At 46.2% G+C, this 72,089-nt stretch overlaps 1 protein-coding gene across 3 annotated transcripts; it reads right to left on the bottom strand.

The window, feature by feature from the left end:
• Positions 1 to 13,917: 13,917 nt before the first annotated feature.
• Positions 13,918 to 69,816, bottom strand: CLK2 (CDC like kinase 2). Of its 3 annotated transcripts, none has more exons than XM_078669733.1 (13): positions 69,618 to 69,816; positions 37,339 to 37,505; positions 36,347 to 36,581; positions 34,108 to 34,201; positions 33,611 to 33,677; positions 32,295 to 32,411; positions 30,774 to 30,940; positions 30,343 to 30,437; positions 24,572 to 24,701; positions 24,397 to 24,479; positions 22,838 to 22,917; positions 16,150 to 16,240; positions 13,918 to 14,612 (listed from the first exon to the last, which is right to left on the bottom strand). In XM_078669733.1, the coding sequence occupies exons 2-13, from the start codon at positions 37,503 to 37,505 to the stop codon at positions 14,430 to 14,432; spliced, it is 1,509 nt and encodes a 502-aa protein (XP_078525859.1). In that variant the 5' UTR covers positions 69,618 to 69,816; the 3' UTR covers positions 13,918 to 14,429. The 3 variants fall into 3 exon arrangements, with proteins under 3 accessions (XP_078525859.1, XP_078525858.1, XP_078525860.1); XM_078669732.1 differs by having other exon boundaries at positions 24,572 to 24,749; positions 69,618 to 69,788; XM_078669734.1 differs by lacking the exons at positions 24,397 to 24,479; positions 24,572 to 24,701 and having other exon boundaries at positions 69,618 to 69,794.
• Between the last annotated feature and the right edge of the window lie 2,273 nt (positions 69,817 to 72,089).

The following is a 72,089-nucleotide window of genomic DNA, read 5'->3' as shown; positions in this document are numbered from 1 at the left end:
CAAAGGGTCGTATTGATTTGCAGGATACGCCCCTTCCAGATGTAGATGGTGAATTGTGGGTGGATGGGTCCTGCCTGAAGCTACCAGATGGTACAACCTCAGCCGCATATGCAATTACCACGCTTGAGACAGTAGTGGAGACAGCTCGCATACCACAGAAATCGGCCCAAGCAGCTGATAGCTTTGACACGAGCATGTGAGCTCAGTGCTGGTTTGTGTGTGAACATTTACACAGATAGCCGCTATGCTTTTGGAGTAGTGCATGATTTTGGCCTACTCTGGAAGGAAAGAGGCTTTCTTACATCTCACGGAATACAGATAATGCATGGAGATTTAGTGCATAATCTTTTGACTGCATTGACATATCCGAAGAAAATTGCTATAGTAAAGTGCAGTGCAAATAAGAAAGTAACCGATAAGATTGGACAAGGAAATGCTTTTGTAGACCGCGTAGCACGTGAAACTGCAATGCAAAGAAATACCACTTCTATGTACGTAGTGAAGTCTCAAGCTGAAAGATGGCACAATGCTAGGCAGGAAGTGCGAGAAATACAGAAGACAGCTACTGACAAAGAACGTGAGCAATGGTCAAAAAAAGGAGAGTTAGATGATGAAGGTTGTTGGAGAAATAAGCAAATGGATCGATGGAAGCTGCCTATAGCTTTTGTACAACCTATGGTTCAGATGGCACATGGGCTAGCACATGTTGGAGCTTCTGCGATAACGAAAATGCTTACGCAAGTTTGGGAGCATCCAGAGATTGCTAGCGCAGCTAAGAGAGTAGTACAGTCTTGCTTGATTTGTTTGCAATACAATCCTGGAAAAGGGACACGAGTTCCGTCTGGAGGTTTTGCTACACTGACTGCACCTTTTGAAGTCCTGCAAATGGACTACATACAGCTTGAGCGGTGTAATAATTTGAAGTATGTCCTAGTGGTGGTTTGCGCCTTCAGTAAATGGATTGAGGCATACCCCACGAAAGATAATACTGCTATTACTACTGCTAAGGTGCTGTTGAAGGAGTTCTTCCCGAGGTTCGGTGTCTGCAGACTTTTATGGAATGATAACGGACCTCATTTTGTCGGGGAAGTTATCAAGTATGTCCTGAAGGGATTAGGAATTAAGCAGAAATTTCATGCTGTGTTCCATCCACAATCAGCAGGATTGGTGGAGAGGTATAATGCTACTCTCATGCTGAAAATCGCAAAGATTCAAGCCTCCACGAATCTGACTTGACCAGATGCGTTGCCATTGGCATTGTTGTCCATTAGATCAGTGCCACATTCTAGGACGGGTCTCACCCCGAACGAGGTGGTATTTGGACGGCCTATGAATATATGGGGAGTTCTGAAACCAAGTTCTGTGTATGATGTACCTTGTGTTTTAATGAATGACTATTTGGCACAATTAACTGACAGCTTGGTTTCTATTCATCAACAGGTTCGAGAAGCGCTCCCCGATAAATCCCAAGGTGAGGGCCATGAACTCCGTCCCGGTGACTTTGTGATGACCAAGGTATTGGAGAGGTCAAGCAGCTTGGAGCCGAGGTGGCGTGGACCAGAACAAGTACTCCTCGCCACAAGAACAGCCGTCCAAGTGACCAACAAGAAGAACTGGGTGCATAGCACCCATTGTCGGAAGGTCTTCTCGACCTTGGTGGAACCTGCTGTGCTGACCGATCATCAGGATATCTTGACTACGGAGAAAGGCCCTGCTGTATCACCTGACGGATCTGCGGAGTCGTTCCCGGACCAGACGACTCCTGGAGCAGCGCGATACAATTTGAGATCAAGAAAGTTATTTGCGTTTTTTTTTTGTTGCGCGACTGGTTGAGCAACCGCTCTGGGTAGTGGAAACGGAGAGCCAATATGACAAGGGAGGGGGATCAGCCCTGCTTAGTGTAGTAACACCTGTATTGGTCTGTGGTGAAGAAACCAACGTCTGCCCAGGGTAAAGAGCTCATTGACTATTTTTATTTTTTCTATTTTTTAGTTTGTAGAAGACTTTGTGACTATGAATACTACTAAGAAAAAGATTTTAGGAATATCAGGTGTTTTTGTTGTTCTGACAATTATAGCAGTGATCACTTGGTCTGTTGAAATGAGGATTCCTGCTCGTGATTTTGTTATGGTTCCTACTACTCCCATTCCGGAAGAGCATCAGCATTTCACTCTTCCATATCATGAGTATAAGCATCGAGAGTCTTACTTGAATAACACGTTTGTTCAGATGCTCCACCACACTCACAACGCCATGAACACTACAAATTGTTGGATATGTGGTATGCTTCCAGCTCATCAGAAGAAAGGTGGGACACCGTTCATTCCGCTTCCTTTTTCACATAATGGTTCTTGTCGAGCCTGGTACACTCTTCTCTTTTCAAACAGGAAACCTGCAGTAGGTGGACTTCTCTTCCGTTTGAATAAAGAGTGCTACCAAGATGAGCATGGGTATCCCCAGGCGAATGGAACTATATGGGAATGGGAAGAATATCGAACGGATAATGCTTCTACGCCTTATGTTTTCACCCACACAAGAGACTCTACCACGAGCAATGAATCTGTAATTACTGTAACAAGGACTAAGGCAGCCCTATGTGTGCAAAGTACTGGACGAATTCCAGTAGGAAATAACTACTGTGTTGTTATATTGAATATGGATGGAATAAATGAGAGTACCTTTTTAGCTTCACATAACACATATTTAGTATGTGGAAGCCATGGATATCACAGATTACCTGTAGGGTGGTCTGGCATATGTTATGTTTCTTTTTTATTACCCCCTGTTTTTCTAGCACCTGCCTCATATCACCGAGATTTTAAACTGTTTAGGAACATTTCTATGAATCGTTATAAACGTACGATACGAATTGATGATATAGATCAGACAGACACTAGTCTGCAGCAATATGTTGATTTTAATTTGGGCCTGTTTCCTTTCGTGGGTGCTGCATTGAACAGTAGGAAAATACGGCGATTGACTAGAGTGGTGGAAGCGGTCACTAATGAAACTGCTGTAGCTCTAGGAAATATTACGGAGGAGTTGCAAGTTGCCAGAATTGTGACCCTTCAGAATAGAATGGTTTTAGATGTAATGTTAGCAGATAGAGGGGGAGCATGTAAAGTCATCGGAAGTAGTTGTTGCGTTTTTATCCCTGATAATTCGCCTTCTGTATATGAAGCAATTCTTAAACTGCATAAAATAGCTGCCGATATTCATGAGAAAAATGGCACTTGGACATTTGCTGGATGTTTTGGGCTCTGGTTTCCACCTGGGGTTGGAAATTATTCACTATTCTATGTTTTGCAATTGCAGTGATTTTCACCTGTTGTATGTGTATCCATTGTGGCCCAATGCGATGTTCCATGTGAATAAATGCTTGTATACTATCCAAACGAAATGCCGTAAAAGCGCAACAATCCTTGGATAAGGAGGTAGCGAATATAATGTGCATAGATATACGAGATGAATGCACAGATTACCCAAAAAGAGCATATGTCTTTAGCTAACGCTAAAAGGGTCGTCTGTTGTAAATTGACAGCGATTAAGTTGAGCGTTAGCGAAAGACATAAGTTTTGCCGTTATCTTAGCATTTGATGGCATCCATTTTGAATTCACGGCAGCCATTTTGTCTGCCACATGCTACCTCGTGTCGACCAGGTGCGTGTCCTACCTGTCTGCTCATGGCCTTTGAATCTGCCCGGCAACAGGCTATTAATAGCATCTCTGTCTTTGCTGCTGACCGTTAGGGTCCACATCTGTTATTTGTTAACCATAGATTGGAATGTGTTAGCCGAGATCCCAAAACTGTTAACTCCTCCCACTGATCGATTGTGCTTCTCGATATTGCCTTGTATGGACATAAAATGTACTCTTATGCTTTGTACCGCCTTCTCTTGAGCCCCTGTGTGGGTATAAATAAGCCATGTGTCCAGTAGCCTTGTGCTACTTCCCGCAGTACCGAAGGGTACTGTCCGAACTTTAGCACCACCTCATGAGGTGTAATAAACTCTATGTTTTGTATTTCCAGTTTCCGTGCCAACTTTTTCCTTTTGAGTCTGAGAACTCTGTGCGCAGAAGGGCGAACCCCTTACACTAGTGGGTCTGGCTGAGGCCTGCACGACACCCTCAAGACTGGGAAAGCTCCGGGCCGACGGGTTCAGTGCTATATTTTATAAGAACTTTTCCTCTGTCCTGACGGAGCCACTTAGGGACCTATACGAAAACTTTGCTGTGAGTGGTAGAGTCCATGGTACCCACGCAGAGGCCATCATTGCGGTTCTCTCAAAAGATGGGAAAGACCGGACCTCTCCCAAGAATTACAGGCCGATCTCGTTGATCAACCTAGACTGTAAAATTTACGCTATGGTACTGGCCAAACGGATTCAAAAGGTCTTGCCCCAGCTCGTCCACCCGTCGCAGGTAGGGTTTCTCAAAAACAGATTTTCCAGCGACAACACGAACCCTCGCACATATTTTAGAGAGCGAAACTGACTACTTCCCCTACGGTGGCCGTGACCTTAGACGCCGAAAAGGCCTTTAACAAGGTCAACTGGTCTTATTTGGAAGCCACTCTTTGTAAATTTTATCTGGGACCCGATTTCATCCGGATGGTAATGGCCTTATACGCTAACCCGACCGCGAGGGTCAGAGCAGGTGGCTGCCTGTCTGACTCATTCGAGCTGAAACAAGGCACGAGACAGGGGTGTCCTCTTTGTCCCTCCCTCTTTTTATTAGAAATCGAACCCTTTAATAACGACCACATCCAAGGAATCTGTTTTGGAGGATTTACAGTTAAAATTTCGGCTTATGCGGACGACGTTTTGGTGGTTTCAGAGAATGCGGAGTTAGCAATCCCGGCTCTGATGTCCACTATTGCGGACTTTGCAGAGGTGTCAGGATATAAACTCAATAAAGATAAGACAGAGGTAAAGTTGCTTAATAATATAGGTGACAGGAGCATCCTGGGGAGCTCGGGCTTGTGTTGGCAACCAAAGAGCTTTAAATACTTAGGTATTAGTACTCTTAAAATTAATGAGCATTCCCTCCATAAAAAGATTTCCTCACTGTTAGACGGTTGGTCCCCGAAATTTCTATCTTGGTGGGGTAGAGCGGAAACGCTGAAAATGATTATCACGCCCCTTGTCAATTACTTAAAAAGTATGCTGCCTATGTTACTCTGATGACTTCCTCAATAAGATATATAAGCTTTTTAATGTTTTCTTATGGCAGGGGAAGGAACCAAGAATCTCCAAGCGGAAACTCCAACTTCCAAAAGACAAAGGTGGAATAGGTTTACAGAATTTTAGATGCTATCAAACGGCTTACCTCTGTAAACAAGGAGCACATCAGTTCCAAACGCACCAGGACTACACTCCTGTATGGGCCCATGTTGAGAAGTCTATTATCAACAACTTACCGCTCCCCACCATAATGCCAATGGATGTCACAGCATTCCCCCAATCCAAATATAAATTCTTTAACACTAAAAGGGCTCTACTAACCCTAGAGAGATACTGTAAAGTCAAAATCAAATTCGCCAAATCCAACTTAACCTCACTATGGTTTAATCCGACCTTAAAAGATGAAGGCAAGCTTCTCTTCTAGAACAATTGATCTCAGAAGGGGTCGAACCTCTTGAAAGATATTTACGATGGACCTACACCGCTAACTTTTGCCACCTTACAAACACGATTTGATCTCCAACCAATTGATTTTTACAGGTTCCTACGCCTCAAAGCTCTCGTCTCTGCCAGAGCCATCTTACCGCACGAGCCTACACTTTGCAATAAATTACTTCATCTCATTTCACTAGGACACATGGTTTCGAAGGTCTACAAAATTCTTTCCCCTATGCCTCAGAAAGCACACATGAAGTGCGAGAGAGATTGGGAAAAAGAAGCTAATTCCTCTACCAAGTCTTTCGATTGGGACAGCCCCACCCCCTCCTCTATCAAAATATCTCCGAAACTCTCTCAGACCAAATTTATGTTGATAAACAGATCGTACTGGACCCCAGACAAACTTTTTAAACTCAATCTCCTTGATAGCCCCCTATGCTGGAGCTGTAAATCCCAAGTGGGTGACCTAGCTCATATGCTCTTTTATTGTCCACTTCTCCAAACGTTCTGGGACAGGATTTATAATTATATTCAATGTATTTTTCACTTCCGTCCGCCCAGAGACTTTGCGTATGTCCTATTGGGGGCGACTGACCCGAAAATAACAAAGGAGCATGAGCAACACCTCTTAGATCTCATGCCAACGCTGGCATGTAAAGTCGTGCTGAGTAAATGGAAGAGTGCATCTGAGGTTGATTTTAAAATCTGGCAGGAGTGGCTGGCTGCACTAAGGGGTGCAGATAGGAATATGCTACTTACCAGTATGCATCTGTTCTTGGCATGTAGGGCTGCTGACATTCACATCTTGTGCATAGATCGCCGCCTAGTGTTGGGTCCAGATGGTTGCACATTGTTGTCCTGGAAGAGTCTTCGAAGTATCACGAGATAGGTGGCTCCTCCCCTGGACTACAGTGCGCATGGGCATCCCCTCCATCCTCAGATTGTTTTTCGCCATTGTGGCAGAGATGGAGTATGATACAGTAAGTGATGTCCATGCCAGAGATTAATTTTGAGTGCTACTGCTGCGACAGGCACCGGGGAGGAGGGAGGGCGATGTGAATGTCAGCAGCCCTACATGCCAAGAACAGATGCATACTGGTAAGTAGCATATTCCGTTCGAGGCATTTGGGCTGCTGAATTCACATCTTGTGCATAGAATGTATAGCAGTCTCCTAGCGGCGGTTGCCCGTGCCAGCTGCAGCAGTTTGAAAAAGAGTTTTGAGTACAGCCTGCCCTACAGCTGCTTGCTGTTTGGAGTGTACATCTACGCAGTAGTGTTTGGTAAATGTATGTATGGTAGTCCATGTGGCTGCCTTACATATGTCTTCTAGAGGAATGTTTCCTAGGAAAGCCATGGATGCCCCTAACTTGCGTGTTGAATTCGCTCTTGGGGGAACAGTTAGTGTGCGTTTAGCTTTTTGATAACAGATTTGTATGCACTTAACAATCCATCTGGCTATACCCGATTTGGAAATGGGGTTGCCTTTGTGCTGTGGTGAAAAGGCAACAAACAGTTGCTTAGTCTTTCTGAAAAGTTTTCTTCTGTCTATATAGTACAGGAGAGCTCTTTTAACGTCTAGGGTATGTAGAGCTCTTTCTGCCACAGAATGTGGATTAGGGAAGAATACTGGCAGTTCTATAGCTTGATTGATGTGAAACTGGGACACCACCTTTGGTATACAGTTAGGGTTAGTTCGCAGCACTACCCTATTAGCGTGAATTTGTATGAAGGGCTCCTGAATAGTTAGGGCTTGCAGCTCACTAACTCTTCTGAGTGATGTAATCGCCACTAGAAAAGCCACTTTCCACGTCAGGAATTGTATCTCACAGGAGTGTAGAGGTTCAAAAGGTGGTCTCATTAGTCTGGTTAGAACCACGTTGAGGTTCCAGACAGGTGAACGTGGGTGTCTTGGAGGAATGATTCGTTTGAGTCCCTCTAGGAAAGCTTTAATAGCAGGTACTCTGAAGAGTGAAAGGTGCTGCCTGTTCTGAAGATAAGCTGCCACCGCAGCTAAATGTATACGTATGGAACTGTAAGCCAGATTGCATCTGTGTAAATGTAAGAGGTAACATATGATGTTTTGAGTAGATGCATCCAGCGGATTTATGTCATTATGGTTACAATATAGGACAAATTGTTTCCACTTCGCCGCATAGCATGCTCTGGTTGTAGGTCTCCTTGCCTCCTTGATAATATTCATCCAGTCGGGAGGCAAGTTTAGGTAGCCAAACTATGACCTCAGGAGCCAGATCGCAAGGTTCAACTGTTGCGGATCTGGGTGCTGAATGTCTCCATGGCTCTGCGTTAAAAGACTGGGTGTTAACCGCAGCCTTTGATGAGGAACCACGGAAAGTTCTAGGAACGTGGTGTACCATGGTTGCCGCGCCCATGTTGGAGCAACTAGGATCAGAGTCATTGAGTGTTGTCACAGTTTGCGTGCCACTAGTGGTATGAGCGGGGCTGGGGGAAAAGCGTACGCAAACTTGCCTGACCAGTTCATCCATATCACATTGCCCCGAGACTGCAGATGTGGAAACCTGGCGGCGAAGCTTTGGCATTTTGCGTTTTCCCTTGTGGCGAACAGGTCTATTTCTGGGTGACCCCACCGCTGGAAGTACGGTTGCAGCACTGAGGCATGCATCTCCCACTCGTGCATCTGGTGGCTGTGTATGCTGAGCAGGTCCGCCATCTGGTTGTCCCTGCCTGGGAGGTGTTCCGCCATGAGGAAGATGTTTCTCTGAATGGCCCACTTCCACATGCTTCGCGCTAGATGGGACAGCTGTGGAGAGTGTGTCCCCCCCTGCTTCTGTATGTAGTACATGGCAGTCATGTTGTCAGTCCGGATTAACACGACTTTGTTGCTCAAGTGTACCTTGAAAGCCTTCAGTGCCATAAAGATTGCCATCAGTTCCAGCAGGTTGATGTGCATCCTTTTCTGCTGTCATCCATAGTCCCTGCACTGTGTAATGGAGGACATGCGCTCCCCATCCTAGGAGAGATGCGTCCGTCAGCACTATTTGTGGTACAGGCTCTTGGAACGGTCGTCCCTTGCAAAGGTTTTGTGGGTTCCACAAATGCAGAGAGCTGTATGCGCGACCGGTCACCCACACTAGGTCTTTCAATTGTCCCTGAGCCTGGTTCCACTGCCGTGCTAAGCACTCCTGAAGCGGACGCATGTGTAGTCTCGCGTGAGGGACTATGCAGATGCAGGAGGCCATCATGCCTATCAACTGCATAAACACTCTTGCTGTGAGCGAGTGTTGGGGTCTGAATTTCTGAATGAGTAACAGAATGCTGTTGATTCTTGCGGAGTTTGGCTGCGCCTTTGCCGCCAGAGTGTCTATTGTTGCTCCCAGGTACTGTTGTACATGGGCGGGCTGAAGATGAGACTTTGGGTAGTTTAATGAGAATCCGAGGCTGTGTAGGAGGTGAATACTGCGGGACACGTGGCTGGCACATTGCTGGGCTGACTTTGCTTGGATGAGCCAGTCGTCCAGATAGGGGTAGACGTGAATATGGTTTCTCCGTAGGTGCGCAGCCACTGTCGCTAGGCACTTGGTAAACACCCTGGGGGCTGTTGTCACCCCGAAAGGCAATACCTTGAACTGGTAGTGCTGATTTTGGATGGTAAACCTGAGATACATCCTGTGTGCTGGATGTATTGGTATGTGGAAATACGCATCCTTTAGGTCTAGTGTTGCAAGGAAGTCTCCCTGACTGAGTAATGGTAGAACTTGCTGTAATGTGAGCATGTGAAAGTGTTCTGACAAGATGTATTGGTTTAGGGGCCTGAGGTCTAGTATTGGCCTGAGAGACCCGTCCTTTTTGGGGATTAAGAAGTACAGAGAGTACACCCCTGTACCCTGTTCCTGTATAGGGACAAGTTCTATGGCCCCTTTTTTCAGCATGCTGATAACTTCTTGCTGCAATAAGTATGTGCTCTGCGGACATAGGACGGTGTCTTGGGGGTATGGTAGGTGGAGTGGAGGTTAGCTCTAGACAATAACCGTACTGAATAAGTTGTCTCACCCACCTGTCTGTGGTAATGCTTTCCCAGACTGGCAGGAACTGTTGTAATCTGCCCCCGACCGGTGTTACATGGTCCGGGGGCAGCAACAAGGCGTCACTGTTTAGCATTGGCGGAGGATCTGGTGTTATTCCTTCGTCCTCTGCCTTTACTGCTGTTGCCACGGTATCCACCTCTGCTTGTTTTATTATAGGTGGTTTGCGTGTTCCCTTTATTGTATAGTCTGCTGGGGTGCCTGGCATCTTGTAGCTCCTCTGTTATTGGAGCGTCGAAAGGAACCTCCTCTGAATTGTTGTGACTGCAAGGCCCCATTAGATTCGGCTGTCTCTGTCTCTTTTTTAATCTTCTCTAAGATTGTGTCCACATCAGGACCAAATAAAAAAAATCAGGGTTTATAGGCCGATTTAATAATGTGGCTTGATTCTCTGGTTTGAACCCTGAGATGCGCAACCAAGCATGCCTTCTGAGCATGACACTTGTGTTGATGGCCCTGGCTGCAGTGTCTGCTACGTCCAACGCACATTTAATGGAAGCGTTGGATATCAGTTTCCCTTCTTGTATTAGTGTTTCTGCTCCTTCTTTGTAGGCATCAGGCAAATGTAGCAGTTGCTCTAATGTGTCATAATGTGCCCTATCGTATCTGGCTAATAGGGCCTGTGTGTTGGAAATTCTCCAGATGTTAGCTGCTTGAGCAGCCACCCTTTTCCCAGAAGCTTTGAACACTTTAGACTCTTTGTCTGGAGGAGGAGCATCACCAGTAGTTTGGGAGTTGGCACGTTTACGAGCATTGGATACCACCAAAGAGTCCAACGGCAGCTGTCCCTTAATGTATGTAGGGTCCACAGGCGCCGGTCTGTATTTTCTTTCAATTCTGGGGTTAACAACCCTTGCTCTTGTGGTTTCCTTAAAAATGTCTCCTGCGTGTTTGAGGACACCCTTTAACTTTGGCAATGTTTTAACTGATTTCTTTGAAGTGGAGAAAGTGTCAAACAAGAAATCCTCCTCAATTGGGTCAGCATGCATGTCCACATCATGATTATGTGCTGCCCTCTATATTAATGCGTTAAACGCCGCTGTATCCTCTGTTGGCGAAGTTTTTACAGGATAAGAAGGAGTATCAGGGATAGTCTGTGACTCCCCCTGGTCTATAGGGTCTGTCCAGGCTTGAGTCTGGTCATCTTGATTATTGTCCGCAGGGTAATTATATTGTTCATCAGTCATACCCCATATCCTCATTAGAGCGTGTGGGTGAGTATGCAGAAGTGTCCTGGCCATGGTACCTTAAAGGTTCAAAATGGACAGGCGATGTTGAAGAATCCCTTTTCTTTTTTTAGTGGAATTTTATGATTCCAGAGGATTTTCCGACCTGATCTTTCATTGATAAATAGTAAGTCTGCCGGTTTCGGCGTCGATATGGAGCTTTGACTGATCATCATAGGAGGGCTTCTGGTACAGAACGTCCTCTTCTAGAGGAGGACTCCTTTTTCCAAGCGACACAGTTTTGGGTGGTTCGATCCCTGTTTTCGGATCGATTGCCTTAGGCCGTGCTGTCGGGGGCAGTCCAAATTTTATCGGCGGCTTTGGGGCCGGCGTCGATATCGGACCGACGGATTTCGCCCTGTCGTCGTGCTTTTGGCCTTGAGTCGACGGCGCGCTCCTTTTCCTCGATTCGACTTGCTCCTTCGAGGCGCTTTTGGATTTTGGCTCGAGAGCTTTGACGAGCTGTTGTTTTTCGACTCGGTTCGAGGGCCTTCCGAGACTCGAGTCCTCCATTTGTGTCGCTGTCTGTCGACGCCGACTTCGTCTGTTCGACGTTCTTAGCTTTAGCGATGGACTTTAGCGCACCAATCTTCGGCTCGACACCCTTTGTTGTTGACCCCGCAGGGTCGTCGACACTTTTGTTCGACGCCGAATCCGATGTGTTCGCACTCTTCGATCCGAAGGCTGTCTTCAGCAGTTTCGGTTTCGTTTTTGACTCGATAGCTTTCGGTTTCGCTTTCTGTAGGGCGACCGATGGCTCATGTGATATATTCTTAGCCGGGCCGAGACGCGGGGCTATAGAATGTTTGACATGATCTTGGCTAAGGCCTTTTGGCGATGCTTCGACCTGAGTTTTTGAGTGTCTTGTTTGGGCCCAGTACCCACTGCTGGGCCTGGTTCATCACTTGAGTCGTCATCGACCCCCCCCCCCCCCCCAATGGGGGACACGTCGTCCCTTACCTAGTCGACGTTTTCATCGACGTGTTCTTCGTCGTCTTCATAGTAGTTGGAGTCGTGCTCCGAACCTGGATCCGACGGCTGTTCTGGATCCTCAGTCTCGGCGACCTCATCGTCGAAGATATTCACCGGATCGGGCGCTGGCTTCGTCATTGTTTGTCTTGCGGCACGTCGGAGCCCAAGCGTCTTCTTTGACCGGAACCGAGCACAAGCTAGACAGTTGTCCTCGTTGTGGTCTGGTGATAAGCACTTGTTGCACACCGGGTGTACATCGATGTGCGGGTATTTAGAGTTACAAAGGGGGCATCGTTTGAACGGGCTCCGTTCCATCGACGATCGGGCCTCGTGTCGAAAAGGCCACGCGGTTCTCTTCGACGTCCTGCTTCGAAAATACCGGGAACAAGAACTCTGCACCGATCGAAATAACAATACCGACGACCCTGAAGGCCTTTTGGCCTTGTAGAAAAGTTTCCGAACTTGAGTAAAGAAAAGTACATCCGAACCCAATGGCGGAAAAAAACAATCTGAGGATGGAGGGGATGCCCATCCGCACTGTAGTCCAGGGGAGGAGCCACCTATCTCGTGATACTTCGAAGACTCTTCCAGGACAACAATGTGCAATCATCCGGACCCAGGACTAGGCGGCGATCTATGCACAAGATGTGAATTCAGCAGCCCACATGCCTTGAACACTACGTTCTTCACTCATCACCTTGGCAAAAACCCCACGTCAAGCTCTGGAGCTTACTGGAACTCGGTTACGATCCACCATAGGCCGGTTTTGGCTGTTACACCTCTGCCCCGGGCCTCGTTTAACCACACAACTGGACATGTATCCTGACGCTGTGAACCTGCTGTCTGGACCTAAGGCTAGTGTACCAGGTCATGCTGCTGCTGTTCAGTCTTCTTCCTTTTCTTCCCGCTGTTCTCTTCTTTCTTTCTCCCTTCTCTTTCTATTTTTGGTCCTCCAAGTCCAACATCACATGCATGGCTTCATGCTCAGCACTTATTGACTGTAAAATATCTACTCCTGAATTGCCATTCTTACTTCTCTTGTGATAGGTCTCTGGACTTTATTGCCTTATGTATATATCATATGTGTATGCCATGCATTATTCTGTGTATCCTTTTGTTTCTTTTGCCTACTTTTGATCCTTTAATAAAAAAGATTTGAAATAAAAAAAATAAAAAAAGACTTATTCAAAGAAAAACAACTTGCACAATCTGGACCCAACATTATATGGCAGGAGTATGCAAAGCATGTGTATCTACAGTCACACATGCTCCAAACAGGAGTTACAAACCACAAAGTCAATGGTAAGCAACGGGCAGACTGCATTCCCTGGTCAACTTTCTCATTGCCCCCAAGAGGTCATTAGCAAACCAGACAGCTGCACTGTCTTGTAGCCTGCGACCTAAAAAGCCTCTGAATGGTACACAAGTACGGTTTAGGTTAAATGGGTGTGTCGTGGAGAGAAATCCGAATGTAAATGCCCAAGAAATCGGGTTTAAGCTCTGGAAGGCTTATAGATATGTTGTGGACAAACATGGTTAGAGCCAGGGCAACACATGCCGCCATTCTTCAAATTACTGACAATAAAAACAGGGAATCCTTGTTTTCAGTACTAAAAGTTCCCAATGATCTTTCCTTTATCGTAACTGAAATCATAGCTTTTCACAAAATACACAGCTGAAGCTCATTTGGGAGTGCTAGCCACACATACATTTGTGAATAGAAAGAATACCCATGTTTGACTGCTGAGCATACTAAAAAGTGCCTCAATTTGTCTTTATAGTGTTCAATCTGCACAAGCTGTAGAAAGGAGGGTACTGTTTCAGTACAAAGACATGTTGCAGAGGTGATGCAGCTGTCTTGACCACAAAATATGTAATAGGAAGGAGAAGTAAGACAGCTTAAATGAAAGCATGCAGGTCAGTTTAATTGAGAACATTATGCATGCAGCGTCTTGCAGGGTACTCTGTCCAGTAGCGTAAATCTTCCATGCTTTTCGTCCCACTAAACCCACAAAGATACAAGTTAAGACACCATAAGAAATCCATATCATTTATTTGAAGACTGTACAAAATACTTTATAAAACCGGTCATAAGATACATAGCACTGATAACGCGGTATCCCTCCCCTTTCACCTTACACAACAGCAAAAAGCATTCAAACTCCATTTTACTCCTCTGAAGCTCCTGAGCTATACCTGAAGCAAAAGGTCATGTTCACATATACAAGTGACAGTTATATAGGCTTATTTACACTGTGCACTGCTCCCGCCCATTTGTAGTGCAAGCAGTTCCAACCTTTACATATATTATATATTTATTATCTCACATATTAACACTTTTACAAGGTAGAAAATTCAGATTTGCTGAAAAAACCAGCAAAAACTGAGCACCATGTCCATGGAGGAATTGACCTTCACACCAACTGGGCTAAAAAAAACTCTAGCAGTAGCAGTTGGAAGGGTTACACCATGACTCGAATGGCTCCTTTCATGGTAACTGATTGATGATGGTCCACATGCCCCCACTTGATTCCGGTCACTGGTAGTGTCATCGGCTGATATCCCGGTTGGAATCCCAGAGTTTTGTGGTTGGTTCAGTCTTTAAGGGGTCAAAGAAAGGGTGTTTCAGGCATTCTCCAAGCGTTGTGCGCTTGCCTGGCTCATACTCGAGCATGCTCTCAATCAGGTCAAAGAGTTGGTGATGTTCTTCAGCCTCAGACATCAGATACCGCTGTTAGGAGATAAACAGTATTAGACAAGACAAAGCAGAATGTCGTGCTTGCTGGATGATTCACTGGTTAACTGTGACAAATGACGACTGACCGCAGTAAGTGGACAGTTTCAATTATTTTCCACAAGCTAACTAATTAAAAGTTGTAAATCAATTCTTGCATTTCCAGTTTTTATTTCTCCCTTCTGCTTGGTGTCCAGCCCAACCTGTATGGGGCATTGGATTTGGAAAACCTCTGTTTTGCCAGTCACTCCGGGCATTCCAAACACTTAGTGGCAGTGGGAAAAACAGATGTCATGTCCTCTCCTTTCTCTGCTGTCAGAAGTCCCACCATGGGACTTCCAGGGAAAAGAGGTGTGAGGCAGTGGTGAAGGGAATGGTAAATAATTGCCTAGAACCGCCCTGGCAGCACTGCACGTGATGAAACATTTCAAGTATTGCACAAGACCTCTTATTTTGTACCTCTAACGCTCAGCCAGCTGCGCGGTTACCAAATCTCATTAACTTAAAAAAAAATGTATTCCAAGGTCTAAGACTTAGCAACTTTTCAAAGTTCCAACTCACACCCCAAAAGTTACCTTGTTCATAACATTATGGATAAAACAGGTGTCCACCAAATATGTGCTCAAGTTTCAAGAAACTTTACCAGCAGCTATAGGAGATTTTACTTCACTGAGGTTAGTTGATACAAGCACAGCCGTCTTGAAACATTTTCATTGGCTTTGCTAGGTTGCAAAACATTAGATTTCATTAAACAGCAAAGGCTTATCCCACTCCTCTAGCTTAAGTACTTCCATGCACAATTAAACAGCTATGAAAGCGCAATTTTGAGAATTGTACAAATAAAAATTAATCTAGAAGAAAATAAAGCCCCACTTTTGCAACCAAAGAATAAAGACAGAATTTTAAAATGTAATATCAATTTGAAATTGTTTAGACTTAAGGTAGCTGGAAATTAAGAGCTACTGGTGCATTTTACAAGTCTACAAACAGGATTAGCGAAATGCCTTCCTAAATGAATGAACCAAAAGGAATTTTTAAATTGCAGGGCAGTACCAATAATTAATTCAACATACACACCAATGGCCTTCTCACGAACCAAACTAGGTGATTAACAATGCAACTACTTTTTATTCACATAGGTACAGACAAAAACAAATTCATGGCGCTCTTAAAGGGCAGTTAAACTCATTTGCAAGCTATGTATATATATTCCCTGGCCAAATGAAACTCGATTCAGCCCCAACACAACAGGTAATGCTTAGAGCTTAATCTTACCCCAGTAACCTACTTGTGGTGGACAATATGAGCAGATCTCTTCGAATAATGGCCTGACAGTGGGTAAAAAGTGTCAATGCTCAAATTTAAAAGCCATGCAGTAACATCATTCTGAGATTATACATTCCAAAGACATGACTGTGCTCACAGGCACATGGACTCGAGCCACACACATCAGGATGGGCAGAGCTCCGAGGCATGCACTGTTCAGTCCACAAACGCACATCAAGAGGGCAGACAGTTCACTATTGTTCCTTACCCGCAGTGGTTTACAGTTCTCCCTCACGTATCGGCCGGCAGAGGAATTCTCATCCCAGTCCAAACGGCCATGATAGAAATATTTCTGTTTTCTGTCATATAAAAAAAAAGACAAACACATTAGAGAACTTAAATCAATGGATAATCCAGCAAATTACTGCAGTAAATTTCAGTACAAGGCGAAAAACACCCACCTAGGACAATCACAAAAAGGGTAACATTTTCCATTCATGAGATGTGTAGCTGCAGATACACATGCTGTGCATAGATTGTAAAGCAGTACTCTCTAAAGCGGTGGCCAATATTAGCTTGTTGGCGTGTATAGATCTTCACACAGGAATGTTTGATAAGAGTGTGTGGAGTAGACCACATAGCTTCTTTGCAGAAGTCAGCTATTAAAATGTTACCCAAGAAAGCCATTGAAGCCCCCTTTTTGAGTGTAGATTGGAATATGGGAGAGATAGGCAAAGGTCTTTTAGATTTGACATAACAGGTCTGAATGCGTTTGACCAACCCGCATTCTATACCAGACAAGATTTAGATGGGGCACACCCCTTGTGTGGATGAAGTGCTGGCCAGTGTAGCCTTGTAATTTTAGGCTGCATTATTTGTCTTTGATTTTCTCTTAAGTGTCTATGCAAGACTGCAGAAGACAACTTAAGAGACTATTTAGATTGCTCCGGGGTCCACGCACATAGGCGGGACTATTCACTAGATTATGACTATACACAGAGATCCCCTACTACAGAACCTTATATCACTTAATATGTATTAAATTAGGGCATAATAAGCAGTTAATAAAATACCAAGGTTGCATTCGCAATGCGTGGGGAAGGGGGCTTCTCAAACTATAACCTTTAATTCCTTGACAGTGACTACTGGTATTTTACCTTTGGTCCATACAAGCTAAAGCTATAAAGACACCTCTGGGGGCTGTGGAGGTTTACCAGTAGTAACCCATACTTTTGGAGGGTGGAGGAGGAGTAGGCACAGAAATATGCAGACTGGCAGCCTTTTTGATCTTATGCAGTTATAAATCTGTTCCAGTGTAAAACGCTTGTTTGGCAATTTGTTTATAGACTCTTATTGTGTCAACAAACCTGCATGCTCCTGATCAAACTGACAAATGTTTGATTTTATGTACAGGTGGTAACGTATGCTGAAGATCAAGTAATGACCTGCAGAACAAGTTACTTACCTTCTGTAACGCTTTTTCTGGTGGATACAGTATCTGCCTGTGGATTCCTCACCTTGTGAATATCCAACTGCATCAGCAACATTCGGAAATTCTTTTTGTAGCTCCACGCCGACGACGTCACAGAAGCAAGGCATCGCGCGCGGCTCCGCTGACATCACAGACTCCATAATAGGCCTACATCGGCGTGATGACATCAGTTCAGCATATATAGTCAAGAACGGGGGATTGGAACTAAGAGCTTGAAGCTCACTTACCCTCCTTGCCGAGGTGATCGCAACCAGGAAGACCGTCTTAAAAGACAAAAGCCTCATGGGACACTTGTGTAAGGGTTCGAAGGGAGAACCCATCAAGTAGGTTAATACAAGATTTAAATCCCACTGAGGAACAATAGAAGGAGTAGGAGGGAACTTATTAGCGAGTCCCTTCAGAAATCTCAAAACAGGAGATTTGAAAAGAGACGGCTGGTCCGGCAAACAGAGAAATGCCGACAATGCAGAAAGATAGCCCTTCACCGTAGCAACAGCTAAACCTTGCTGCGCCAAGGAAAGAGCAAACTAGTATATCAGATAAATGGGCTTTCAAAGGGGCAACAGACTTCTCCCCACACCAAGAAACAAATTTAGACCAACTATAAGAGTAGATAGACATCATGTGGGAGAGAAAAGGAATTCAGGTTGCCCCGTTCAATCTCCAGGCATGAAGTTGTAAGGTCTGGAGGTGGGGGTGTAGAACCTGCCCCTCAATCTGAGAGAGGAGGTCTGCCCTGAGAGGAAGACTGAGCGGCGGGCACGAGGAGAGGTGGAGAAGATCCGTGTACCACACCCTTCTTGGCCAATCCGGTGCGATCAAAATGACTTGGGCCCGTTCTTGGTGCATCTTCCTCAAAACCCGAGGAATCAAGGGTATGGGAAGAAATGCGTAAAGGAGTCGTGAGACCCAACTCAACTGAAACGCATCCTCCAATGCTCCCTGCATCGGATACTGGAGACTGCAGAATGACAGGCAGTGAGCGTTCTCGTGAGTGGCAAACAGGTCCACCTGAGGAGTTCCCCACATCCGAAAGACGTGACGAACTATCTCTGGATGAAGCCTCTACTCGTGGTCGGCTGAGAACTGCCGACTGAGACTGTCTGCACGTACGTTCAGAACACCGGCCAGATGATTTGCCATCAGACAAATCTGATGGTCTTGAACCCAGGACCAGAGATGCAGAGCCTCTCTGCAGAGACACTGCGACCCCACTCCTCCCTGCTTGTTGACATACCACATCGCGGTGGTGTTGTCCGTCAGGACTTGCACAGATGGACCGCGAAGGGAAGGAAGGAAAGCCTTGAGCGCCAGACGTATCGCCCGTAACTCTAGACGGTTGATGTGAAGCAACCTTTCATTTGGAGATCAAAGACCCTTGATCTCCAGATTGCCCAGATGAGCACCCCACCCTAGAGAGGATGCATCCGTTATCACTGAGGCAAATGATGGAGGCAGATGGAAGGGCTTTCCTTGAGACAGATTGCCCTCCACACTCCACCAAGACCGATCCGCTGCAGCTTCTCTGGAGATCCTGATCGACTCGGAGATCTCCGTTGTGCTGATACCACTGCCTGCGGAGGCACCACTGGAGTGCCCTCATGTGCCAGCGTGCCTGGTTGACTAACAGAATGCAGGAAGCCATCAGACCGAGCAGACGAAGGACCTTCAGGACTAGAACGAATGCTCAATTGTAAAATAAAGTAATCAACTTCCTGTATGTTGAGAATCCTTTGAGCGGGAGGGAATGCCCGACATACAGTTGTGTCCAGTACATCACCTATGAACAGGTTGCGCTGGGAGGGCACCAGGTGAGATTTGGGTACATTTATCGAAAAACCCAACCTGTACAACAACCGAGTTGTGTCTTGCAGATGATGGAGCGCTCTCTCTGGAGATTCTGCTTTGATCAGCCAATCGTCCAGATAAGGGAATACCAGTATCCCTGACCTTCTGAGATGTGCTGCCACCACAGCCATCACCTTGGTGAAGACTCGAGGCGCAGTAGTAAGACCAAACGGAAGGACCGCAAACTGGTAATGTTGCGAACCCACCGTGAAACAGAGATACTTCCTGTGCGACTTCAGGATGGGGATGTGAAAATACGCATCTTGCAAGTCGATCAACACCATCCAGTCTTCTTCCAGCAGCGCTTGAAGAACCTGCGCAAGGGTGAGCATCTTGAACTTCTCGTGCTTCAGAAAAAGGTTCAAGATCCTGAGATCCAGGATTGGACGAAGTCTGCCATCCTTCTTGGGGGATCAGGAAATACCGGGAGTAGCATCCCTGACCCCTTTCCTGCTCCGGAACCACCTCTATCGCACCTTTTCTTAACAACGCCAGGACTTCCTCCTGCAGGAGTAGCAGGTGGTCCTCCGAGCAAAACCCTTGACAAGGAGGGTAATTCGGAGTGAATTCCCGAAAGGGAAGTGCATACCCATTCTCTAAGAGATTGAGAAACCAAAGGTCTGATGTGACCGATTACCAATCCTGTAGAAAATAGGTAAGCCAACCCCCTACAGGACCCGCATGATCTGGAATGGCGGATCTAGGGCTGCTTTGCTGATGTTGGAGGGGGTTGGGAAGAGGAGGAGAAGGCTTGACGTCCGAGGACAAATTTTTTGTCTGCCTCTGTATGACCTATACAGTGAATTTTGCTGTTGCTGCTGTTGACTGTTTATAGGGACGAAAGGAGGACCTTCCAAAACCCCTATATCTTGTTCACAGTTCCTCTGGACTGTAGTCCCAAAGACCTGGCTGTAGCCCTGCTGTCTTTAAATCTCTCCAAAGCTCCATCTGCCTTTTTTCCAAAAAGACCCGAGCCATCAAAAGGCAGATCTAATAAAGCAGCTAGGACGTCCGCAGAGAATTCAGAAGTCTTCAACCAGGCAGCTCTTCTTGTGGCAATTGAAGTTCCCATAACACTCACCACCAAGTCAGCGGTGTCTAGTCCACTTTGTATGACTTGACGTGCAGCAGCTTGAGTGTCAGCCAGCACCTCATTAAAAATGTTCCTGTCCTCCTCTGGAATCTTAGGGGTCAACTGTCTTACAGAGTCCATCAAGGCATGCATGTACCTCCCCAAGAGACATGTGGCATTCGTTGACTTAAGAGACATACTCGCCGATGAAAACACTTTCTTTGCAGTTTGGTCCTGCTTTTTCGCCTCCTTGTCCCCAGGCACCTGAGGGAAAGCCCCCACAGATTTCTTTGAACAGGCTGCCTGTATTACCAAGCTCTCCGGTAAAGGGTGCGAAGATAAAAAGTCTTGGTCACCAGGCACCACCCTGTATCTCCTTGCAACAGCTTTAGCAACAGCAGGAGCTTTAAGAGGCCTATTCCATACCTCCAAACTATGTTCCGTCAAAGCCTCATTGAAAGGAAGCATAGGCTCCACCACAGAAGACGGGGAGTGGAGGACTTCTGTTAACAAATTGGGCTTGAATTCAGCAGTAGGCAGACTTAAATTCAAAAGTTCTGCTGTCTTCTTGATGACCACGTGGTATGGCGCAACATCCTTTGAAGGGGCATCCGATACAGAGGATAGCTCCCAGTCTGGAGATAGTTCCAATCCACTAGCCTACCTCAGGTCATCAAAGTAATCATCCTCCTGCAGCTCCCCTTCTTCGACCTCAGCCCCTCTGTACTTCGAGAAGACGCTGAGCATCACGTCTCGACCTCTCCTTCAAGAGCTGCGTCGGCGGATCCGCGGCGTCAAGATCGAATCAGGAGGCACAGGCCGATGCTCTCGAGGTCGGACCGGCGCCAGTGACGAAGGTATCGGCGTCACGGATAAATGCCAAGGCGCCGGCATAAACTGAGCTGGAGCATAAGTCTGGGGGGCTCCCAGGTTGAATGCCAATGGACCCATGGGTCCTGCCGGTGCTTCAGAGGGGTACACAGCTCTTGAATAGACACCGTACATCGCGTTTAAAAACTGTCTAGGGTCTTGACCTGGGCCTGGAAAAGGTGGGTATGGGCCCACAGGTTGCCCTCGAGGAGGCACCGGATTAGTCTCCTCTTTTTCGGGTTGGTGAGCCTGAGTCGTCAAACCCTCAGGTAAGGGAGCATCCTCCTCCACACGAACTGGAGATCGAGACCGCGCCAGAGCGGGATTCGACACCGGAGCCGGTGAATGCTCCGGCGACTTCACAGGCGAAACCTCACCTTCCGGATCCACAACTGGAGAAGGGGATATCTCCTTACAACGTCTCCTACTCAGCGACTTCGGTCTCGAATCCGATCCTTCCCAGAGTGATGTCGAGATCCATGCTTCCTTATCTTGTGCTTCTTTTTTGCTGATCTAGAAGCATGCCCAGACGATGACTTCGAAGGAGACTCCATGCGTGACCTCGAAGACTTCTTCTCTCTTTTACCTTTCATCTTGGCAACCAGAAGCTTCGCCTCTCTTTCACGAAGGGCCTTTGGGTTCATCTTCTTACATGAAGAACACCCTTGGACATCATGGTCCGAGCTCAGGCACCAAATGCAGTCCTCATGCGGGTCCGTGATCGACATCATCTTCCCGCATTCTCCGCACGGCTTGAATCAGGTCTTCTTCGAGGACATCGCGACAGGAGACAAAGAAGCAAGAAGACACTGATAGGAACAAACAGTAACAAAGTTACTAAACAGCTACAGAGGATCCCTCGAATACCGTTAGCGTCGACGATGCGGAAAAAAGGGAACTGATGTCATCACGCCAAAGTAGGCCTATTATGGAGTCGGTGACGTCAGCGGAGCCGCGCGCGATGCCGTGTCTCTGTGACGTTGTCCAGGAGCTAAAAAAGTATTTCCGAATGTTGCTGACGCAGGGGGATATTCACAAGGTGAGGAATCCACTGGCAGATGTATCCATTAGAACTTGTTTTACAATTGACTTCTTAAAGGACAGAAATAGTGAGAGTGGAATTATGAAAATTGTTTTTTGTCACATAAGGAAAATTATACTTGCCCTGTAAATATTTGTCTGTAGCGTGTATCACTGTAGATTAACGTACTATGTAAACTCAGGCCATCTAGCACTGGGCTCAGACATCTGCAACTTGTGTTTCGTCAAAGAAGTGTTTTTAGTCATAAGGTACACAGCGACTACTCTTTATGCTGGCATTGTGCATAGGCACGAACTCTATGCTAGACAGTTTTTTTTTAAATTATGCAGACCATGTACATGTACAGCAATAAGTAGTTACCTGTGATCCGGAACACATGAAAGTGAAATTTACTAACACCTAAAACTATCAAATCTAAAAGTAATTTTTCTGGACCAGAAAGAACCACTAAATCGTTAGCAGGTACTAATTTCTACATATACTGCCTATAGTTTTAGGAGTAGTCCTCTGCTTCTAGCACGTGTATCGCACAAAAATTATTCTAAAGTTAATCTTCTCTCTATTGAACTATTAAAGTTTTCAAATTCACTGGCATAAACTAACAAGAAAGGACTCAATTTCCTGCTCTTCACCTGGTTTTGCGAGTCATCCGTGACGGCAGAGGACCCAAAATTCTTTCCATCATGGCCAGGTGCTCGCGGTTGTCATGCGTCTGAAACAAAAGACAAAGGTTATTCCTTAACACAAGACTCCAATGCTACATGCATCTTTAACTGGTTTATACAAATATTCCTAAGGAAATTCAACACAGAGCTGGGTATACTGACACAGGAAGCAAACCTCTCTGCAAGGTCAGTCTTCTATGCCTTTACTGAGACTATTTCGGCAAGTAAAGTAAGACAAAATTGGGCGCAACAGACACTAAGGGACAGCATAGCCTGATCAAAAAAAGAGCCCTGGATGCTGAAACTGAACATAACAGCAGCTGGTCTACAGAACTTGGTGCATATCCGACAACAGTTTAACATTAGAGCAAAAACCTTTTCAAACCAGGTCACTAATAACCTAGATTATGCTTACTGGAGTCTCCTAGAAGGAAAGTATAGAATGAAACCTTGTACACAATCCTAATTATTTTTCATGTGCATCCCTTGCTAATTTATATCTGAATTCCATGACTCCATTTGAGACCACGAAACTGTATAAATAAAAATTTCTAGTTTCTGTAATGAATTCAATTAAGAAAGCATACTCACCTAAAGAACATTTTAAAAAGTAGGTATATGTCCGGAGTTAGCAAAAACCCATGACAAAGCCAATATCAAGTGTCAAAATCTCAAATGAAAGAAATTTGTCGAAACTAAGGCACATTAGAAGAGCGCTTTTTAAACTTTGGCTTCTTTAGACCCACCACAGAATATTTAATGGAAGCCAAGGACCGCAGCCTAAAACATTTCCAGAACGGACCTCAAAAAAAATACATATAATAGAGGATATAAACAAATTACATACAGTTTGAAATATTTTATTTAATTCTCAAACAAAAACATTCAAAAGTAGACCTTCTATTGGAAAAGTTGAAGGTTTTCAAAACAGGGTTTTAGTTTTAAAGGATGAAGTGATATACTAGACTAGCATATTCCAATGCCTTTTTTGTTCCGAATGCAAATCTGCAAATATGGATTTTCTTTGAAAAAGTGATTACAGGAATCCCAGACATGGGCAAGACTATTCTGTGTCCATGATTATAAATTGAGCCCCTAGAGAAGTGTGAGCAATGGTGACATGGAGGGGGTAGCAATGGAAAAATGGAGTGCATGCATACAGGAAACCTCATTGGCCGAAGTTCGGATGGTTGTTGAAGCAGTCTTCTACTGCTAAATAAAAATTCTTTTATAGCTTTTCAGACATAATAAAACAGTTCACTGCTATTGACAATATGCCGGGCACTTTCAACTTCAAGGAGGGGAAGGATCCACTAATGGAAAAAACAATTTCTTAAATGGGAGTGGATCTCCCTCACATTGTAAGCAGCAGCTAATAGCTTCTATACTGCTACATATGATTTTACAAGAGCCGCAAGGAGCTAGGAATGAAAAGCAGATAAAACAAAGCACTTCAAATTTAACAAACAGATTGACAGAATTCACAGCAGTGCAACATTTTTAACTCCTGAAAATGCATTCAGTACCTGAAACAGCGTAAATCCTGCATAATATTCAAATACAATGCTGCCAATGCTCCAGACATCACAGGGATGTGCCCAGCCCAGCTCTGTCACAAGAAGTGGTGAAAATTAGACATATAAATGGAACTTGAGAAGATGCAAACTCTGGTATTTAGCCAACTAGCATTATAAACATTACCTAATATCACCTCGGGGGCTCTGTAATGTCTTGTGGAGACTATTGTGCTATGATGCTCATGGTCAAAGGTGGCACTACCGAAATCCACCACTTTGACTGCTGTGCTTTTCAAATTTCGCTCATCTCGCTTCTGGGAAATGAAAGTAGATGGTAGTTGGTTTAAAGGATCTTGAAAATGCTTGAATTAGGTAAAAAAAAATTACCATACATTTGTGGCAAAACCAGTACACCAATATATTTCCACACTAGCAACTAGGTGAAGTTTTCAATCCAATATCCAAGACATTTCGTTGTAAAGCAGTCCTCAAAAACAGCATCTATTTCTCAAACCTGTAAGACTGGCACTGAAGAGCTATCCTTACAAGCAGAGTGATGAGTTACTATGGTGGCGAGGCAAGATGTTCGTTGAAGTCCACCACCAAGCAATGACCTCTGAAAAAGGTTCCTCTCCAAAGTCCAGCACACTGCTTTAAAATGCATGCAGTTAGGCGTGCTTATCAGGAGGTTGCAAGTTGGTGACCACTCAATGTCTAAAAGGGAACCTATAAAACATTCCAATACTCTGGAATGCAACTCATTATTCATGATAGTTTATCTTCCTTAGCAACACCAGTTGTATATAGATCATTGATGAACATATGTACCCAAGAGAATTACTGAATGCGAATCTGAAACACAGTTGGACATTGTTCTCAGTAACTTGCAATGGACTACTTCAAGCAACGCCTTATCTAGCCACAGATTCCTTACCTTTGAATTTACCAGGTGTCAGACTAGATCCAGAAGATTTTTCTTTGAGCAATACCCCTGGGCACTGGTAGGTGGTGTTGGTGGGCTGCACAAAATGTAGTCTGTGCCGGAAGTGACGACCATATCACCTACATAGGCACCACCTCAGCACGTCTGAAACGCGGTGAAATGAAGTACCACCGACAATGGTGCGTTTGAAAAAACTAGGGTCATGAAAGGGAACAACCTTGACCCTAGAAACAACTAGGGTCATGAAAGGGAACAACCTTGACCCTAGAAACCTGTTCACAGTGCAAGAAGGATGGGTTGGTCAGGAATCTGCGTCTAGATCATGTCTCTACCAGATAGGGTGTTACTGAAGATAGAGAAATGCAGTGGCAGAATCCTTACCTTTGAATAGATAGTCAAGCAATTGCATCCCTGGTGGAAGGCTGCGGACAAAGTCTAAACTAGGAAGTCCTGCAGGACAGAACAGGCGAAGTACCCGCACCCTGCTGATTAGACTGTCCAGGCAGTAGCGTTTGGTGAACATGTGCTATGACGCCCATGTCGCTTTCTGACAGCTATCCAGAATGGGGAGTCCACGTGCTAGTGCAGTGATCACAGCTTTAGCTCTTAAAAATTAAAGAGGCTGCTTTTTCGCCAAAGCACAGCAGATCTTAATGCTGTGAGAGATGGTCCGTTTCTGCACTGCCCGACTTTTCTTCACACCAACATACCCCACAAAGAGTTGGTGGCCCACCCTAAAATTATTGGTGCAGTCAAGGTATAACGACAACGCTCTTTTTGGATCCAGACGGCGGAGTCGCTCCTCTTCCTTAGAGGGATGTGGAGGAGCGTATAAGGTGGAGGAGCGTATAAAGTGGGCAAAGTGACAGAATATCCCACATGAAAAGGTGTCACCACTTTCGGAAGGAAATAGGCTCAAGTGTGAAGCACCAATTTGTCAGGGAATAGCACCAAGAAAGGGGGGGGGGGGGGGGGGGGGTTGACTATGGAGCCTGCAGTTTACTCACCCTCATGGCAGATGTAATGGTCACTGAAAAGGCAGTTTTAATGGTGAGGAGACAATTGTGCAGGGGGCTCAAAGGGAGCATACATGGAAGGGGCGAACCAAATTAAGTGGAAATGTTAGTACAAGACCGTTTAAGAATCTATTTACAATAGGTGACTTAAATCAGGAGGGTTGGTCTGGCAGCCTTAGGAATGCGGACAAATACCATTCAGAATGCCCAGAGCAGAGCCCTGCGGCGTGAGGATGAAAATAAAAAGCAAAGCATCAGACAGGAAAGTTGAAGAGGGTTGATAGACTTCTCTGCACAATAGAATACAAATTTCTTCCACCGGCAGGCATATGCAGTTTTAATGGAGGGACGCCTGCCTGCCAGAATAACATTGCACACTTCAGGAGGAAGGTCAAACTCTCTCAACTGCTGCCACTCAATCTCCATGCAAATCGGCCTAGAGTTGGCAGGTTCATGTGGAGAACCCTCCCCTGCTGCTGCAACAGAAGATCCTACCAAAGGGTCAGCCTGATCGGAGGATCTATGCTCATTTGCAGGAGCTAGAGTGTCTCCAAGTGAGAGTCGACTTGGAAACTCCAGCTCGCAAAACTGCTGACATTGTGCTTCAGCAGCAGAGGTGAACCAGTCCAATCACGGCTCTCCCCACTGCTAAAAGACAATGCTCCACCTCCAGGTGGAGATGCCATTGGATATCCGCTAGACATAGATTACTAAGTTAGTCTGCTCTGGCGTTTACGGAACCATATGGCCGTGGTGTCCGTGAACACCTGCACTAGCCTTCCTTTGATGGAGGGTGGAAAGGCTTTCAATGCCAGTCGGAACCATGGAGATCCAGCAGGTTGATATTCTCTGATCTCCACCTCTCCCAGATGGCTGACCCATCTCAGGAGTGATGCATCGGTCACTACAGTGAGAACTGGTTGAGGAAGGGAGAGTGGTCTGCCTGATCCAGTCGTGGTTCTTCAGCCACCACTGCAGATCTCGTGCAGTTCCCTTAGAGATCTGGACCATTTCAGGGAGATTTAACTGATGCTGCACCCACCGGAATTACAGGTCCCACTGCAGAGCCCGCATATGCCATCTGGCATGTGTTACTAACAGGATGCATGAGGCCCAGTAGCCTCAGTCACTCTCACTGAAATCCAGAATAGAGGATGAAACATGAGTATCATCGCATTAATATACTCAACTCAAAGCTCGTGAGGATAGGCCTGAAACTGCAATGTGTCCAGAACTTGTTTCTGAAGAGAGCGAGAAGGTCCAGAGGACCCGGTACTGGATAATTCCTAAAAATTGCAGGAGGAACTTTTGCTTGATGCTCTGGACCCTTCCAACCTCATATTAAGCCAGTAAAAGTAAAGGTGTAAACAAGTGTTCCTCTCTTCCCAAGCATTTTTTTTTTTAACAGAAGGATTGCCACTTGCACGGATTTACCCGGGGACTGATAGTGATCGGACACCATTTTGGCTGCACAAAACTTTGAATTTTGAAGCAATCTGGAAAATAAGCAACCTATGTTAAAATATGCGTTTGATCATACATGATGTTTAGCCTTGAGAAAGCCCTGGCTACATTTGCCACATAGGGCGAAACACGTGTCGGCTGTTCCACTCTATAAAATCTGGCTACACAAAAAAATTAAATGAGTGAAATGGATTTATAAATCAACCTATGCAAATAAAAGAACCAACTTTATAAATCAGTGTGGATCTCTGTGTTGTACTCCAAGTAAGGACTCAACCTTCTGTTAATAAAAAAACGCTTTGGAAGAGGAACACTTGCTTACACCTTTACTGTGTCCAGAACTGCTCAGATGAACTGGAGTGTTGGAGAGGATGTCAGGTGTGCCTTCGGCACGCTGATGGTGAACCCTGCAAATAAAGGAGGTTTGCTGCAGTCTGGAAGGGGGAAGAAGACAGGCGGGGCAAGCCCGCATTCAACAGCCAGTCACCGAGATAAGACTGACACTCCTGATCTGCACACATGAATAGCAGCCACCACCATCATCATCATCTTGGTGAACACCGAAGGGCGCTGGTAAGGCCAACGGGGAGCACAGTGAACTGAAACTGCACATGACCTACCATAAACCGCAAGTAGCACCGATGGGCAGGCAGGACGGGAATGCGGAAATAGGCGTCCTGCAAGTCAAACACTACCACCCAGTCTCCTGGATCCCGGGCAGACAGGCCCGAGCTAGTGTGAGCATCTTTAATTTCTCCTTTTTTTAGAAATTAGTTGAGGGCTTGTACATCTAGGATAGGACGAAGAAGCCCCTTGTCCTTTTCCGGGACCAGAAATTAGCATGGTACCAACCACAGCAGACTTCTGGTACCAGAACCCTTTCTATGGCTCCCTCGGCCAAGAGTCAGGACTTCGTCCCGGAGTAAAATGAAAGGATCTTCAGTCAGCCGGTCATAGAATGAAACAAGGATAACCTCCCTCCCCAAAGAGGAGGGAGTAGCCCCTTTGAACTAGCTGGAGGACCCACCTGTTCGATGTGATGTTAGCCAGTGGTGGTGGCGATAGTTGATCCGGTCACCAACTGGCTGCCCATGGTCTGGAAGGGTGAGGCTAGGAGGGCTTGGAGGCTGATGCTGCTGGTGGTGGTCTGACCTCACCCATGGCTGCCCGACCCATGTGGTCGAACACAGCCACGGCCACACAGGGGTTGTTGGGCTTGTGCAGCACAGTGGCTGGGCTGTAGCCAGTGAGTTCTTAAAGCGATTGAGCAACTTGTCTGCCCAGTCTCCAAAGAAACAGGTGCCATCAAAGGGCATGTCCATGAGCGAAGCCTGGACATCCACCAAGAAGCCAGATGTTCTCAGTCAGGCGTGGCGCCAGACAGCCACTGCTGATAAAATTGCTCTGCTAGTCAATCGTGTTTAAACTACATCAAATGGCGAACTTTGCTGCATCTCTCCCACCTGACACTGCTTGGGAAAGGGCGGCCTGGTCCTTCCCCAGAGCTTTGGCAGCACTTGTGCAACTATTTCCCACACGAGTAACGACCCAATAAGCATGCAGTGTTCACAGACCACAACAAAGCTGGCGGAAGAAAAAAATTTCCTGCCCCAACTATCCAGCCTCTTGGATTCCATTTCAGGGGGAACGGAAGGGAACATGCCCAGGTATGTAGAAGAAAAGAACTGACGCCAGCACGCCGAGGTGGCACCTATATAGGCGAGGCGGACGTCACACAGTGCCAACTGACGCCACCTACTTTGCCAAGGATTATTGCTCTAAGAAAAATCTTCTGGGTCCAGTCGGACGCCTGGGAAATTCAAAAGGTTCAGAATCTGCAGCTAGAGGTCTATCAGATTGGTCTCTTTACCTTCCTGCAAACAGTAGCAGGAGCTTCACAAAATATTAGCACCTTCTGATTGACAGGCTAGTGATGTGTGTAAAATAAATTTCAATATTACAATTGCAGATACTGAGATGTAACTTCAATTCCATTGGGGATGTGCAGGTTCATTATGGAACTTTAACTAGGTCTTTTTTTGCATGCCTATTATGTTTTTCACCAATGTAGTGTGTGGAACTTGTGAAGATCCATTAAGTTGTCAGGTCTAAATTGCAGCCATTTCAGATAAAATATATTAAATTTGGCAAACCGCTATATCAAAAATGTTGAGGAAAAACTAGACCTGCAATAGGCACTTTTGAAGACCACCTTGCGTATTTTGAACCTCATTAATACATAGGATTCAAATTGTGTCTTCTACAAAGCACTTGCTTTCTGTAGATGTCAGCTACTGAATACAAGTGAATTTCATTACTGCTCAAGGATTGAAATAGAAGCAACAGTCAATGAAAATTACATAATACAATTAACCCCTTGCATGCTGGTGACGAACCCCAGCCGTCACGCTCCGCGGTGCTCGTGTGCGGATGACGGCTGGGGTTCGTCACGGCCCCGCCCTGTTCGTTTGTTTACCGCACAGCGACGGAAAAGGGCCAGCATCAAAGGGGTTAAAGTGGCTGCTGGGTTACCTTTTCAATGTTGTAAGTGAGCTCATAATCCGAAGAAACAAACAAGATGTTCTCTGGTTTCAAGTCTGTGTGCGTCAGCTTGTTGTCATGAAGAACTAAAGAGAAAGCAGCAAGTAAATTCACATGAAGACCAAACACTCACAATAAGATATATTCAACTGTGGCACACATTAAGAGCTGGCAACAGCCCATTACATAAGGTGTCCAGAGAGTACAGACAGCAGCTTTAAAACTGTCTAAGGGCAACATATTAAACATTATGAGCAAGTATTCCCCTATCTCTCCAGGATATTGAAGTGAACAGTATGAAGGCTTACAAAGAAAACAATGTACAAACAATACAGAAATAAACAGTGGAAAGACAACAAATAGTATAGCAAGAGACTGGAGTCAGAAATTCAGAAGCAAACTAAAGACACTAATTGACTTACATTTTACACCTAGGCAGAGCTGATAGGCCATGTGCCGGACCTGATGAATGGGATATGGAAGATAGTTGTTGTCCTTCAGGAAGTCAAATGTGCTGAGGCCCAAAAGTTCAAAAGAGATACACATATGGCCATGGTAATCAAACCAGTCAAGCATCTGCACACACAAACTGATGAGAGAAGCAATATGGCAGTGAATAAACAGCACACAATGTTCCAGTCATATTTCATCATAGTCAGATGCTGATTAAATTTGTCACCTACCAAGAGAAACAATCCTGATTCACTGACTGATTAACAATGGCAGCTTGCCTAGATCACCACAAAACCAATTCAGAAAACTTCTATAATCGTGCACTCCCCACAATGTAACAGGAATATTTCCCTTGCTCCAGTATTACAAACTAAATCTTTAAAAGTGGATTTCGTAATATCAAACAACTGAGTTTTATAGTCATATTTACATTATACACAAAACTAATCCAAAATGGCACGTGTCGACATGAGCTATTCCCTCTGGACTTATTGAGGACATGTACATCACAACAGCATCTTCAATTGCTTAAAGAGCAGGTAGCTTAATATACCTCAATTCAATGTGCAGTGTTCAGTCTCCTGAGTAATAAATATATATACAGAAAACTTGTCTTCCATGGTACATTCCAATGGTTGTTAGGTTGTCACTAAATTATCACTCCATGTCTACACATTCAAATAAATGCAATTGTTGTCGCTACCATTACCAAACGTGTAACTAGTCACACCTCAGCATCCCAGGGGCAGCAAGTCACTTATAGAGAATGACAACTTATGACTACTCAAAAGTGTACTGTGGAAGAAGAGTCCTGTACATAAAGTGAATTAAACTCCTTGTCAAACTAATGATTAAAGATGATTTTGTAACACTGGTTGAAAAAAACTATTTTTGTAATACTGGGAGGACTGCAAGCCTTTTAATGTTTTATGTGACAATGATTGTTCAAACGTATGTAGGAAGGCTAGGATAATGGGTTCCAATCGTTATCTTGCACCCAAGTTGATATGAGCTGTAATAATATCGATATTGGATGGGATTTATAAAGAGTGGATTTCTAATACCAATGTTACTCAATAGATTAAGGATTCTTACAAAACCAATTCCGGTTGTGGGGAAAAGCCCATTGAAACACAGTAGGAGCACAAGGATCACCAAAATATTGAGAAGCATATGAGAATTAAAAAATGGGGTTATTTCATTAACTACTGATACAGGAGTCTGCTGACTTTAAGCATCAGGTGCAAACAATAATTTCAGAATTCAAGCCATTTATATGTAGCACTATCACTGCAAAGGAAAATTATTACTACAAGCCACAAGAGGACAAACCAGGCCATAAGTCCCCGCAACGCAAATACCAGGGCCCGCCGCAAAATTAAATCCATAGTACATGGAGCTATTTTTCTAGAGAAATGGTTAACAGCTCAAACGAAAGATGCATTTCAAGATCTAAAAATGCTGGAGAAAACATCTGGAAAGTGCCTTACTGTTTGTTTTCTGGGTCTCGCTCATTTATTTTGTCCAACACATTTATTTCCAGTCGTGCAGCCTCCTTATACTTCTCCACGTTCTTGATCACTTTTAAAGCTATACGTGCTCCACCTCTGAAAATTTAAACACAATGTTATATGTTAAGAGCATAATCTCACGGACAACTTAATAGAAAGTAAAAGCGGTTAGATGTTTTCAATGTTCGCCACAAGTTTATTTGCCAATTGTTCTAATTCACGTTTATATTAAATTTGTTTTAGTGAAACAAATTTAAATATCAATAACTTCCAAGTAGGTTTTGTGCAACATCTGAAGTTTGTTCAAGGTTTAAAGTGTTTGAATTGGTCAAATAGTGCTGTGCAGCAGGATTACTACATACAAGTAGATAATGGACCATGATGTAGAGGGAATCGTTTCAGCACCACAATCCTCTTCAGGATTTATTTTTCATTACAACCTGTGCAGCTACAGAATTTCTGAGAAACACAGCAAAGGCTAGCTTTCAAATATCACTATGATTTCCTTTGATAGGAACAAGGGGCTAGGGAAACAATATAATTGCAAAACAGAACGTCACATGGACAGAAATACATTATATTTCACTATACGAGTCCAATAGATCATAAGAATTAAACCGGGGAGGGCATATTTGGGTAATCGCAGTATTTATTGTCAAAAGAGTAGATTACAAAAATAATTAGAAAAGCTGTATTCAAAACAAGTACATATATAAATGACAAAAAAAAATCTTAAAATCCGCCAACAAAGCAATATTATTCTTTTCATAATGTTCAAAGGGAAAAATAATGGGTGAAACTCCCCAATAATGCTTAACAACTTCTGCATTATAACGGTTGCATTTCAGTCCCTTTTCAAAATTGATACAAGCCCATCATCAAAACGATGAGGGACAGGATTGGTAAAAAAAAAAAATGTTTTTTAAAATCCTCTAATTGTTCTTTGTTTTAAAAAAAACTAAACCGTTTTATTCTTGAATATGGAGGATAACTTTTGCTTATCCGGTCAATGTGACTGCCTCTTCCTGTTCTATTTTTTGTCTATTTGTACGTAATATATGAATTGCTTTATTGCCTTAGTTTTCATGGGTGGAGTCAATCAAGGTTGTGGATTTTGTATGCAATTTCTAGAATTCTTTTTGTAACTGAACCCAAGTACGTGTGGCAGACCAAATAGACCCCCAAAAAAGTGCATGGACCAAAACTTGGTCTGCAAAGTTATGCTAGCCCACATGGAGCTCTGCACTGCCATAATTAAGATTCTGGAGTTCATGCATACAGATTGGTAAACTCACCTACGGTGGTCGACGCATTCCACAACTCTACCAAAGGTTCCTTCACCTAGGGTACTGACAATTTCATCTGAAAATGAAAAGACAAGAACAACAAATGAGATCCAGATCCCTGGAATAGAGTGCAGCTTTTAATAAAACAAGACCTGGCAGAGAGGACTAACCATGGCGAACGCTTAAATAAAAAAAGCACTCGCCGGCGCAAAACTAATTATAATAAAGATGTCACATCAGCAATGGGGCGGTAATGTCTGAAGCAGAAGGCATAAACCAACTGCACAAGTAGCTTGCTTTAAAAAAAATGTTTCCTGTACTTCATGTAATAAATCAAACAGTATAGAAGGGAGTATTTAAAATAAAGAAGGGATTGGGAGTAAGGAAGGAAAGGTGTAAATGAAAAAAAAAGGAAAAAGAAAAATATAAAAAGATAGGAAGACAGGTCTGCAACTTTTTGGGGTATCTTAACTAGAGAGCTAAATTATGTTACGATTTGGCTGTACATCTTTCTTGTAGCCAGTCGCCGATGTGATAGATCAGGTGGCCTTCAACGTCGTCTTCCACACTCTTGCCCCTTCTTGTGCTTTGTCGGCTCCGCTGTTACATGTCAATCCAGGCAAGTTCGTCATTCACCAGCCAATCAGATTTTTCAAACCAGCGCAGTAGCCAGCGTCACATTGGTTGGTTTGGACATTCACAATGTTGTTTGAGGAGTAGGAGGAGGGGTGCAGTAGATTCCAGGCCAATTCATACGGCACATAGGAATATATAACGATAGGGATATTGCAAGGGAACATGTCAAGATACAATACACTAACTCAGAAATCAAAAAAAGAAAAAAACATTGTGTTGTTGCAAAGAAAAAATAAAACCTAAAGACCCACCCCGACCCACTGCAGCAGAACGCAAGAACAGCTGGCCCATGGGAAAACACTCCCCATACCCTGGGACAAATGCTAAAATGACAGCAGTACCAGGCTTTCATTGTACAGTTCAGAGCTGACAGAAAGGCTACATTTCTTCAATTGCGATAGGAGAATGACCAGAAACCATAGATAGTTTTAAATGAAAACAAACGAAAACCAAGGTTGAGAATAACTATTGTGACTGAAGAAACTATTGCTACGAGATAAATGTTTTGGAAACTTAAAGGCATCTACTAATGCACAAGACAGCTGATACAAACTCATCAATTTTGCTCTAAAAAATTTAAACAAAATAAAAAAAGCATTGGGTCCATGTATAAAATTCATTCATCAAATTGATCAATGTGGATAGAAGAACTGAAAGAAATACAGCCTTTCTGACAGCACCATACTTGCTGTACAATGGGTTAGATTCCAGCAGCCTAAATGAAAGGGTTAAGGGACCGAGAAGGTTGGTGGACAGTACAGTGAAGAACCACAGGCTTCATTATTAGTTACTCTGAGTAACTGATGAGGCTTAAAAGCTGCTTAGAAGCAGTGATAAACACAAGGATGATACAAGGAATCCAGGCCCCAAACAAAATAAAACATTACAAAAGTTGCAAACAAATGGTGAACATTCCACACAACCTTTAAGCGTTCCCCACCAACACTGACCTAGTACAAATTAAAGCCAAGTAGGACCTCTTTGTCAAGATCAACCTTCTGAAAACCCTTAAGAGCAACTAGAAAATGCACGGGAGGACGAATTATATGTAATGTGTGCTTCATGTTTATATGCTGAATAAGCCAGTAATGCCTCAGTCTACTTCTAAGCAGAACCACCACGACTTAAGTCATCAGTTGTCCTATTTAGTGTTACTAGACCAGACATCTCAAAGGGTTAACATGGGCAGGCTCTTCAGGGTTACTGGGAGAAAGAAATGTATATGCAAACTGTTTTACACAGCAACCTGCCAGTCAGACCTCACAAACATCTTTGACACTGCCTTCAGCACCATTAAGTCGTTCCCTATACTATTTAAGAATAATATAACATTTTGGGAAGCCACCTCTTTAGGTTACAGTGCGGACGATCTGTAAGGCCTACAGGAAAACCGTGGTTGAAGGGCACTATGCCTCGGAGGAGCCAATTACTTTTTCTGCTTTTATCAGGTAAATACCATTAGAAACGGAGATGGTCTTTGCTGCTGCGGTCTTTAACTGGGCCCCTCTTATAGAGTATAAAAGGCACCCAACTGAAACCCCTGCCGGAAGCACACCACCACCAAGCAGGCACCTTATGTATTTTATGAGATGGGCAACTAAAATACCAAGATTTAATCTAGCATGAATTTGAAGACGTGCAGGGCAGCACCTACCAACTTAAAGGTGGACTCAGGAAATTAGCGTTTCTGGAACTTGAATTAAATTGCCATTTTCAATTCCAAAATGTATGTAATGTATGTATTTATTTTATAGTATGGTTGCTAAACTCTAAAGAGCCAAGAACAAATGGGATCACACCACAGAAAGAACAAGAGCCTCTCCTAGAGAATGGCAGATACGTTACACCACACCGAGGGAGGGACAAGGGTTTGTTCATGGCAAAGAGTCCTTCGAGGCCCTCTTGGATGATGCTTAAGTGTCAGCCTGAACCACTGATTGCACTAAATCAAACTTGACACTATGCTACAAAAAACACCTTCCTTGACATGCACAACCCTAATTATAAATAAAATAATTTTTCAACTTACCAAATCTTCATGAACCTTTAAAAAAGAACAAACTTTATTGTGTGGGCTTACCACTATTTAAAAAATGGTAGGGTACTCACCGACGAAGACTGGCTACGTGACCTGGTTCGGCGCCTTCTCCGCATTTGCTTACGCCGGCTGCTTTTGCAGCTCCTGTAGCTTTCGTCGCGGTCACGTGAACGGCGGTAGTCGTAGGAGCGTCGGTAGTTTGATTCACAGTAGGCTTTGCAGCGGTCTCTGCTGTACTCACATCGTCTGTGGTGGTCGCAGTACCGTCGATCACAGGGTCTTCGATCCGACGAACGGCCGTCATAGCTAACACAAAACCAAAGTCATTACCCTTGCATTCCTCAATAACTATTCCAAATCTGGCTCATGCTGGTCCTTCTCTGCAGGTCATTGTGCAGCCAGGCCCGAAGAAGTAAAACAAGGATAAGACCCACCCAAAGAAATAAGCAGATAAAACCAGAACTGAAAAGAAAACATCTGTGGTATTGGAACAAGACTGTCATTGTTAAAATGAGGGCACCCGAGCATTTATGCACGAAGGATTACAGAGAAATAATGATACTCTACCCTCACAAGGTAGCTTGCAAACATCAATATCTTCTTCTGCAATTAAATGTTAGTACAAAGGAAAAGGGCAATAAAATACACCGAATTCAAGAAAGCAAACCGCCAGCACGAACCAGAATACTAAAGAAAATTCATCCATCACTGGGAAATCATGAACAAAACTATCTTGTTAAAGGACTCTACAGAATATACACTGAACTGCAGTACTACTGATTGGTCTACTAATTTGATCCCGGAAATAACAATTAATTAATAGCAACAATAACTTTAAACCAAACGGCTTAAGTAGGCTGCCTCCATCACGGCTAACAAGCATGAAGTACAGATGTCTGAGGAACATGCTCGCTCCATTTCGCTGCACCCACTAAAAAACCATGAACACGAGAGCTATAATACGGCCAACAAGGTTTCCAATATTCTCTCTCCCACTAGGTGCCTAAATGTTTTGGATGAACTTGCATTACAAAGATACGTATTTATTATTTTCCACGCTCACCTCCTGGAACGCACATAGCTGTCTTCGCGGCGATGCCGCCGGTCCCGCTCACTGCTGCTTGAACGGGATCTGCTTCTCCTCCTCTTGTGTTTTCGGCTCCTGTAACGCTCACGATAGCTGCCTCTGCTTCCACGCTCCGAAGAACGGTACCTTCTTGAATGTGGCATCTGGAAACGAAGAATACCCAGTCAAAGGGTAGATAACGGAAAAGCCAACACCTGCTCCTAGCCACAGAAAACATCAAACGTGAACGTGTTCCTAGCAGAACGCCTCAACCAAATTCTCCAAGCATTGAAACTTATCGAGTGCCCCAGAGCAAGAGAACAACCTAATAGCAGGTTTGCACAGTGATAGTATGTCTGCCCAATCACAAATACACCCTCCACATGACACTATGTTTACCTAAAAAACGATCGAAGAACAGAACTGGGTAGACTGATAGGGGTGCATAAAGACAGTTGTACATATCTTATTGAAGCTATACTGAACAGTAAGCTGAATGTGATTAACCACAGCCTACAATGATTGGGATTCCAACAGCAATGTTTCCAAGGGAATGTTCCAGTATAGTCTGCCATCATGGATATTTCCCCAAACCAACTGACTAATAGTTTTCACTTTAGCTTCCATGCTTTTATAAGCAGTTTTCAGTCACTAGAACAGTTCATCTCATGCTTCAGAGTTCAAGATAAGACTAAAAGGGACATGGACAAGAGGGTGGGAAGGATGGGCAGCCAACGATTCAAAACTTCTAAAGAGCAAGTAAAAGGGGTTTTCTTCTGCCACAAATCAATCCACAAAAATACAGAAAGAAGTACACAAACATACAAAATATGATCTATTTTAATTGAAACAAAACCGGGAGGGGGGGGGGGGGACAAGAATAAACAAAATCGAACCTAATGGGATTTTTGAAGCCTTTTAAAATTTTGTTTCATTTCTATAGGACAAAGCATTACACTAAACTATCATATCATTTTTTTTTTACTGCTGTGGTCTGATCCTTTTTGTCCGTCTATAACAGTGCTTTTAATTAAGGTTACCAAATGCTACGTACTAGATTGTTTGCATTGCTTGCGACCCTCTGGCAAAAAAATGTAAGGGCACAAACCAATTTTAGCCTCAAATTTTAGATTCCTACACATTTACGGACAGTTTTGAATGTTTCAATCTGCTAATATTTCGTTTTTTGTTTTTTCTTTAAGTCACAGGTCCCGCTTTTCAAGGCAGCAACCCTTCAAGGTCTGTCTTTTTACTTTATCTTATAGGTGTTTGCTGCCACGTCTCAAGAATGTTTGTTTGCAAATAGGCCAGATTGCTCACAGCCCTAGCAACTATTCACAAGCCAGTTAGAGAAAGTCACATGCAATAAATTATTAAATGAGTTTCAGGCAAACAAAAAGTATTCGTGTACTGAAAAAGTTAAATGCACTAACCATAAAATTACACACAAATAATTAATTTCAGCTTGTTCCCTACAGGGTTTGCTTTATTTCTCTGCAAATGAAAATTCAACTGCAAGACCAGGTATTTAAGGGCTGTCTTCTTACTTTCATGCCTGCAGAATTTCAAGAAGTGCCACCAACCATGGCAAATTCTTTGCTTACCACCTGAGCAAGTAAAAAGGGCAAACGGAGTGGGGTACAAACTTAAGGGCTCTTGATCTGAACCAATGTACAATTATCCTGCAGATGGCAGCGTAACCCTCTTCCTGCCCGCACAGTGCAGTACATCACTACAGTGCTTTGAGAGTGCTCCGAATGCTGGGCCGCAGGCTACGACCAGTGGAGGCCTCTGCGGCCTGGGACGCACGAACCCCCCCTGGGCCCCAGTGAGAGGGAGAGCCGCTGGGAGCACAGCAAGACAGGGGCCCTGCCCGCCTTTTACACTGCTCACTTGGCTGCTTGATGGGCGCCTTGGCCCATAGAAGCTGCGGCTTTTCGGCTCGAGTGGGCGACACATTATTGATTACGGGTAAGAAATCCACCCCACCACTACAATCCACACGTGTTTAAATAGAATGGTTGGTTGTTTCACTTCTCACTCAATCACTGCTCCAGATGCCACCCCATTGTCAGATGTTAGAATGCTTTTAACGTCCTATTGTTTTGTCTTCTTACGTAATACAGAAGTGAACCACCAGATTGCGACATTGTGGGTCATTTGTTCTCCGTCTTCTGGCTTACTATGATGAGGCCAGTATATGTTGTTACAAAATCGTTTGCAGAGCGCTATTATATTTTTTTGGGGTCCTGACGAATGCCTCTGAAAACCAGCGGGAGTCAGAGAAGGGCAGAATTCTCATACCAGTACATAGGCTGCACACTCTTATAGATCTTCTCTAATGCAAGGCAGCAATGCCCAGTGGTGTCAGACTCGGGGTACCTGGAGTGGACGCTCCCAGACCATTGTCTACTGAAACAGAGTGTGTGGTTGGGAAGGCACGGTGCGCAGATACCTAAATGAAGACAATGCGCAGGCCCTACTGGACACACCATACAGGGAGACTATTGCGGACCACACTGATAAATATTTTAATGAAAACACTAGCACAACGTCAAACAGGGTGGTGAAGTGGGACGCCTTTAAAGTGGTGGTACGGGGGCTGTGCATGAAGACCTCAAGCACTCGCAGACCAAGGAGATATTTTAAAAGGTTCAGTAAATAGGAAGGCATTTGAAGGCTTACAAATTCAGTGAGTATCCTCCTATTGAATCCTGAGTGAAGTGCAAATGCACCAAACAAAATATAGTACGAGAGGACTCAATTGAATTTAGAACAAGCATTTGCAATGCAATAGGTCTCGCATTTACGAGAGTTTGAGCTATTCACATTACAAATAACAATGCCTTTTATTTTTGTTTTTAAAACTTAAAAAGGCATGGTCATTTACCATGCCAATAGCTTTAACTCGCGTAAATGCGAGACCTATTGCATCGCAAAAAGATGGCTTAAACTCAGATCTATGACTGGGTGTGAATGTTTCCATCATTCATCATTCCGTCCATCAGCTGTGCTGTCAAGCCAGACCATAAAAACGTATGCCTGTGGACTTGAGATCCCCCAAAATGACAGAGATAGAATGTGACATCAGGCAACCTTTGACGTCTCCCTTAAAAAAAAAATATCACAAGAATCACCCAGTATACCAACTCGACTGTTCTGCAGCCTCTTGCTGCTCAGGGGCAAGGAACTGGAAGTCCAGAAAGGAAGCAGGCCTGTAAGAGTCTGGTCACATGCATTTTGTGTTCCTGCTGCGGTTCCCATGCCCCCCCGGAGATCACAGGGTGCAAAAGCAGTGCCTGGGAGGTAGCAGCTACTACCCATGGCTACCTAGAGTGTGGCTCTTGACAGCCCTTTTCCAGAGGAACTGCCCAACATTCTACCCTCATTTCTGGCATATCCTTGAAGCGACCCCTAGTGTATTTCAACAGAAAGTGCATCGAAAGCAGAAGGTTTTTCACAGGTAGCAATAAACCAGTGGCATTTGAATCATGTTAAGTTCTCAAGAAGAAATACACCCTGAAATATTTCCAGCAGCGGTGTTCTAAGAAACGCAACTACAGCAGAATGGTGACCGACATCAAGATGTGTCTTCGAATATTCATGCCGTATAATTCCAGTGGCCCTGCCTATACTGTTCACATTCACTGCCATTAATCACCTAAACGTGACTATAGCAGTAAAAAATAACAGCTCTGATGTCACATCAGAGTCAAGTATAAGTGAAAGCGCCCTAGCATGACGTCATAGTGCAGGCAGTCTCTTAGATGCGATCTCCCTCATCCCCCAGGCTCCACGTTGGCATGACGTCACAGTAGAGGCAGTTTCTTTCATGCGATCGGTCATTCCCCCAAACTGCACACTGGGGTGACAGTGCAGGTAGTCTCTTTCATGTGGTTTGTCGCACCCCGCAGAGTGCACCCTGGCATGACATCAGTCTCTTCTATCGGTCTCTCTTTATCTTCCACAACCAGTCGGTCTCCACAAATCAGAGTGCGCTGGATGGGCAGCTGTTGAATCACCCTCTAGTTAATGTTATATTATTAATTGCCCCGCCTCCCCCACCACGTTCCACACTTCTGCTGTAGGCGAGAAACTGGGAACATTTTACGTGTGACAGATGTGCTTGCAAGCGCCTTAAATGCCAAATTAATGTCTAGTAGGAGCAGGAGCACAGAAAGGAGGTAAACTCAAAACTACAGAGTACATTTGTATTATGGGGAGTAAATGTGGTGAGAGCAAAGAATGAGTGAAGCTCTGTAGAAAGGAATCACCTCCGATTTTTTACTCGTCATGCTGTCTGTGAACGGAGTAAAAGTTGCGGAGTAAAAGTTAAGGCGAAGCTCGGGTGCATTATACGGTTCCGGTAGATTCTTTACGCAACATGAACAAGCGCCAATGTCCCCATCAGTGTCCATTAAAAAAAATAGTGCTGCCCACCAGGTAAAGCCCACTGTATTGTTTTGTGGTTCAATCGCTTTCAGGAATGACTCAGTGGGGAATATATGATAATACAACGCTTACCTGTACCACGCATGGCTTTACCACGCGTATTTTACTACGCATGTGTCGTTACCACGCAGCATTTGAGCACGCAAGACTGTACTCCGCCATATTTACGTTACGATAACCAGCGTCAAAACACCTCTTTCAAAATAGAGATAGGACTTCTATTTTGACGTACACGCCACGTCGTTGTTGAGGCTCTTTCCTTTCTCTCAATTTGCACTGAATAGCGTTTTTTTTCTAAAGTTTTCTTTTTTTTTAATTCTGCTTTTTTTTAGGGGGGGAGACCCCCCTCAACCCCCCCTTTTTTTGTCCCTTTCTCCTAATGATATACACGCAGGACGAAGCGAAGGAACGAAGACTGGAAGCAATGAAGCTTGCGTTGTAAAAACTTTCGTGGAATGCACCCGCGGTGAAAAGACGTTTGCGTGGTAAGTGACCCGTTGTAAACGTAACGCGCGGTAATGCGTTCGTGGTAAATGATGTTCCCCTCAGTGGGGGTCCCCGTATTCCAATAACGATTCAGTGGGGGTCCAGAGTTCCAGCAATGATTAGGTGGGGGTCCACAGAAGTCAAAAGGTTAAGATCCACTGGGACAGACTATAGGGAGTATGTCGCCCATCAACACAGAAGGATATAGGGCAGTATGGCTCTTTCGCACAGAGACATCCAGAACCCCCTTTGGGGGCAATAAAATTACCATCAGACGAGAGACTAACCACCCAAGCCGCCATTAATGAGGTATTTGTGACATAGTACGCCACGCTATATGCCCCACAGACACGATTGATGCTACCTTGCGCTCTAATCTAGACAAGACACCCATTCCGAGATTAGACCCTGTTGAGGCGCACCCTGGACAAGCCACTTATGATAGGGGGTGTGCGAACAGCAATGCATCAGATGATGCACCTAAGACCCCAGGCGCCGATGAGCTCCCAACTGAGTTCTGTAAGACATATTGAGCCCAACTGCCTCCCAAGCTACCTCAAATATATGAAGAGGGCAGGGAGACAGGAATCTTACCCCAGCTCTAAGAGAAACTCTGGTAACTGAACTTCCTAAATCGGTTCCGGATCTCCTCAATGTGAGCTCCTATCGTTCACTCTCGTTATTAAACACCAATTGCAAAATACTCAGGATGGTGGTAGCGAATAGGTTTACCCAGATAATCAGCACCCCGAGTCACCTAGACCAAAAGGATTCATACAAGGGAGAAATACACCCTTTAACAGCAGGCGGCTCTCCTCTATAACGGAAGTTGCACCTCCGTAGGCTGTCACTAGACATCGAGAAAGTCCAAGAGTAGGTGGGTTGGCCGTACCTGATGAGGGTACTAGAGAGAATGGGATTTGGCCCAGGGATTACACCGTGGATTAAACTCCTGTACCCAGAGCGCACCGCCGCGTCCATACTAGTTGAGAAATATCCAACTGTTTCCTATAGATCGGGGGAGGGGTGCCCATTATCCCCCTTGGTATTTCAGTCCTCCATGGTGCCCCTTGCAGGCCTGTTAAAAAGCAGACGCCCGGGCTGGGGGATACCAAACTGTAGGACTTGCAAATTAACCAATCCAAGACATGCTTGTTTCCCCTAAGGAAACTAGCGGACGCTACAATTCTGGAAAACCCTTTCCCCAATGAGCAGAGTTGCTATTGCGAAAATGCTAGTGTTGGCAAGGCTGCTATATCACTTTTCAGCCTAATCGTACTACTACCTGGGACATTATTTTGGAAACTGAACAGTGCTCCGACAGACCTGATCTGGGAAACCGGTATGTAGCGAGTGGCACTACACATGTTGCACAACCCATTGGATAAAAGCAGACTGAGGGTAAAGTTATACTACGCAGCAGCCCAATTACAGTTGCCTGTAAAGTGGTTATCACCAAGTCCCAATCCCGAGAAGACAGCCGTAACAATGGGTTACACGGTCACCAGCTACTAGAGTGGTTGATGGGACCACGCACCAGGGACGCCTCCCTGAATAAGCTGGCGAAACACTGTTGGCACAAGTACGTGCTCTCTGGGACACCTATCTAACCATATTCTCCATACCTGGCCGAGGCCACTAACAGACGTACGTGATTAAGCAAATATGGAATTTGGATCATGATGAACCGCAAACATTCGAGGGCTTTTAGTATGTCAAAAGGGAGGAAGAAAAGTAGTCACCCTACTATACAATGTGCTGCTGGGCCGCCAAGTTAATTGGGTACTCTACCACGAGTAATAAGTGGAACATAATAGGGGTTGGGGACCTACCAGACAAGTAGTGAAAATCCACGCTAGAGCAGGTCAAGACAGAGTCCAAAAACACACTAACTACATGCACAAAGTATACCTAACTCGACCTGAACTAATTTTATGTTCTTGGATGCCAGGCCATGCCACAGGTGCAACTCTTTGGAAGCTGACTTTCCGCATACGGTTTTGGCCTGTACGGAGGTTGCCTGCTTTTCGGAGGCTATAGTGGCGACCTTGACTGAACTGTGATTATTTACAAGCCAACGTTGTAGGCTCAAAAAATGCTTTCCAATCAAACAGTTAGCACTCATACCTCTAATCGTATATGGTTTATTCTATTCTTAATATTCTAATATAGACTACTTATGTCCAAACGACTCCTACATCTGGCATGTTATACTAAGCTCCAAATCTGATCAAACATTAAAGGGGTAATTTGGTTAATGATCTCACAGTAGGCTTCGCACTTAAGGAGACACAAATCAGAGGAACACTATAGAATACCTACTGTTGGTGATTGTGATGTAGCACTGGATTTTTCTCTACGCTTGATGTCCCTTCAACATACACACGCAGACAAACACAGGCCCTGCCTATAATTTACCTATTATAGTATAGTTGTGATATCTCTAGTCACCTATAACAAAATATCGCAGATGCTCAGCTGTAATAATTTATCACATTCTAGTTGTGACATACTGTTATGGCCAGAAACCAAGGTGAAAGGCATGTCATACAACGTAACTATAGATACAGTTCAAAGTACAAAATTATGAAGTGGGTTTTCAGCTTACTAATCCGTTAAAAAAAAACGTTCAACATAAACTATATATTTATGGCAACAAGTTTCATTTTATGGCATTTGAGGAAAAGTGGAATCCGCGCATATTTCTACATATAAGGTACAGCATTTTTTTAAATTAAGATTTCACTTGTGTTTAACTGGTATTGCTTTGCAACATATTACTAAATGCCTTGTGGTGTTTCATTTCGCATACGACTTGGGGGTGTCGAAGAGGGAGCAACAGGCAATAGCCATACATCAGAGAACACGAATGGTGTCTTCCGCTGAAATATTAGCAGTTAATGGCCCCTATAGAAGGCACTTTGACTGTAAAGTTGGGAGCTGGACAGCCAATCAGAATGATGCCCCTTCACAGGCTATAACTTCTGTTGTAGACCTGACAGTGAGAATCCCATGGCTGCCAGGTATCAGGTAGTCCCTCAATTGCGAGCGATATGTTGGATGTGAGCAGGCTGATGAACGCTCCCTCGAAGACTGTACCCAACGACAGTACTTACAGGCCTAAAAAAACCTACTCGCAATGGCGAGGCAAATTGTAATCAGGTCAAGCTACTTTAGCACCTACAAGTCCATTCTGGCGAGTGAACTTTAGCTGGAAAGGAACAGATGTTCTGTTCATTCATAAAGTGAATGAGCAATAAATATGCCATTAAATCTTTTTACCTGGACACATTTGCTGTCTGTTCAAGGAAAGAGGTCAAATGTCAGTTTGTCTTTTTACTAATTCTGCTTGGAAGTGAGCCGTCAGAAGATGTCAGTTTTTTGCCCTCTAACAAATAACATTTAAATAAATAGCCTGTAAATGAATATTACAAATATTTAAAAAATGATCCGTAATTACAAAAGCAAATTGTTTTGTAATTAAGAATTTTAATGCAAACAAAGATTTAAATAGGAGCAAAATAGATCAGAAAACTTTACATGTGTATCCTATATGTGGCTATATTTGTATTATATATGGAACAAAAGTTAAGTCTATGAATACAAATTAAAGAGTTTTTTGTACAGCAGGCACGCTGAACTCTGATTTGCTCTCATATGTAATAGCAGTAGGATACAACTCAGCAGGAGCACTTTAAAACAAGCACTGGCAAAACCAATAGGTCTCGCCTATATAAAAGAGCTATTGGCTTTGGCAATGTGTTTCTGCCAAGATGTAAAGCAGAGTGGCTGCTGTTAAGCGTGGCTAAAAGTTAGTGGAATGGGTGTGGCTTGGCGCGCGGCAATGGCGGTCGCAGCTTTCTAGAGCTCCCGCTTGCCCGCTACTTATCCGATAGATTATCCTGACCCCCGGACCTCTTACTCTCACCCAAAGTGAGGCGATTGCTGCTGCAAGTGCCTGGTTTCTTCCGGCGGGGTCGGCGGAGCCCAGGTGTGCCGGATCGCGGCTGGGAGACGGCGAGGAGTGTGCGGCCCGGCGCTCCGCTGGGAACCGGGAGACTCCATTTTGGCGCACCCGAGGCCGGTGCTATCGGTGTGGCGTGGCCGCCCAGCCGCTTGCCTGGCGCTGACTTGGCCCAGCGGGATACCGCACATCAGGCGCAACCCCCTGAGAGCCCGGCGGGGCACTTGGGGATCCAGAGGGGCGTGGGCTCGCCCTGCAGTGTGCTGGGGCCTTGTGGAGCCGGCCGGACCGGGGCCTCGGATTTCGCGACTCCCGCCCGGGGCTCGCTGTGGGCTGCTGCGGCCTCCGGGGTCGGACGGGGCCTTGTCGCCGAGCCTGGCGGAGATCCTCCCTGCTGCCCCTACACGGCGGACGGCCTGGAACGCCGTGGGTCGACGGCCTGGGGGCCCTGTGGCGATTTGTGACTACCTGCGCCTGTGCATGGCGAAGTGAGGCCTGGCATTCCGGAGAGGCGCCGGGACCTCGATTTTGGCGGTCACCGGCTGGGCGGCCTGTGGGTGGGTCGGCTGGCCCGCCACCCGCCTTTGGACTTTGGCTGTGAGACAGGCGATTTTCTCCTCCTGGGACCCTGCGAGAGGGGAGTGTGTCCTGGCGCCGCTGCGCTGCCTGCTCCGCTGGGGAGCCGAGTGATCGGGCTGCGGCCGAGGCTTGGAGGGCTGCGCTCCCCCATCGATTGGACCTGCGCCTTCACTACTTGGAGCCTGGTGGTGCTCGGAGCTCCCCTGCCCTGGGGCTCTGGCAGTGGCTGGACGGCGGCGAACAGATCGAGACGTCTTGGCTTGCTGGGAGCCCAGAGTTGATCCGTGAGTACCCCCATTCCCCCTGGGTCCCCGCCGGAGTTTGGGCGGACGCTGTAGGGGCCCGGGGGCAGTTTGGAGAGGCCGCCTGGCGGCCTGGGGGGATTGGAGGTCCCTGGTTGTCGGCGGGTGGAGTGCTGGCCTCGGGGCCTGTCTAGACTTTGCTTGGCCAAGGGGCTTCACCACAGAGACAGTTCACTGGGCCCCGCTGAGTGACCAACTGCCGTCGTACGGCCTCCTTCCCCTGCTATACTTGGTGAAGGGGCTGGGGGTCCCTGACGGCTTTTCCCACATACGTGGTGGATACTACACGAGAGACTTGCAGCCATGACCAGAGGGGGTGGCGGTCCTGCCAAGCAGGTGACAAGTTCACCGGGCCAAGTGGGGGCCCTGGTCCATCGGGAGGTGGACAGCAGCAGGGAGGTGGACCCGACAACGCGGCACTAATGGCGGCCATTACCCAATCAAGAGATGCGCTCGATGCCAAGATCGGAGCGGTGGGCGCAGATGTCACCCTCTTGCGACAGGACTTGCGGAATGCTGTGGCGAGGATCACAGAAACTGAATCCAGGGTGTCGGTTGTGGAGGATGATGTCGACACGCTTAAGAAGAAAATGGCGGCGATGGAGGCGGCGCAGCGGGGCCTGGCGCTTCGGGTGGAGGACGCTGAAGGGCGCGCGCGCCGCAATAACCTTCGCTTCATTGGCTTTCCAGAACGATGTGAGAAGGGCAACATGGAACAATTTCTCAAGCAGTGGCTGGAGTCCTGGCTGCCCCCAGAAGCTTTATCTAACTGCTTTGTTATTGAACGCGCGCACCGCGCCCTATCGCAGATGCCGCCAGAGGGTGAACGTCCTAGGGCAGTGATTGCTAGGCTGCTGAACTACCATGATCGAGACGTCATTCTACGGGAAGCGAGATCCAGAGACTCTTCTATATGAGAATCGTAAAATAATGATCTTCCCTGATTACACGAAACTGGTACAGCAGCAGCGCCAATCCTTCACGAACGCCAAGGCGAAATTGCGCGGCCTTAAACTTTAGTACTCTCTGTTGTACCCAGCGCGCCTGAAGGTGATTTTTCAATCTCGTACTCTGTTCTTCGATACTCCTGAGGACCTCTTCAAGTGGACCGACGAGACGGTTAGGGTCCGGCCGAACCCCCAGCCGGGGCTGAATCCGGGGCCCTCGAGGGAGGTCTCACAGGAGAGGACCAAACCCAAGAGACATCGACGATCCAGGTCACGTAAGCGCTCGGCCTCCCTCAGCAGTGTCCGGGCCAGTGGTGGGACAGCAGATTCCGACCAATCTGAGGTGGATAATGGCGCGACCTGATGGTGTTGCGCTCCTCTGAACGTTGGTGACTGCAGGTTTTGGCCACAGGAGTACGAGAACTCGAGGTTCGATAGACTGGTGGCGTCAGTAATGCCTTGAGATGGCTTTGCGGCTGATCACTGAACGTGAAAGGGGATTGTGAGTGGGGGGTTCGGGGGTTACATATAAGGGGCTACTGTTCTGCGAATGTGGGAGTTTGAGGGGGGGGAGGGTTGTGACTACTAGTTCTGGGGGAGTTGGGATCCAATGGCATGGCCGGCTCGGGGCTCCCTGTTCTGGACCCGGAGTCGCCCATGCCGCGACAGGTACTTCATGGTTTTTTGAGGTATAGGGTGGGGGGTGGAAGGGTGCGGGTGGCTGGAGACGAGGCCACTGAGTTGGGACTGTACTTTGATAGTGACTATGATCACATTCATTTGATGGTTAGTTCTGGGGTTCAGGGTGGGACGGGAGTAGCTCGTCGTGTTTTGGGGGTGTTTTGGGGCGGGGGGGTGGATCTGCACGTGTGTTTTGCTGTGGTGTTCTTTACTGTGCATAATGAGTGGCAATGGCAAGGACACTCTATTGGATGGGTCCCACTGGACTATGGCTGAAGAGACACATAGCCTTCCTGGGGCATCTCTGCGGGTGATCACATGGAATGTCAGGGGGATGCTTGACAAGATTAAGCGAGGTGCAGTGTTGCGATGGGGGAAAAATGAGAGTGCTGACATCTTCTTGCTCCAAGAAACCCACATGATGGGCTCCAAAGTGCTGGGCCTGCAGAGGTTTGGCTACCACCAGGTGTTCCATGCCGGTTTTTCCCGGGGATCTAGGGGTGTGGCCATTCTGATTCATCGCCGGGTGGCATACGTCCATGAGAAACAGTGGGTTGACCCGCAGAGTCGATTTATTTTTGTCAAGGGCATGGTGGGCACTGAATCTGTGGTTTTTGGGAGTGTCTATGCCCCCCCTCCCCTGCAATGGGCCCTGGCTGAGAAACTTTTCACGGTGTGGGAGGACATTCCTGATTCCTTGGCGATGATTGGAACGACGTACTGAATGCGAGTATGGACCGCCAGCGGCGCCGAGATGTGAATGTTGCTGCCCCCCCCCCCCTGTCCGCACCAGACTGCATGCTTTGACTGAGGGACTGGGTTGGTCGGATGCCTGGAGGCACATGCATCCTACCGCGCGTGAGTATACGTATGTCTCCGCTGTGCATGGCTCCTACTCCAGACTGGACTGTATGTTTGTGCCTAGTGGCTGTCTGTGTAGAGTGAAGAGTGCTGACATCTTGCCTAGGGGTCTGTCCGACCACTCCCCGGTGTCGGTTAGGGTGGAACTCCGCCGACAGCGCCAACCGTTTCGGTGGAGGATGTCCTCGTGGCATCTACAGCAGCCGGCCTACGTGACACACTTACGGGAAGCGCTGGATCTCTATTGGCGGGAGCATCTTGTAGGGGACGTGGATGCCGGGGTGGTGTGGGAAGCCATGAAGCCCACTATCCGTGGAGTGGACATTGCGTGGTGTGCCGCGGCGCGTCGGAAGCGGAGGGAACGGATTACGGACGCGGCCGCGCGGGTGGCAACTTTAGAAGAGCAGAACCGCGTGGGTGGAGGTGAAGCCGGGTTGCGACTCCTTGAGGCTCAACAGGCCTATGCATCCGTCCTACTGGATGAGGCTAGACAGGCGTGGCTGGCTACGCGTAGTAGAATATACCAGTGGGGGGACAAATCATGTACGATGCTTCATAGACTCTGCCAACGCCATCTCCAGCCGCTTACGCTGCCGGGACTCACGTCTGCCGACGGTGGGGTCATTACTGATCCAATTGAACTGGCAGCGAGTTTTGCCGCTTACTTTGCTACCCAATACGCCCCTTGCGACCGCCTGTCCGCTGACGAGGTGATTAAATTTATTGAGGACCTGCCCCCCAAGGCAGTGTCTGAGGAAACTAGGCTGGCATTAGATGAACCCCTTACGGCTGAGGAACTAGGCGATGCCCTGGGACAGCTAAATACTGGAAAGGCCCCTGGTCCGAGTGGCTACCCGAGTGAGTTCTTTAAAAAGTTTCATGTACAGCTGGGGCCCCATTATCACCGCGCGCTTGAGGCTGCGCGTGAACGGGGCTCACTGCCCCAGGACTGGAGGCACGCAGAAATTGTGGTCTTCCAGAAGCCGGGTCGACCCCCGGAGAGGCATGACTCGTATCGTCCCATTTCCTTACTCAATCTTGAGGCTAAAGTTCTGGCCAAAGCTCTGGCGAATCGCTTGTCCCCACATATCACAGATCTTGTACATCCGGATCAGGCCGGGTTTATGCCCCATAGAGCGACGCGACATAACATCAGACGCGCACAGGCGGCGATTGACGCAGTGGGAGCCACGGGAGAGCGAGCGGCGTTGTTGCTTGCGGACATTAATAAGGCCTTTGACTCTGTCAGCTGGACCTACCTCTTTGCGCTATTGCCCCGACTCAATCTAGGCCCGGTTTTCCTGTCCTATATCAGGCTACTATACACTGATATTACGGCCTCGGTGCAGGTTGCAGAGGCAGTGTCGGAGACTTTTCCGATTGGTCGAGGGACTCGACAGGGATGCCCACTCTCCCCCTATCTCTTTGCTTTGCTTATGGAGCCACTGGCTGCCTGGGTGCGCATAGATGCGCAAATGCGGGGGTTTGTATGGAATGACAGCTTAACGGATAGAATTGCGCTGTACGCGGACGATGTCCTTTTCTTTCTTACTGATCTGCAGCGCTCGGGACCGCGCGTACTGGAAATTATGCAAATATTTGGGGAAGTCTCAGGTCTCTTTCTGAATCTGCGTAAATCTATCCTCTGGGTGCTGGATGGAAGCGATGTGGCGGATCCCTGGACGCTGGAACTACAAGTGGTTACACACGGCCTGAAATATTTGGGAGTGTTCCTGTCGAGATCGGCAGACGTTGCTTGGGAGCGCAATGTCGTCCCAGTTTGGGATCGAGTACAGTCGGATGTCAAAACTTGGTGTCGGATGCCCCTCTCGATGTTTGGCAGGTCCGCCATTTTTAAGATGGTGGCGCTTCCACGTCTCCTTTACCAGTTGCAGAACCATCCGTAACCGATTGCACCCCAGTGGTTCCGGCAGGTTAATTCGATCTTAGGCCGTTTTCTATGGGCTGGGGGGACGGCCAGAGTGGCACTTCGCACGTGCTTCTTGTCCACCTATTGTGGTGGCCTGGCCACCTCGGACCTGTTGTCCTATTACCAGGCCGCACATTTGCTTATCCTGAACGACTGGTGGTATAGCGACAGGGGGGATCCGGCTTATGCCCTGGAACGCTCCTTGATGGGCGACAACCCACTCCACACAGTACTTTACTCGGCCCGCTTGCGGCGGGATCTGCCGAGAGTAACATGCCTTGTTTTTGCCATATGGAGACAGGCCTTGCGCCGCATGGGCTGGTGGGGTCGCCTGACCGCGGAGACGCCGCTATAGCGTAACGGTCTATTACCTGAGTTGTCGGCGTTGACGGGATTCGATGGCTGGGATGCGATAGGGATTTCGCAACTGGGAAATGTGATGTCCGGTACGACGCTCAAGTCCTTTCAGGCACTTAGGGCTGAGTTCGATATGCCCCAATCCCAATTTTTTCGGTATTTACAACTGCGCCATGCATTGTGGCCCAGCATCGCCAACTTAGATTCCCTCCCCGATTTTAGTCCCATCGAGGCGAAAGTCTTTATGGGGGATCTGGGAGAGAAAAAGGTCTCTCGCATCTATCAGACTTTGGTCACTCATTGCTCCTCCACCCTTCTTCCGCTAAAGGCGACTTGGGAAGCTGATGTTGGCCCCCTCGATGAAGATGACTGGAGGGAGGCTCTGGAGTCCCCTAGGGGAGCAGCCATTGCTATGCGGCTTAGGCTCATTCAGTTCAAAATTCTCCATAGGGCCTACTTCACCCGTGAACGATTGTGGAAGGCTGGCCTGATTGAGTCCCCGGAATGTTTGCGCTGTGGAAATGCAGAGGGCAGTTTGCTTCATACATTATGGTCATGCCCGAGGCTGGTGGGCTTCTGGATCGGTGTGTGGGACTGCCTGTCGGAGGTATTGGGTTGGACTCTTCCTCGCACCCATCGCCTAGGCCTGATCCACGTTTTAGAGGGAGTTGGTGGAAATGTATATAAACGGCACTTGCTGCTTCTGGGTCTGGTGGTGGCCAAAAGGGACTTGGCCCGAGCCTGGAAAGATGTGAGGGCCCCCCCCCTGGGTGCATGGAGGGCCGAACTAGACTTTTGCATGGGCCTGGAACGGCCGATCTTTGAAGCACGCGGTTGCCCCCGCAAACATTTCAAGATATGGAAGAGGTGGGCCGAGTATAGGGGGTTGACTCTTGACCCTCAAGCAGCACTGGAGGAAGACCTCTAGACTTATGTTGTTGGCTAGTTCTTGCATTATGCTGCAAATCTTATTTCATGATGTTACACAGCGGCGAATAATACACACGTGCTAAGGGGTGAAGTGGGACGTTGGGAGGGAGTTGGGAGGAATGGGTAGTTTGGGTTTAAAAAAGGTGGGGGAAGGCATAATAATGTTCCTATATATCTGTCTTTTCTGGATTGCTTAGCTGGACACTTGGTTCTGTACTAAAATGGAGAATTGATGCTTGGTGGTGATCTCCTGATTGTGGGGAGCCACGCATATTTCTTGCTTATTCCTACCAATAAAATTTGTTGTGGAAAAAAAAAAAGTTAGTGGAATGACCTGTGGGGGAGTAGAGTGGCGTAGAGTTGACTGGAGTGTGGAGGATTGGGGCAGACAGACTGGATTGGGTGTGGGGCAGATTGAGATAGGGTGGAATGAGTGAGGTTGATTGGACTGGAGTGGAGTCTATTGGATTGCAGTCAGGTGGACTGGATTGAGGTGGGGCCAATTGTGGATCCGAGGGGGGTAGATTGATTCATTGAAAATAAACATTTGATTCCTACGTAGTGTTTCCGTAATCTAGTCTGCTGGTGAAGAGGGCCTGCGTGATGGTCCTTCTGGTGCCGACTCGGAGCCACCCGAAGAGCTTGCTGAGCATGCAAAGGGTGTGGAAGCTGGCAGCTGAGACTGCATTGGCTTGTTTCTTTATAGATAGCTTGCTGTCCAGGATGGGGCATGGTACGTTACGTAAACGTTGGTTCAGGGAGTTTTTTCCCCCTCCTAATAAGCTCATTCGTCGTAGCCTTTGCTTTCCTTTGTGCCTGGGAAAATAAATTAAGCAATATCTTGCTGCACATAAATGCTTTAACTGTATTTTTGCTGATGTTACGGCTATTGTTCTTAAGTCGTTCCAATTTTGCTTCCCTTTCCACTTAGAAATAATGTCAGGAGAAAAACAGCAGTACAGACAGCAGGGCGACTACTCATTGTACAGCAGCATCTCGAGCATTAGTACTTTTTTTTTTTACCTGAATGGATGTTCCATCTCGGTTATTACTTCCAAGCTGCTTTAGTGCGCTCACGTTAGGTCCGTTTACACTTTGCGGACAGGGATGTGCTTAGCTTAATCCAGGGATCTCCAACCATTTCTTTATTAAGAGCTACTTATGTTTCATGATTACCATAGCGAGCTTCTGATGTAATAGTCAGCATATCCGACAAGATTACATTAGTAGCCTTCATATGCAATACCAGCAGCAGTAAACAACCTCAGTGTTACAGACAGGTTTGCCATCAGTACTGTAAAAAAGGCTATCAATTCAGATTGCCTCTACATTGCTGATACATTTCCATTACGACAATAGCTCTTTAAAAAAAAAAACCACACATTTGCAAGACTAATTGCATTGTAAATGCTCATTTTTGGTAACAAACACACATGTGCTGGCACTTGCACTCGCAGGCTCAAACCCAAACAAGCATTGTCATAGCCAATAGGTCTCGCTTTTGGCACCCGCGCTTTAGTTTTAACATTAAAAGAAGCGCAGGTGCCCCGATTATAGCAAAAGTAAACAAATAGATGTTTTTTCTATTTCTTTACTTGTGCTATAATCGCGGCACCCGTGCTTTACTTTTAAAGTTAAAAGTAAAGCGCTTGTGCCTCGATTATAACAAAAGTAAAGAAATAGAAAAAAACATTTCTTTACTTTTGCTACAATTGCGGCACAGGCGTTTTACTTTTAATGTTATGACTAGATCTGTGGTGAGGGAGGGAATTGAAGCGTGGAGAGAGGCACGCAAAGCACACATGCACTCAAGCTCTAGGCCGGCCATGGCAGCATTTTTTAAAGCCCTTACTAAAAGTCTCGCCAGACCAGGCAAGACCTAAAACGGCTAGCCATGGGTGCTGGCATTCTCTGAATATAGATTCCCACGGTAAATCTCTGCCTCTCAAAAGATTTACTTAGGAAGAACGAGATCTTAAACTCCATAGACTAGTCAAGGCGTCTCCAACCAGTAGCTCGGGAGCTACTGGTAGCTCACCAGCACCCTCAAAGTAGCTCCCCGAGGTGAAGCCAAACCAATCCGATCTCAGGGATTCTGTGTGTATTAAAGAATGCAGCACTGCTCGTTTCATTACCCATAAGAGTTACAGACAGCTAAACCAATGGCAGGACCTCTTGATAACACTCAAACACACACTGTGTTTGCCTATCAATCAATCAGGGATTTATAGAGTGCACTACTCACCTGTGAGGGTCTCAAAGCACTGGGGGGGCATTTGGGCAGCTGCGGTCATTCAAAAAGATAGGTCTTAAGGCTCTTCCTAAATGCTTTCAGTGTGGGGCTTCATCTGATGCTGAGGGGCGGGGGGGGGGGGTCGTTTCTAGGTCTTGGCCGTGATGTAGGAGAAGGATCTGCCTCCTGTTCTGGCTCTGTGGATGGGGGTGATTTCGGCCAAGGCCTGGTCACCAGAGCGGAGGTTTCTCTTGGAGGCGTAGAAGAAGATTCTTTCGTTGAGGTATTGGGGTCCAGTGTTGTGGAGGGCTTTGTAGGTGTGTGTGAGCAGCTTGAAGGTCACTTTTTTCGAAGGGGAGCCAGTGGAGGTCTCGTAGGTGCTGGGTGATGTGGTCTTGTCACGGGTTGCTGAGGGAGAGTCTGGCTGCAGTGTTCTGGACAGTCTGGAGTTTGTGTAGCAGAAATTTGTCGATACCGGCATGGAGGGCATTCCGGTAGTCCAGCCTGCTGGTGATGAATGCATGGGTGACGGTCTTCCTGGAATTGGGGGAGATCCATTTAAAGGTCTTGCGAAGTATGCAGAGGGTGTTGTAGGCATGTGGAGGCTACGGTGTTGGCCTATGGGTCTGCCACATGAACGATCTTTATACACTTTAAATCTAACTAAGAAGGAGATTGGCCATGTTATATGCCCTGCTCTATCCGTCACACCGTGTGTGACATCAAAGAATAGTGGCAGCAGGAACCAGGGCTGACCCACCAAAGTGTGTGACTGCAAGAACTACTAGAGTGAAAGTATGTTAGTTGGGAGCATGATCAACCAAAGAGCTGAGGGAAGAGAGTATGCATCCAGGGCAGAGAAAATTAGAAGCATCACATTCATTATTGTGTGGGTGTGTGACATTGTGTCCTTCCCTAATAAACAGTGATGGTTTCTTAAAGCTACTTCTAGTGTCAAGGGCTGCCAAATATGTATGCTGGTCCCCATCATAAGAGTATTATCTCTGTTGCAATTGTGCCCGTTCATGGCATAATTGTGCCATTGCCATAATATTTTCATCTTTGACTATTTTGGGCATACAAGTCTAGTAATTACAGACTTGCTGCCATCACTGACATATTAAGAGCATGACTGGCTTGCTTTCAGCCATTCCTGACAGAGTGGCAACCGCTTCTCCCATAATAATGTCCATAACTGATATATGTTGGGCATCCAGCTGTGGCACAGTGGTAGCCCCGGTTTAATGGTGGGCATCATTAGCATAACAGATGCATTAATAGTGTTATGGTGAGCAAGCATGGCCTATGATTCTAATTCCTGGGTATTTGAAGTAGAATTTGTCCATCAGAGGCATTTTTTACATGGCGGTACTCAATGAAAATGAAAAGCTGATGTTTAGGGACTGTGTATTTTCTAACAATGAAAACTGACTTGATTTTTAAAGAAAAAAAGTTATGCTTTTTCTGAAAAGGTTTTTCTTTTGGAAAATTGAGTTTGAATGCTCAAAGTAGAAAGTGGTTTTGATAGCAAAATGTGTATTTTTAAAAACTTATGCTAATGAAGAAAAAATATTACAATTCTAAAACACATTTAAAGTTGTTAGCTGAATGATAATTCAATTTGAGTTGGGGAGATTTACTGCTGTGGTAGTACCCTTTGTGGCACACAGCATGTGATGATTTCAATGTTACTTGACCACGAGCATTTAATATTGATAAACGTTTTCCTAGCATTCTGCTGATAACTTCATCTAGAATGTTTGGGTGATTACTACTGATAAATCGTTCTTAGGGTGGTCATAGCGTAATGTTAATAAGTATCATCAGCATTTTACAGTGATACATTATAATAGTAGCTCGGCAGGACTTTCCTTGAGCAGAATTAGCTCTCACTACAGAAAAGGTTGGAGACCCCTGGACTAGTCAGACAAAATAAACATGGACAGCAACCTTTTTTGCTTTTTTTATTGCTGTTTTGAACCACGGATGCGGGCAATAAAGCTTTATTATTTGATCTAACTGAAAGTGCAGCACTAAAGTGCATAACAGCTTGCTAAAATTTTACTTTATACTACCAAACCAAAATCAAAAAAAGATGAGCGTATTTTGCCCGATGGCATCATTAGCAATGTGATGTGTGTAATAGCTCAACTTTGCGTTATAGTCTGGATTGTTTTTAACTCCAATTACTCTTTAGATGGGCTCCCATGCAACAACTGAAATACTGTCAGCATCCCCTCAGGTGGACATGGGAACACCCTCTATGCTGGAATCCGCAAGCAACTCAGCAAAAGGCTTCAAACCACCCAGGACCCAGCAGCTAAAAACTCACCAGTATTCTCCCACAAAGGGCACATCAATCAATCAATCCATTTATAAAGCGCGATACATACCCGTGAGGGTCTCATGGCGCTGGGGGGGAGGAGGGCCGCCACTGATCGAAGAGCCAGGTCTTGAGGAGTTTTCTGAACGCCAGCAGGTCCCGAGTCTGTCGTAGGCTGGTGGGGAGAGCGTTCCAGGTCTTGGCGGCGAGATAGGAGAAGGATCTGCCGCCGCCGGTGGTTTTCCGGATGCAAGGAACTGGCGAGGGGGAGGTTGGCTGAGCGGAGGTTTCAGGTGGGGGTGTGGAAGCTGAGTCGGTTGTTGAGGTATGTAGGTTCGGTGTTGTGTAGGGCTTTGTGTGCGTGGATGAGGAGTTTGAAGGTGATCCTCTTGTTGACGGGGAGCCAGTGCAGGCCTCTCAGGTGGGGTGTGATGTGATTGCGTCAGGGGACGTTGAGGATCAGTCGTGCCGAGGCTTCTGGATTCGTTGCAGTCGTCTCAGGAGCTTGGTTGTTCTTCCTTAGTAGAGGGCGTTCCTGTAGGCGAGTCTACTGGTGATGAGGGCCAGGGTGACTGTTTTTCTCGTGTCGGGAGGGATCCATTGGAAGATCCTGCGGAGCATGCGGAGGGTGTTGAAGCAGGGCGCGGAGACGGCGTTGACTTGCCTGGTCATGGAGGGTGGAGTCGAGGATGACCCCCAGGTTGCGTGCGTGGTCTGTGGGTTCCAGGGCTGCGCCTAGCGATGTGGGCCACCAAGAGTCGTCCCAGGCTGATGGGGTGGGTCCGAGAATGAGAACCTCCGTCTTGTCAGAGTTCAGCTTCAGTCTGCTGTCCTTCATCCAGTCGGCTACGGCCTTCATTCCTCTGTGGAGGTTGGCTTTTGCGGTCTTCGGTGAGGGATATGATCAGCTGGGTGTCGTCGGCGTAGGAGATGATGTTGAGGTTATGTTGTTGTGCGACGTGGGCGAGTGGTGCCATGTAGATATTGAACAGCGTCGGGCTGAGGGAGGATCCCTGTGGGACGCCGCAGATGATCTTGGATTTCGAGCAGAATGGTGGGAGGCGGACGCTCTGGGTTCTGCCGGAGAGGAAGGATGTGGTCCAGGCCAGGGCCTTCTCTTGAATTCCGGCGTCATGGAGGCATGCTGATAGGGTGCGGTGGCAGACTGTGTCAAAGGCTGCTGATAGGTCCAGGATGATGAGGGCGGCTGTTTCTTCTTTGTCCATCAGGATCCTGATGTCGTCAGTGGCGGCGATGAGGGCGGTCGCGGTGCTGTGGTTGCTGCGAAAACCGGATTGGGAGGGGTCCAGGATGTTGTTGTCTTCGAGGTAGCGGGTTAGCTGTTTGTTGACGATCTTGTCTGTCACTTTTGCCGGGAACGGGAGCAGGGAGATGGGCTGGAAGTTCTTGAGGTCCGCCTTGGGCTTCTTCAGAAGGGCGTTGATCTCGGCGTGCTTCCAGCTTTCCGGGAAGGTTGCTGTCTCGAAGGAACTGTTGATTGTTTTTCGGAGGTGGGGCATGACGGTTGTGCTGGCTTTGTTGAAGATGTGGTGAGGGCAGGGTTCAGATGGGGATCTGGAGTGGATGGAGTTCATGGTTTTGATGGTGTCTTCGCCGCTGACGTTGGACCAGGCGGTCAGGCGGCTGGTGCTGGTCGCAGGGGTGGTGGACTCTGGTGGGTGCGGGGGTGTTGGAGTTGAAGCGGTCGTGGAGGTCGGTGATCTTGCGGTGAAAGAAGGTGGCAAGGGAGACGCACAGGTCTTGTGATGGTGGGATGTCGGTGTTGGAGAGTTCTTTCACGATGCTGAAGAGCTCTTTGGTGTTGTGTGCGTTGTTGTCTAAGAGGTCCTTGAAGGCGGTCCTCTTGGCGGCCCTGATGAGTTGGCGGTGTCTGCGGGTGGCGCTCTTGTGGGCTGTGTGGCTGTCAGGTGTTTGGTCGTGGAGCCATTTCTTCTCCAGCTTCCGACAGGTGCGCTTGGAGATCCGGAGGTCTTCGGTGTACCAGGCGGCTTTCTTGTTGGTGTGGTTGGTTGTGGAGGTCTTGAGAGGGGCGAGGGTGTCGGCGCAGTCGTTGGTCCACTGTTTGAGGTTGGTCGCGGCGGTGTCCGGGTCGGTGGGTGGTCTCAGGTGGTAGTCAGTTGGTCCTTGGTGACCTTGCGCCAGCAGCGGCGTGGCAGCGTGTTTTCTGAAGGTGAAGTGGACGCATCTGTGGTCGGTCCAGTGGGGTGGTTGAAGGAGACGTGGGGGCTGGACGAGAAGATGGGGTCCAGCGGCGTGGGTGGGTGTCGTCACAAGCTGTTTGAGTCCGAGGTTGGCGAGGTTGCTGATCAGGGCGGTGGAGTTGGCGTAGTTGTTGTTCTCGAGGTGGAAGTTCAGGTCCCCGAGGAGGATGTAGTCCATGGAGACGAGGCGGTGGGTGCCGACGAGGTCGGTGATCGTGTCGCTGAACTGTGGTCGTGGTCCGGGAGGTCTGTAGACAAGTGTTCCTCTGAGGGTGGTGTTGGGGTCGGTGTGGATCTGGAAGTGCATGTGCTCAGCGGAGGTGAGGGTGTCGTCGGTGTTGGTCGAGATTTGGATGGTGTCTTTGTGGATGATGGCGATTCCCCCTCCCACTCCGTTGGTGCGGTCTCTGCGGGAGATCTTGTAGCCCTGTGGGATGGCTATGGTGATGCCTGGTGCTGAAGTGGCGTTCAGCCAGGTCTCCGTCAGGAAGGCGACGTCGGGGGCGGTAGAGTCTAGGAGGTCCCAGAGTTCGATGGCGTGTTTGTGAGCGGAGCAAGTGTTGAGGAGGATGCAGGGGAGGTGGTTGGGTTCTCTGGTTGGTGGTTTGGTGGGCTGGATGCTGGTGAATCTGCAGTTCCGGCAGGCAAAGGGCCCTTGGGTGCGCTTCAGGGTGGCCCGGTAGCAGGGGTGGTCTCGTTCGGTGTTGAGTGCATGGAGGGTGCTGGGGTCGTAGTGCAGTCTGGCGTTGCTGGGGGCGCGGGGTCCAGGGGTTCCTGCGCTGGGCGCGGACGGGCTTGCCTTTAGCATGCCTTCGGTGCGCCAGTTGCGCGCATCCTCCATAAGCGGCAGAGTGGGAGGGAGGGGCAGCTGGGAGCGGGCGGCCAATGGGCGAGGGCAGGGGATACAGAAAGGAAAAGGGGCGGGGTCGTGGGGGAGCAGCAGCGGCGGGAAGCGGGGACGCAAAAGGAGCACCTAAAAAATACAGTAAACAATAACAAGCTACAGGGACAAAAGCACATAAAAGAAAAGGTAGGCAGTGCCAGGGGCACACCAGCGGCAGCACTCGGGCACTCAGGGGAGTCGTGCGGCGCGGGGAGCGACATCACTCTACACCTCAGGTAGCTCCATGGGCTCACTCTACACCTCAGCTGTAGCTCCATGGGCTCCCAATACACAAACGTGCAAAGTTCAAACCCCTCACTCACATTCAAGGCACAACAGAATATAGGCCCTGCCTACTTGGACAATCACATCTTCTAACTCCACCCCCAGACACCCCTGGTCTGCCAGATGTCTACACACACACATCCCATGCGCACACAAACAGATTGAGGGAAAGACTTTTACATCTCTCCTGAAGCTCTCTTCTTGAGCTCAGTAAGAAGCTGAAGACCTAGCTCTTCGAATAGCACACACACCAGCTCTGGCAGGTGTGAACACACACACACCGGATCAGCTCCAGGATACCCATTTGGGTAACAGTGCACTCAACATATACACAACATAGCACCGCCCACATGCTTTACTATATAGTGGCGTGTCACTCCACAAACAGAATCGAGGCAGATGCTGATTCGCAGATTTGTGCAAGCGCCATGAGTCAAAGCAGAAGGAAATGCTGATTCAGGCGCAAATGAACACCACAAACGTAGAGACTGCAGGACTGGCGCTCAGAAGCACATTAGGCACAAAGCGCATATTTAATGGGAAATAAGGTGACACTTCATAATCTGCAGACAGGAGTAGAAGACTGTAGGAAAGGCATGTGGTTGGTATCAGCATACAGAATGTAAATCTCCCAAAGCTGGATGAATAAAATGGACTCAGTAGTTTAGGGCATTTGACTGACTTTAACCATCAAAATGCTAGAGACAGAGGTTCATTACTGGTTAGTGTAGTCACAGGGCGTAGAATTGAATCTAACAGATGAGTCACTGGCACACTTGGTGGAAACAACCGGGTTCATTGGAAGGCTCCTTTAGGTCGCCCAAATCAACTATTAATAAGTGTCTAGTCTTAGGCTTTTAACCTCAGACCATACTTCATTCATTCATTCATAAATACTTTATTTCGGCCACAAAAAGTTTCACAACAAAATATTAAATTGTCTATACTCGTCTATGCTGGAAACATGTGTTGAACAACCACTTAATATAGTATAAAAATTGATTAGACAGTGTATATGATGTTCAAGAAAATAACCAGTCTCAATACATTGATTGAGGTGGATACGGATATAAGCTGGTCACTAAGTACTCCAATGCATCCCTCTAATGCATAGCTTTCCAAACTTTTCATGTTGGTGACACACCTTTTTGTGAAAAGAATTTCAGGGACACGGTAACGCGAAGAAGTACAGCGAGTGAGCCCAAACCACCTATGGTGGGTTCGGGCCCCACACACCACCCCAGAGACACACCACCCCAGAGACACACCACCCCAGAGACACACACCCACCCCACACGCACACACAACCCCCCCACACACCCCACACCCTAGAACTCGGATTACTATATTCCCTATGGTCGTTATGCTCCAGGTGAAATATATTCCCCTTTTAGGGCTGCCAGAGTCTACCAATATGTGGGAGGTTGAAACGTGTTGAAAATATCCTACTGGACTTGTTTGGAAGGAATTTCTCGGTTATTTTCATTACTGAAAAAGTCCACAGAATGTTAGCACAAACTCCTGTGCCAAGGTAAAGCAACAACCAATACTTGCGGACTGCCGCCTGAATTAGAGATAAAGATGTCACCCTGCATATGACCAGAGAAAATGGAGCACTGACGCCTCAAGATCTGAACATCTCCATGTAACCAGATTTTACATTGATAATCCAGGAGGCTAAGAAAATATTTGCACCTGTCAAAAAGAAACTACAATAGCAGGTAAAATATGCTAAGCCTAGCGTCGCTGCAGTGGAGAAAGCTTTTTGCTGCTCTTTTTTGACACTGTTCGATCTTGATTCAGCTGACCGCATGTTGATGAATGAGTAATAAGATTAGACAGACCCATCTCTGAAATGCTGTAATTGTTACATTTTGGTCGGTTTGACAAAAGGCTCGGGCGATGAAAAGGTACCACACAACTTGAAGACATATGTCCTACCAGGGGATTTGTTTAAAATGAGAGAGCTAAGCAAAAAAAATGCCTTCATATCACCTTCACCTTGAACAAGAAAAAACCAAATACAATTAACTTCGTTTAATGTTGCTGCATGCTCGATTTTCAAGGGTAAGAGCTATTCAGCATCTGTGACTTTCGGAAAAGTACAATTGGATTTTTTTTTTACAATAGTTGGGGCTTATTTGCGACTGCTTGTGGTGCTGAAAATACACCAGGCACACTGGATTACCCCCGTTAAAGGCACGCTTGTTGGAAACTCACTGCAGTCACCACAGATTAACTAAATGGTCTGGTAATTCTCCTATATTGCTTTGCATTTAAAATACATTTGAAAGGCGAAATGTAGTGTCCTTTCATATTCTACACAGAAGTTTAAGGCTGGCTCCGCCCAAAAAAATGTGGCTGATTGAAGGTGGGAAGGCAAAACAGATCATTGTTCGAGTGGACAAGCATTACGTCACCTACAGCACTCTGCCAAAGAAACTCCAGAGAGCAGAGCAATCTTCGTTCTATTCAGCTTCAGAGCTGTCCACCTGTGGATACTCCTGCATACGAAAGGGCTTCAAGCAGCCCCCCGTCCCCCCCACCCCCGGTGTCGTGTGTGGCATTCCGGGACCACTCACAGCCGCACCCGAGCACTTCACAGGTCGTTAACGACCTGTGCATGTTTAATAGGGCTTTGTTATTGTTTGCCGATTACCGGCAGACGTCTGATCGTATCTCGCGACACACCTACATATGGGGCGCGACACAGTAATGTGTCGCGCCACACAGTTTGGAAAGCTGTGCTCTAATGTATATATATTTTAAATCAGTTAAAGCTGTATTATACAATTAAAAATTACAGATAAAATTAATCTAGTTCATGGCACAGGAGTGCATTATTCATTGCAACGTCACAGCTTTATCCCCATTTTACCGCTTATAAACCCTACTAAAAAAAGATACCTAGATATGGCAAATATTACATACGGTGCAGTACTGTCAGCACCCTTAAAGCATCTTGATGCTTCCTGAATCCCAATGTATTGCACAATGGGCGAATCCATTTCCTCCTCGCCCAAGCATATGCTGGACAGAAGAAAAGGATGTGCGCTGTGTTTTCAATGAACCTTAAAGTACATAAAGAGCAAGTACCATCTCCCTGCGACCCCCAATTTGCAGTATAACTCTTACTATACGGCATACCATTCTTTGAATTTTGGGTGAGGTTTTACATTGAGGAATTGAGTTAACCGTCCCAAATTTGAATCGCAATGGAGTGTATTCAAGATATCCATCCAATATGTTATTTTCAATACATTTTTGCAACTTGGTGTTAAGTTATGTGGCTCAATCCAATATGAGCAAATACCTAGTTCTATAAGTCATTCCTTGACAAATATAAGCCAAGGAAAAGTGTTCACATTAAAGTTAGAACTAAAACCCTTTTGGGGATTTATGGCAATCCCAACTTTGTTTTGCCAATATTTATTCCCAGGCCTTTTTTTTTTTTTAATCGCAATATGTATTGAAATAGTCTATTAAGTTTAGCAAGCCCCTGGGAGTCTGTGAAATCAGGATGGTATTGTCTGCAAATAATAACGCTGGAACCAAGTTCCCACTCAATTTAGGGGGGGCGTTTGCAGATTTCTGTAAGTAAATAACCACATCATTAATGTAGAGCAGGGACAGGGTGGGAACAAGTATGCATCCATGTCTCGCTCCTCTATTGGGATTGGTTCTGTGAGCTCCCTATTGGTGCCCCAACGAACCCCTGCGTAGTTGTCACACAAAAGCTGAAGCACATTTGGCACAAAGCCCATATTTAATGGGAAATAAATCGATACCCTTCATAATCTGCTGACAGGATTAGAAGACTGAAGGAAAGGCATGCTTTTGGTATTATCAGCATACAGAATGTAAATCTCCCAAAGATGGGGGTTCCAAGAATGAAATGGAATCAGTAGTTTAGGGAATTTGACAATTACCACAAAGATATCAATGCGGTCAAATTCGAACCAGAAAGAAAGTAAGGTTTATTGCACTAACAAAAAGCCAAGACAAGAATCTAGGCAACAGGATTTATAGTTGTGGGTAATGCAGTCACAGTATGGGTGACTTTTTGCACCCTGGCATAGGAACTTTGTCCTCCTTGTTGTTTAAATATTGATTTTCGGAGCACGGACACTGGACCTTTATAAGCTCCTTGGCCCCCCCCTCTCTTTTTGATACATATATTTAGCACGGCTGTTTAGCCGTGGGACCGTTAATTTTATTCTGTTCTTTCTTTCTTTTCTTTTCGTGAGGCACACGAGACAGGATTACTTTATCAGTGGGACTTGGTTTCACAGTATACCTGGACTTCATTGCCATTGCGATGCAGTGGTATTTGCCCCACTTTCGTAACTGTAGATGTGCGCAAGGTACGTAATGGATAACCCTTTAAGATAGCAATTTAACAAATTGTATTTTAAGAAAGTGCTGGAGTCCATTTGAGTGTTCACGTTTAGGTAGCAGTATCACAGGGCTATATTACTTGCAGGACGAAGTGCGGTCCAGATATGACATTAAGATAACCCCTTTATGGTAATTTATGTGGCGATGGAGGGCATTGTACGTAAATTATTTCATGTTGCAAATTGCCTGTACGTTTCTGGGCAATTTTTTCGACAATTCCCGTTCCTTGATTATGTAGTGAGCCATTGCGCATGAGCAGGGGAGTAGTGTGCCCGATTAAAGCTCATGCGCGTTTATCTCCGGTGCTCACACATGCGCATTTAGTTGCTTCTCACTAGGATTCCTTTCCTCCCCGGAAAAGGATACCGCCTCACACCTGACCCGGCCTGTGCATTTAAACCGGCGGTTTTGCCGATGTGAGTCTCCTTTCGGCAGAAGCGTGGTCTTGGGTAGGTTGCAAGAAGGCAGCACCCGCACTCATTTGCAAGTACTTCAAAGATGTAATATCCTGCACTGTGAGCACTCGGCCCAGCACTTCAGATGATTGGCTAATGTGCCTGTATGCTGCTGTCTCTGTGTTTGTTTTTACAGCCCGGTTACTTGCAAGCGCCCATAATTCTGACCACGTAGGATTACTACACGCAGTGCTTGGTGAGCATATTCTTTGAGCACTTATAACTTTACAGTTTGTACGCTCGTTTTAAGTAAACAAACCAGGACAGATTGCTTTGCTGTATGGAGCATATATTTTAAACTTTACTAGGTTGAGGACCACTTAAACTCCTCCCCGCCTTTTTTCAATATTGATGCTATGTAGGGTAGGGGCCAAAACCACATTAAACAAAGGCCACCCCCTCTTTTTGACCAGTTACGATCAACCTGTCCTGTGTGCCTTTCTACTTTATTGCTTAAGTGTAATTGATGTACACACATGTGGTACATTTTGCGGCATCAAGTTGTCATCGATGCTGTCTTATTACTTTGTTTTGTTCTTTTTTAATTTCCTAGGCTTCATTCAGGAGTGGCCTCCACCTATTAGCTGTGACCATGATAAGGGTACACAGGTTCTACTCCACCCTGATTGAGATAAGAGGGTAATTTTTATACTCACTAAATCACGTGCACTTTACATATTCTTTATTGTCCTGACAAAGCGCTAACGACCTATGGGCAACGGAAGCACGAAACATGTTGACCTTGACAATTGACACCTAGGCATAATAGGCCTCTTGGGTCAATAATTTTTAGCAGTATTGACTGCCAAGGGTATACTTTTAAACATATCGCTGCATGTTTACCCTTGTTTTAATTTCAATCTATCACACTGGCACGATTTTTCTTTACCCCTCCTCTTGACTCATTACCCGCACACCTGCATGCATCATCCGGCATTCCTCTAAAAGATCTCCAATAAAGTGACCCTTCGGGAGACCCGTAGGGAATTGCAGCGCCGGCCCTACGAGGAGCAAACGCCCGATGATGAAGCATGACACTCTTCGGGGTGTGTGAGGGCAACAGAGGAAACACAATGTCTTTCCCTCTCATAATTTTGGGTCTTTTATACCTAGGAATCCCCCTTTCTCTTTTTCCTTTCTTTTTCTTCCAATTTTTTAAGTATGGGTGACTTTTTGCACCACGATGCATGGGTGACTTTTTGCACCCTGGCATAGGAACTTTGTCCTCCTTGTTGTTTAAATAATGCAGTCACGATGCAATATAACATTTTTCCCTACAGCCATCTATGAGGTTCAGCCAAGTGTGGCATCCTGCGTGCATTAAAATGCCAAAAAGTAAAACTGGTCAACTAACAAAACAAGATTAGACAGAATACTGTGACTTTAACCATCAAATGCTAGAGACAGAAGGTAATTACTGGCGAGTGTAGTCACAGGGCGTAGAATAGAATCTAACAGTTGAGTCACTGGCACACTTAGTTGAAACAACCGGGTTCATTGGAAGGCGCCTTTAAGTCACAAATCAACGGTTAATAAGTGCCTAGTCTGAGGCTTTTACCTCAGACCATACTTAACCCTAAGGCCATACCCATTATTCACAAAGTGTCAAAAGTGACATTCAACCCTAGAAGTCAATGACAAGAGCATCTTCATAGTATCTGTGCTGACAGGGTAAGTGAATATGTGGATTCCTCCAGGTGGGTGGCCGTGATTGCTGGAGCAAAAAGAAAGGCTCAAGATATTACTGCAGAACGTGGGTCACTCAACTAAAACTTCCCATACTGCTTTCTGCGATCCACAACTGAGGAGATACCAGCAAAACCAGGCTTGGGTGTCACGTGTAACAGTATTTTCCGATTCTTGAAAATGGTGGCAATTGTCTATTCTTAGGAAGAATGGACATGGGGTCAAAGGTTTAGTAAAATCCAGGCGTAGCATTCCACTGCATTGTACTCCTGGGGAAGAGGTGGTTAATCTGGCAAACATGTCTGGAGTAGAACAGGGAATGGTTTCTAACCATGTGTGATTTACCCAGAGAATATTTTGTTGTCACACACAGTAAAATTGATTTGTAAGCCAAAATACTTGTAAGATTCTGTCCTGCACTCCTTTCCAGAAGCACCGGTGTAGCAACATTTTTTTCTGTGCATGCTCTGTACCCATTTGTAGCAACCTTCAAAGTACCTTCCAGGCCCCACTATTCGGTTGGAGTGCTGGATTGGACATTGATAGATGTCATGGTACAGGTTCCCCAGGGATCATCTAAATAGTTTTTTCATACATTTTAGTGGTCTCTGTCCCAATTAAGCAGCTGTATTTAAGATTATTGGTCAGGTATATGGGAATGTTGTGGTGAAGGGCCTTATGAGTCATGCAAGATTTTCTCAGATGGATCCTTGCTTCAAGCAGGAGCCAGTTTAATAGTTTTAGGTCTGGACTGATATTATCAAATTTTCTGGATACCGCGACTAGTCTAGCTGCCGAGGTCAGCAAGGCTCTAAATGGTGCTAGCCACAGAAGGTTAAGTTCAAAACAATGGCCTAGAAAAGACTCCTCTCCTTGGATATCTCAATCTTCATCCTTATTTATGGGCATCCTTAGAGGATTTCCAGATTGATTTCTTGACTCAAATCTGAACAAGCATTGGCAATGCATCAGTTTCACCTATGTAATGAATAAAGAGCTAATTTTAACGATCATCGCCGGAGATCGGAGAAGTAAAGAGCTCACAGTCAGATAACACTGGAGTGGAGAGGATGTGGCTTAGCGGCCAGAGCTGTTGACTCTAGAGCTGGGGATCCCGGTTTGAGTCTCGGCAGCGCCACGCAACATCCTGTGATTTTATGCAGACCACCTAATCTCCCTTCTGGGTGATAAATCGTTATATAAATATGCACGAGTAAATGGCATTTTATTACTATCGATTCTCTAACAAGATCGGAGTGTCTGATTTCGTGTCTATATTAAATCGTCAACGTTTCGTCAATATTTTGCATCACCTTCGGTTCTAGTAAACTGAAGAAAGAGTTAATCTTATAACGCGCATAAGCTTGATGCTCAGACACACAGTGGGGGAAGATATAAAAAGACTCACATCATAAAATTACGACGTGAGAGGGCCAGATCTCAGAATTGAAAATAATGTATTTAAGCATTTACAATTCTCTACAGGCGTTGAACCAGCTTTTGCGTTTAAAAAGGAGCACACCTCCGATATCACTAGCTTTCAGAGTTGAAATACATTGGGCTGAATGATCATCTCAGGTGATGTTCTATTTTAGACGACTTCTGGATAATTCAAAAGTAATGGTGATGTGAGCTAGCACGAACCAGATTGGAGATGTTAAAAATAAATGAAGCTTCAAAATCATTTGTGTACTATTACAAATAAATGGAGATGTTAAAAATAAATGAAGCTTCAAAATCATTTGTGTACTATTGCAAATAAATGGAAGCTTCTAAATCATGTGTGTACAGTTGACAAATGTATTTCAATAAACAGGAAAGGCGTGATGTAATTTGACAGAGGACCACTCTGCGGGTTCCCCAATATATGTTCTCCCCAATCTACCATTATAGGTCGCGTTCTCCGATTATTTACTTTTGCAGGTGCTAGCGGTTGATTTGACCTACGATGTGCGTATTTGAGACAGTATTGTTCTCTCACCTAGCTGCAAAATTATTTCCCCTATCTAAGGTGCGGCAGTCCCTGCACCTCATTTATTTTTCTTCCCGCCATTCCATTGCACTAATGTCAACAACAATAAGCCATAATTAGACGATCCCGCCTTTCCGCTCTATATCGCCACATAACATTAACAAATTACCATCTATCGTACATCATTGTCCAGCATGCCCCCCCAAGCAGTTCCCCATCCCTCCGTTTCCCTCCTCTGCACTAAGACGCTCTAGATTCGTTCATCCTTCAACGTCTCTCTGCCTTCTCCCGTCCGCCATTTTGTCTGCGCTCAGCCTCTCCAGGACTTACCGTCTTCGCAGCGAGCCCGGTCCGCTTATCCCAAAGGAAGTCCGTCTTGGCGGATGCGTCAGCGGAGCCGAGACCCCGTGGAGCGGTCCGTCCGCTGAATCTGCCTGTAACTGGCCTCCTGATACCGCTGGGACGTACAATTTCCCAACCTGCCTGCTGATACCTTCGACAGTCTCTGAGTGTTACGTGCGCGCTCCCGTCTCCCAGGCACCACTGTACTAACTCTGCGTCATTACGTTAAACAATCAACAACGGCCCTACGCGTTCCCGACGTCGTGCACGTCGAGCCCCGCCTGCAGGGGTTCATCGATGACAGACACTGAGTCTGGCCGTGCGCGCCCCCTAAATTGACGTATTCAAAACATAATTCATACGTCGAATGACGGATGTGCGGCGGCCATCTTGGAGTCGGACGTTATATTCGTTTATTCAACATTTCCTGTTATAGTTGTGCGCTTTTCAATTTAATGCGTTAGCATACATGCCATCTATTAAGAACTGTAAAGTGGGCGATTTCAAAATAAAAATCCGGAGAATGTATATTTCCCAACGACTTCTATCGAAGCAGATGCAATTATAGGCTGCCATTTTTGGATTTAAAAATCAGGAGTCTCCAGGCTGAGTGGGCGTGTGTGATTTAGAGCGCTTTATTCCTGACTGATATTCTACATGCACTATGACTTGTTTTAAGTCAATACATAGGAAGTTACATAAGCCAATGAAGGCTTCCCAGCTCTGCCAATTTGACCATGTTTGAAGATGTGAGACATGTTGTGTGCCTATGTTTGACCTTTCATTATCTTGTGCATGACACATATCGAACTGGGACAAAGTATTTAGATCAGAAGTAACAAGCTGCATCCTAAAAATTATCTAATTTTGTGCAGTGTAATTATTTTGAAATTGCCCCAAAAATATGTTTGTTGTGCCAAGTTCGCTAACCTACTTTGCTTTCTGACAAAGAAGGCCTGGAACATTTAGAGCAATATAATAAACAATATAAAGTGGCCCAAGCCACCTTTTAGATTTTGCCTACACAGCGCATGCACTCATACATACCAACATTAAAAAAGATAATCAGGAGAATGTATTTCTCCCAATTACTTCTAATGTATAAGATGCAATTTCAGGTGGGGGACAGACAAAGCCAGTTTGGCTTAAAAAACAGTCTCTCTCGCCTGACTCAGATCAATTGCCATGTATGTGCGCTGTCTCTGCTAGACATGTTTACATACAGTGTGCGGCCATAGCTTATCATTTGTTACCTCCATTGTCGCTCTCATTTCCTTCACCCCCGTTTGTCTTGCCATGCAGTCATCATTTCCTCTTCTTGTGTTTGGCCCTTCCTGGGTGCATGGATCAATCAATCAATCAGACAACTTGTAAAGAGCACTACTTACCCGTGAGGGTCTCAAGGCGCTGATGGGGGTGGGGGGGAGGGTCGGGGGGGGGGGGGGTGCTGCTACTGTTCGAAGAGCCAGGTCTTGAGGAGTCGTCTAAAGGTGAGCAGGTCTTGTGTCTGCCGGAGGTGGGTAGGGAGGGTGTTCCAGGTCCCAGGTCTTGGCGACGAGGAAGGAGAAGGATCTGCCGCCGGTGGACGTTCGTTGGATGCAGGGGACAGCGGCGAGGGCGAGGCTGGCGGATCGGAGCTGGCGGGTAGGGGTGTAGAAGTTGAGTCTGCTGTTCAGGTAGGCTGGTCCGGTGTTATGGAGTGCCTTGTGTGCGTGGGTGAGGAGCTTGAAGGTGATCCTCTTGACTACGGGGAGCCAGTGTAGGTCTCTCAGATGGGGGTGGATGTGGCTGCGGCGAGGGACATTGAGGATCAGTTGGGCAGAGGCGTTTTGGATGCGTTGTAGACGTCGCAAGTGTTTGGCCGGGATTCCTGCGTAGAGTGCGTTGCCGTAGTCCAGCCTGCTGCTAACGAGGGCCTGTGTTACCGTTCTTCCTGTTTCGGTAGGGATCCATTTGTGGATCCTGCGGAGCATGTGGAGGGTGTTGTAGCAGGATGAGGAGACGGCGTTGACCTACTTCGACATGGAGAGGGAGGAGTCGAGGATGATTTTGAGGTTGCGTGCGTGGTCAGTGGGTGTTGGAGCTGTTCCTAGCGTGGTCGGCCACCAGGAGTCGTCCCAGGCTGAGGGGGTCGGTCCGAGGATGAGGACCTCCGTCTTAATGGAGTTTAGTTTCAGTCGGCTGCTCCACATCCATTCGGCGACGGCCTTCATTCCCTCCTGGAGGTTGGTTTTGGCGGTGTGCTGGTGAAAGGAAGACACCGTCAGGTACTTGGAACTCAGTTTAATCGTGGATGCAACCTCCGAGTCCCGGCAGCAACTGCCGGACCCAGAACACAATACAAACAAGCATTTGCAATGCAATAGGTCTCGCATTAGGAAAGTTTGAGCTATTGGTATTGTAAATGACAATTTTTTAATTATTGTGTTGGTTTTGAAAATAGCTAAATTAATAGCTTTG

The sequence above is a fragment of the Lissotriton helveticus genome, chromosome 12 (assembly GCF_964261635.1).
Source record: "Lissotriton helveticus chromosome 12, aLisHel1.1, whole genome shotgun sequence".
Lineage (NCBI taxonomy): Eukaryota > Metazoa > Chordata > Amphibia > Caudata > Salamandridae > Lissotriton > Lissotriton helveticus.
Note: the sequence above shows the minus strand (reverse complement) of the source record. Positions and strands in the feature narration are given on the sequence as shown.

Coding starts and splice junctions, on each gene's coding strand:
- CLK2 (XM_078669732.1), bottom strand. CDS start 37,505: ATGCCACATTCAAGAAGGTACCGTTCTTCGGAGCGTGGAAGCAGAGGC. Junction 24,750..30,342: donor TCACTTACAACATTGAAAAG/GTAACCCAGCAG, acceptor ACCTAATTCAAG/CATTTTCAAGATCCTTTAAA. Junction 22,918..24,396: donor CAGGATTTACGCTGTTTCAG/GTACTGAATGCA, acceptor CTTTTGTTTCAG/ACGCATGACAACCGCGAGCA.